At 36.8% G+C, this 61,113-nt stretch overlaps 1 pseudogene; it reads left to right on the top strand.

The window, feature by feature from the left end:
- The first annotated feature begins 1,106 nt into the window (after positions 1–1,106).
- On the top strand, positions 1,107–39,321 carry LOC132296544 (loganic acid O-methyltransferase-like; annotated as a pseudogene).
- The last annotated feature ends 21,792 nt before the right edge of the window (positions 39,322–61,113 follow it).

The raw sequence follows: 61,113 nt of genomic DNA, 5'->3' as shown, positions 1-61,113 counted from the left end.
CGAACTCAGAAAAGAAAAATCAACGGAAAAAAATTATTTGTAAAATTTGAAAAAAAGGAAGGAAAATGACTGAGTCATTACACCCACCATGGCCTCCGCCTCCTCCCACCTCCTCCCAATGCCCATGCTGCCTCCTACTTACTATGACAGCCGCCTCCTGCCACCTCCTTCCACTGCCCACAACCATCTCTCTCCTCTTTAAACCCATCAACAATATAGCCATCCCTATTGCACAACCGACCACCACCATCCCTGTCGCAAAATTGCCACCACCGTCCCCACACATAATCACACACTTTAGGGTATTCCATTGTGTTTACCCTAACATAATTTTAATTATAATTTTATTTTATGTGTCTATTGAATTGATAAATTTTTTTAAAAAAACTACATGCATAAGGAAATAATATATATATATATATATATATATAAGACACACTTAACCATTTTCTAACCCTAGAGAGAGAGAGAGAGAGGCGAGGAAATGGGTAGGGGGGTTATATGCACATATGGATGAGGGGTAAAATGGGAATCAAAAGGGTAAACTAGGGTTTTCATATTTAATTTTTGTCAAAAAGTGGTCAGAGGGGCTTATTTGCATCTTTTTTTAATTTTATGAATTAATATGCACATTTTTAAAAAGTTGGAACTAGTTTTGCACAAACCTATATATCTGTTCTTTTTTCACTTAACCCAAACTTAAATGGGACGGAGATGGTTGCCCCAAGCCTACTATGTGACTGTTTCTAGTTGTGAAAGTTTAATGTGTGAATTTTTCTTAACACTATTTGTATGAATTCTGAAGATAGTATCTTAAAATAATAGTATAATAAAACATGGTGATGAAAAAGGGCGAGTTTTTAAAGATGGCTTTTCTAATATTTGACAATTTGACATGGAAGAAGAGATGGACAGATGAAATTGCTGAGGTGTGGAAACTGGAAACTGGAAAGGCAGTGTATGTGGACGAGGTTGTGAAATTTTGGGCTTTGTGTACTCTAGGCCCAAATGAAAATCAAAGGCCACCTATATTGTGAAGCCCAGTCCTTAGAATACTTCAGGCCCGATCCGTGGAACAGTAAGATAACTCAGTCGACCTTCCGATGATGGAGCTCGATCTCGATGCGTTCACAAGTGGCGGCGGTGACAACGAAGACGAGGAACACCACCTCCTCAACGACGATGATGGCATTCCTCACCGCACTGAGGATGACATACTCAACAAATCCTCCTCCGATGATGATGATTCATCTTCTTCACCGTCATATCGCTCTCACCTTCTACGCCCCCGCTTCCCATCAGATTCTCGCTCCTCTGTCTCAGTCATGGTATGTAGTCCTAAAACCCTATCATCCGATGATTCTCGAGTTGTTGATGAAAGCACTCGTTTAACTTCCTCCTCACAAATACACCAGTCAGTTAGTCGAGAAAGGGAAATGTTAGGCTTCTTATAACCTAATACCTGTAATCCTTATCATTTACCTCTACTTTCTCTGATCAATAGGTGTTGGTTTTATCTGATCCCTTTTGTTTCTAATTAGTTAGATAGGATATGATTCTCTGAGGAATCAAGTATGAATAAATGGAGGGCTGTAAGCCAAGGTTTGGGATCAATTTTGAAGTAATAAGATTGTTCTTTGTGGGAAGACGACCCAGAAAATTCGTCTAACCTGTTTGATTAGCTTGACTCTACCATTTGGTATCAGAGATAGGACAATCATGGGAAAGAAGGCTGGGCAATCTCAGGAGTTACCGAGTGTCGAATCTGACCTCCAACTTCACAAAGAGGAAACAGCTGCACACTTCAACGAAATCCAGAACTCCCTCCAACAATTAACCAAGCAGCAACCAGAGTTCTAGAGAGTGATGGTGGACGAATTTCGTCAGTTACGAGTAGCTCCAAAACATAATTTAAAATCTTAAAAATTTGGTTGTCACATTAATCAAAACTGAAACAATTAAGGACAACTTACCCCATTTAATGACTGAGGGTGAGCAAAAGCGAGAAAGATAGATCGAAGTTTGATGGAAGAATCTAGGGGGACAACTTACCTCGTTTAATGACTATTTGGTTAGGAGGAAGTAAATTGAATTCTTTGGATGTGAGAATATAATGTATACTACTGTGTTTTATTGATGGGGGCATATTAGGCCTAAAAATTTGGGGCTGTCTTAGTTGAACTCCCCTCCCCACCCTAACTATCCTATTGCAAAGTATAAAACGGGAACAAATAAATAAATAAAAGATATTATATGATTCAATCACTAAGGCCTATATCTACGGCATAAAAAGTTTAAAGGGTTACATCACTTTTATCATACTCTCTCAATTCATGCACAATACAATGGTGGATGCTCATTTATATAGGAGAATAAATAATGAGAATGGAAAGAATTAGAAAATAAGAAACAAGGTGGATTTTTCTCCATTGATTCCTCTAGTAATACCAAATCTTCAATAATAGGAAATAACATAAATTACTGAAAGATTTTCTTCCACTGATTCCTCTATTGAATCTTCAATATTCCTCCTCAAATTGGTGCATGAGTGCCCAACTTGCCATTGAGATGATGAGTAACAACAAGTGTGAATGATGAAGAGAGAAGAGAGAAGATGAAGAACAATGCTACCGAATACACCGATAGCCCAAACAAGTTAACAAAAAACTGTCGGAGACCGACAAAGGCAAGGACAATGCTACCAAACACATCGGCAGCCCAAACAAGGTGATAAAAATTGTTGGAGACATGACAAAGACGAAGACAATGCTACTGAACACACCAGCAGCCTAAATAAGTCAATAAAAATTACCGGAGACATGGCATGTAACGACCCAAACTCGGGGGTCCGAATCGCTAACTGGGTCCTAACCCGACCCGAAAACACACATGCGTAAAATGGTCTACATGACCCGTACCCGATATTAGAAGTCTTAATGAAGTCTTAAAAGTCAATTTTAACCATTTTTTTTTATCGTTTAAGAATGAGAAAATCAACCCCAATTACTATTTGGGTCACTTATGCTACGTTTGGTGTGCATGAATGAAATGGAATGTAATGTCCATTCCAACCATTCATTTGTTTGGTGTGCAAGAATGAAATGGAATGACCATTTCAGGGAATGAAAATCCATTCCATTACTAAACCTATGGAATGACCATTCCATTCCATAGTAAGATTAAAGTTTTTTTGTAATATTCCCAATAAGCCCTTTATCACATTCTAATAAGGTAAAATCTTTCACATTCTATTTTTCACATTTGTTAAGATTCTTTATTAGACGTGGTAAAAGTGTACTCTTTCACCTTCCTTCTCTTTTGAATATATCCAGAACTGCCATTGATAAAAAGTTGCTAGACCTTTAACCAAATTGAAGGTATTAATCTTTTTTTTTTTTTTTTTTTTTTTTTTTTTTTTTTTTTTTTTTGATAAGTATGTATTAATCTCTTTATCTTCTGAGTATATCACTTTTTTATTTATATTTATATTTATTTTTATTTATTTATTTTTTGTATCTTTGTGTTGAAACGTTTGTGTGATTTCTCCATCTTTCTCTCGTCTAATATTTACGTATGAAGTAATGATTATATAAAATAAAAATTAATAATCACATAAAATAAAAATTAATAATCATCTCGAGCCAAAAGTGGACTTATTTGACTTTTTGACTTTGTCAAGTTCATTAAAAATAATATTTTATTTTATTTTAAGATTTTTCTTTATTTTTTTCAATGACAGTATTGGGCATCTTATAATATTCAATAATTCATCGTTAGAATTAAAAAGAAATGTAAGCCAATGAAAATGGCATTTTTGAGATAAATCATTCCATTTCAAATTTAATAATAGTCAACCAAACAATAGAATGGTAATAATCATTTCATTCCATAACGATTCACCGTGTCACACCAAACATTAAAATGGTAATACTCATTCCATTACATTCTTATTCTCATTCCATTTCAAGTTGCATTTCATTCCATTCCTGCACACCAAACATAGCCTTAGGGTTATAAGGGTAAATCGGTCTTTTTGGACCCACAAAATGAGTTTCGGAACCACACAATGAGTTTTAGAACCAATGAAAAAAGTAAAAAATAACAATGCCTAACCCCTAACTACGATCGCTTGTGGGGTGTCCTACGAGCGCTCATAGGACACCCACAGGCATCCCCATGCGTGGGCAGTGGCACGCTGCATGCAGCCCTAGTGTCGGACGAGCGCTTGTCCTTATGCTACGAGCGCTTGTTCAGCCCATGTGATGCCCGAATTTCAAAGAACTCAGTGCATCAACGAGTAACCCGGAAATTAACCCAATAACGGATTCCAAATGCGGAAGAAATAAAAAGAGAAGAGTTCTCTAAATGATATCCTCTCTAGAGATGGATATCACCTCTAAGACACCAAAGTGACTTCCCGTGAAGTCACGAGACTAAAAAAGAAACAAATGTGGAAGCTAGGTTTTTAACGGACAAGGTAATGAACTAGGGGTAAAATGGTCATTTCAAATAGAAATGGATGCTACAGTGCATACCATTAGATAGATAATGAAAAATTAATAAACTTAGACTCAAAAATCACCTGATTTGGAGTTAGAACGAAGAAGATATGAAGTCTCAAAGTTTTACAAAAAAATGTCAAATTGTGCCCAGATGCGATCGATCGCACTGTAGGTGCGATCGGTCACAAATCACAAATGATGAAGGCCAAGTTTTGGTTCCAGGTGTGATCAGTCACACTTTGGGTGCGATCGGTCGCGAATTTTGCAAACAGTCAAAAATACAAAAAAAAAAAAATTGCAAGTTACAACCTTAAACGTTTACGGTCAAATTTACAATGCTTTATAAGAGTTCACATCCACTATACATCAATACAAGAATAACAAAATAGGCTCTCATCAACCCTAACTATGCATACGAGGGTTCTTCATCAACCACGTCTCCGTCATTACCTGAAAAATGTTAAAAGAAGGGGTGAGCACGGAGGTTCGATAGAAGATGCCTAAGGCACCAACTTTGGACTCTCTTAAGCCACACATCACACATTCGGGCTGAAAGAAGATCGGGATCATAGCGCTCACTAATGAGTATTGCATCTTTAGAATTGTAACCTTCCCATGGCATTTAAGCTACTAATATATTTTTCCCCAAAGTGCCAACTGTAGCGGCACCATCCGCTAAAATTTGTTCCCTTTAAATGCATTTACCCCGCTAAACCCAAGGTTTTTGATGCATACAAGTATTTTTGTTGGAACGTTGATGTGAACCAATATCTATCTAGATCTATTAGAATTTTGTTTAAATGAATAAAAATGAATGAAATAGGCTGCAAAAATAGAATACGGATTTATATCCATATAATTTTGATATTACAATGGGTTGCCCGAGATTCAAACCCGGAACTAGTCGGATGGAGTAGATTGTTAAATGGAACAAGTAAAAACCCCTCCCAGCTCCTCCGAACAGTCCAATTCGGCCCTTTCAATGAACAATTTACAAATTGCAAACAATACCATACAATATATTTGAGCATGCATGCAAGCGCACATATAGAGTCTTCTCATAGTTCTAGTAATTACAGATATCAGAGGAGAGAGAAAGTGAGATAAGGATGAGAGAAGTTTTTATTTATGTATCTTTTTTTCAGATCTGAGAAGAAGGAAATTTTTAGAATGAACTTACCCAAGTTGCCTTTGCCGTTGGCCCATTGCCAGTGGTGTCGCCGATGACTGCAGGAGAAGAAGAGGGTAAGAGACAAAGTCGCTAAAATGGTGGCATATGTTTGATAAGAACCTGCGTCTTTTATCAACAGTGGCTTATATAGAAAACATGAAGCAAAAATGTCACTGAACGCGCCCTTAATAGTTTATTACCATTATTTGCATGAGAAAATGGTTGGAAATGAGCTTGTTTTCTTATACATTACCACACACGGTTAACCAAGTTGTAGAACTTTTGAATCATTGAAAAACAAGCTAATGGTCTGATCTCGACCCCTTAGCTTGCGGGAATGTGATAAACACAAGATGTAACTGATTTATGATTAAAGCCGTGAGAGTAGTATGTTTTCTTTATTGAGTAATTAACCCATGATCAAAGTCATGAAAGTAATTCTTCTTGATTTAGCAGATTATTAAGATTTGGGTTGTAAAACTTAGATGTAACTATTCGCAAGCGCACAAATTTTTGCAGACAGGGCTTATTTGTAAGGGTGTCGTTGCCAATGGACTTGTGTTAATAGTTGGCAACAGATTTCTCAAATTCTAAATTAACTTGAAAATAGGATAACCAAATTTTGATGATTTATTCTAGATGAACTAAGTAGAAAAATAAAAAGCAATAATTAAAATTAATAGAGAAAATAAGAGAAAGGAAACTAAATGCATGATTTCACTACTAACGTCACACCACTAGTAAATTGTATCAATTTATTGGAGATATACAAAACATGCATAAGGAATTAATCATGGCTACAAACACATATTAATTCATCTAGAAGATAATATAAATTAAAGCTAAGTATGGATTATTTTCGATTAGCATAAATCATTTACCTAACTATTTTACTCTAGGTTGTAGTTTGGTCTATCTTTTCTAGGCATAATCCATCAAATCCCTAATATTATATTCAAAGAAAAACCATTGCATAACCATCTCATTCATAGCTACACGAATTGAATGAGTTGTGTTGAATCACAAGATTCAAATATTTAAGACAAGATTGAAAAAATACTTTGTAATTGAATTAAAACTTTAAAATCGATTTTTATTGAAAAGTCAAGTAAAAATTCTATAGGTTACACAATCATGCATGAATAATAATTATTCTCCAATAAATAAATACAATCAAACCAGTGGTGCTAAGCTAAGGCTACATCACAACCCTAACAAAGCTTTTAGCTGAGCATGACTGGAATGGATTTCTTCATGGTTGAGGAAGACATCTTCACCACCATGGATTGATCCCTTCTTTCTTCTGAATGCTTATCCCCTGGTCTCAGCCTCAAGCTCCTCTCTATATGATCACAATGTTGTAGAGAACTCCCTTTAAATAAGAGAAGATCAGCCTCAAAGTTCCTTTTTCCATATAGAAGATATATATGGAAAATCTGCTAAACAAGGACTTTAAAATTCGTACAGACTTCCAGTCCAGTTTTGACAACGTAAAGTTTTACGAAATCCTCGTGAAATACAAAATTGTAGATCTTCGAATTTCCTTATAACTAGCGCAAGAATTAAACTGTTTTGACACTCGAGGAGAGAGATATAGACAGAATACTAAAACGAGTTCAAGTTACTAACTTTGGAGAAAGTTTCCTAGTTGGAGAATGATTCTTCCTTTTCTTCTTGTTTTCATTCTCATCAACTTGTGACTTTTCTTGGACTCTTTTTTTAATTCTAATTAGACTCGGATTTTCATTATTGCTTGGTCCCACGGATGTGGTCTTCTATCCTTTTGAATATCACCTTTTAATGCCCGAAATCACCGGTTTTGACTGATATTGCAATTAAAGCTCTGAAATAAATAAAAATAATAAAACAATATAAAATTACAAATAAAACTACTATTAAGAAAATAAAACATACAAATTAAGGAACTAAAATGTATAACATTCAGCGTCTAACAATTTGTAATTGTGGAGGAAAAAAAACTCCCTCCAATAAAAAGCGCACACGTCATCACTACACATATCTACATTCCAAGGACATGTAAGGCCCATCATGCTCAAGCCCAAATTGAGGGTATTTTTAGCCCAAGACCATTGTTATTTGTCCTCCAACCTCCATCAAGGCCGAATCAAGAGGTCATCAGCCCAACTTGTTAATATTTAACATTCGGTCCGTTACTCAAGCCCAGCCGGATCAAAGTATGTTCAGCCCAGTTATTCAAGAATGCATAAGTCCTACCAGTTGAAGGATTTACCGTAGAAGGAAAATTCTGAGATAGGAAGTTCTGTACAAGGCAAGTTCTATGTATGGAAAATTAGATAATGGAAAGAACTCTATTAGTAAAGAATGTTTATATAGAAAGAATTGGAGGGCAAGCAACGCGAGTCCTACCATAATTTTACAATCTTTTATATATAAATAGAGGCTTAGACCTCCAATAAAGGGATCAAGCAATTCTACGCTTCGACATATATTGTTCTTTTTTATTTTTACTATTGATTGAGTGAGTTGTTTTATTTTTCTTAATCATTATTGGTTGAGCGAAATTCTGCACCTACACTTTGGCGCCGTCTGTGGGAATCGTATAAAAATATACCCCCACTTGTTCTTCAAATCAAATCCTTAGTCGTATCTGGAATGTCAAACGGAGAGTCAGCAATGAATCAACAGATAGAATTGATGTAAAAGATGCGAGAGGAGTTCTTGCACCAATTTGAGACACTCCGGCAAGCAAACGATACGAGTGTCGCCCAGATAGCTGCGCTTCAACAGCAAACTCATACGCTGCACACGGCAATGGCCAGGCTAATGCCACAACCACCACCAGGCGATGCCGCAGCGCCACCCCCCACCCAGAATTTACCTCCAGTTCACGAGCCTCCGGCCAACGGGACACCACCCAATGGGGCTCGACCTAATGAGGTTCAGCAAAAGCAAGGGACGAGGTCCGAGGCGGTTGCTTCGGATAATCTCCCGCGTCGCACATAGGACGAACAGGCCGAGTCCAGCCATAGGCTTACGGTATGGTCCAATGGCGTTCCAGATGGCGCACACGTACAAGATGCCTTCGACGAAAAGAAGCTATTAAGAGTTCAGACACCAGCCGAGATGGCTAGAGAGCACAAGAACTCCTTGGTCAAGACCCCCTTTACTGACGATGTGTACCTTGTGGAGAGACCAAGGAAGTTCACTATGCCATACTTTACCCAGTTCGATGGGGCAGGAGACCCCTCTCGGCATCTCGATCATTATGCGCAAAAGATGGCACTGGACGATCATAACGATCCGTGGATGTGTGAGGTTTTTCCTACCAGTTTAACCGGAGCAGCGTTAGAATGGTTCAGGAATAGGCCGCACAAGTCTATCCCTGATTATGAGACCTTGTGCACTATGTTCTTAGCCCAGTATTGCGGAAATAAGAAGCAGAAGAAAAGTATAGCCAGCCTTTTCACCATAAGGCAAAGAAAGGGAGAAACTCTGCAAGATTTCTTATCCAGGTTTAACATGGAAGCCTCGGAGATAGCAGATTGCCACCCTGCCACGGCAATCGAAACATTTAAGTTGGTAATGATCCAGGGAACCAAGTTTCACACATCCTTGATCAAATTTTCCCCCCGGATATGCAGACTTTGAACGTTAGGGCACAAATCTATATTCGGTTGGAGGAAAACGTAGCCCACCGCGCACAACACGCTACCCTCGTCACAGTGGAAAACAAGTCTCGAGAGAAAGCTGCAAGCGCAAGGATGCAGAAGGTACCTCATTCCACCACACAAGTCACCCAAACGCCTGAGAAGAGGCAAAGGACAGAGGACAGGCTTACCTCTCTCCGCACTACCTTAGCGCGCCTATTCCAAGAGAATAAAACGAGGTTCGCAACTCCTCAGCCCATGAAACAACCCTTGGAACAGAGGGACAAAAGCAAACATTGTGCCTACCATAGAGACTATGGGCATACCACCAATGACTACAGGTCCCTTCAGCGACAGGTAGAAAGCATGATAGCGAGAGGAGAGTTGGGGGAGTATCTCACCACGAAGGAGTACGCAAAACCTCGGGAGGATAACCCTCGACGGGTAGAGGGCGGTCAGGTAAAGGTTATCCATGCCATACACGGAAGGTCAGAGGATGATGAAAAGTCTGAAGAGTTGTACAGATCCAGGCTGAGAGAGGCTCATAAGTTACGAAGATTGTCTTCGGTAAACACGGTTGTACCAGGCAGCATCAACATTGGATTCGGTAACAATGATCTGTCTAGAGTCCAGCGTCCGCATGAGGACCCCTTGGTCATTAGCCTCCTAGTAGCGAATTATATGATCAGGAGGGTGCTGATAGATCCGGGAAGTAGCGCCAACATCATTACAAAAGCAGCCTTCGATCAGCTGGGGGTCTCACCATCGTCCATCAGGCCAACTTCTTGCCCCCTAATGGGGTTTGATGGTTCTAAGGTGAATCCGCTTGGGGTGATCGATCTATCCGTTACTGCAGCAAAGAGGACTCTGAAAGAGAACTTTATAGTGACGGAAATTCATCCATCTTATAACCTCATTATGGGGAGAGGTTGGATCCATCGTATGAACGGAGTCCCTTCTACCCTTCATCAAGTAATGAGGTGTTTATCCCCAGATGGTAGGGAGGTCATCGACCTCTGCAGAGACCAGGTTGCTGCAAAAGAATGTTACATGCTAACGCTACATGAAGCAAAGAAGGCGTCGAAATCACCTCAGTTAGAGGCGAATCCCAAAGACGCAATCAAATAGCAGTTACAGTATCCTCTGCCCAAGTATCTCAAGGCAGAGGAAAAAGCCGAGGCTGAAGCACCTACCGAGGAATCCCTCGAAGCTATAGATGTAGTCCTCGGAGACCCTCAGAAAGTCACCTACATTGGCTCATCTTGCACAGCCGAAGAGAAGGAAGCATTGATCAGGGTCATTCGGTGCAATTCGGATGTCTTTGCCTGGGATCACTCGGACATGGTAGGGATCGATCCTACGGTCTCATGCCATAGTTTGAGGGTTAACCCAGAATTGAGGCCAGTCAAGCAGAGGCACCGACGGTTCGCACCTGAACGGAATCGCATAATAGCTGAGGAAGTAAATAAACTATTACAAGCAGGATTCATTCGAGAGGTGCAATACCCACAATGGCTCTCAAATGTAGTAGTCGTTCAAAAGAAGAATAGGAAATGGAGGGTATGCGTAGATTATACCAACCTTAACAAAGCTTGCCCAAAAGATAGCTTCCCTCTACCCAAGATTGATCAAATGGTGGATGCTACGACAGGTTATGAGAGGCTCACATTCCTCGATGCATACTCCGGCTATAATCAGATTCCCATGAATCCTGAAGATGAGGAGAAAACCGCTTTCATCACAGAGATGGGCACTTACTGCTACAGAGTGATGCCCTTCGGTCTAAAGAATGCCGAAGCCACCTACCAGCGACTTGTCAATAAAATCTTCAATAATCTACTGGGGAATACAGTTGAAGCCTATATCGATGACATGGTGGTCAAAAGTATACGGAAAGAGGATCACCCGAAGCACCTCTAGGAGGTCTTTGATACTCTCAAGAGGTACAATATGAAGCTGAACCCCACCAAGTGCTCCTTCGCCGTCTCTTCAGGACAGTTCCTCGGGCATATTGTAAATAAAAGAGAGATAGAAGTAAGCCCAGCTTAGGCAAAGGCACTCATACAGAACCAAGAGCCAAAAACCCGCAGGGAAGTGCAAGTTCTAACCGGCCGAATTGCAGCTCTCAGCCAATTCATATCCCGATTATCTGATAAGTATAAACCTTTCTTTGATGCTATTCGATCCAGAAACAAAGATATGTGGGGACCTCAGCAGCAGGAAGATCTCAATCAATTGAAAAGCTACATGACAAAACCCCCAATCCTTTCTGCTCTAACGCCCGGAGACACTCTCATCCTGTACTTGGCAGTATCACCTGTAGCAACAAGCGCAGTGTTGATCAAAGAAGGAGGTAAGGTTCAGCGCCCAATCTTTTACACAAGCAAAACGATGACAGATGCCGAGACTCGGTACAGCAAGACGGAAAAGGTAATCCTGGCGTTAATTTATGCCAAGAGGAAACTTCGACATTACTTCGAATCTCACAGCATAGTGGTACTTACAAATCACCCTATACGGGCTATCCTAGCTAAACCAAACTTGTCTGGTCGAATTACAAAATGGGCTATTGAACTTAGCTCTTTTGATATCACCTATGCACCAAAGGTATCTCACAAGGGACAGTCAGTAGCGGATTTCCTACTGGAGTATGAGGATCAATCTGAGGAGTCGACACTTCAAAAGCCGTACTGAGAGTTACGGGTTGATGGCTCTTCCAACTAGAAAAGGGCAGGGGCCGGGATTGATATCACAACACCCGAGAGCACCAAGTTGCAGCAGTCAATTTGGCTAGATTTCCCAGCCACTAATAACGAGGCCGAGTATGAGACGTTACTTGCCGGACTTCGGCTAGCTAAACAGCTGCAGGTACGGTGCTTAAAAGTTTTTAGTGACTCACAGCTTGTGATTAATCAAGTGATAAGGCACTATTATCCCAAGGAGGAACGTATGAAGTCATACAAAGATGCTGTAGAGAATGCCATCCGGGAGTTCGATCAAATCGAATTCCATTAGGTACCACGAGATGAAAATGCCGAAGCAGATCGATTGGCCGCAGCCGCATCATCTTCAGACGAAGAGTTGATTCGGCTTGTTCCAATCGATGTCCTCGAAGAACCTAGCATTAATCCCCAGCAAGAGGTGATGGTGATCCCGGAAGTTCCACGCGAGCCATGCTGGATTGATCCAATCGAGGCCTACCTCAAGGAGGGAGTTCTCCCAAATCAAAAAGCTGAGGCAAGGAAGCTTAGGCTTACCGCGGCTAAATACTCAATCATCAATAACCAGTTATACCGAAGGTCATTCTCCGGTCCTTATCTCAAGTGTTTAACCCTTACTGAGGCTCTCACAATTCTAAAACAAATTCATGAAGGAGATTGTGGAAATCACTCGGGAGGAAGATCCCTTGCACACAAAATTCTAACCCAAGGCTATTTTTGGCTATACCTGGCTTGGAATGCCGAAGAATACTCAAGAAGATGTGACAAGTGTCAGCGCCATGGTCCAATAAAGCATTAACCTGCCGAAGGTTTGCACGCCATGGCTAATCCATGGCCGTTCGCCCAATGGGGGATTGATGTAGTAGGACCATTACCCAAAACTGTGGAAAAAAAGGAGCATGTGCTTCTGGCTACAGATTACTTCACCAAGTGGGTGGAAGCTGAAGCCTTCTCTAGCGTCACCCACGAAGAAGTAAAGCATTTCATTTGGAGCAACATTATTTGCCGGTTTGGGGTACCAAAAGTCATCGTAATGGACAATGGTAAGAACCTCGATAACAGAAGTACAAGAAAGTTCTTTAACGAACATGGAATCCTGCAAAAATTGGCTGCAGTTAGTCATCCACAAGGCAATGGGCAAGCTGAAATAACTAATCGCACGATATTTGGGTGCTTAAAGAAGAAATTGGAGAAATTGAAGACAAAATGGTACGAGAATCTCCCTCAAGTGCTCTGGGCCTATCGAACCACTCCAAGACGACCCACGGGAGAAAGCCCATTTGTTATGGCGTATGGATCCGAAGCTGTCATTCCTACCGAGTCCATAATTCCAACCCTTCGGACATCCTTGGTACTGGAAGGGAACAATGAGCAACAACTCGAACATAGCCTTGATCTTGTGGACGAAATGAGAGATGCAGCAGCAATTCGGCTCGCGGCATACCAACAGCAGGTGTGTAACAGTTATAACAAACGCGTCAGATTCAGGAGCTTTGTGGTAGGCGATTGGGTTTTGAAGCAAGAGACAGCTCATGTAAAGAAACTGGAACCTAATTGGACCGGACCCTACAGGGTTACCGAAGTAGTGAGGAAAGGAGCATATCGTTTGGCCGAAGCTGGCGGACGTCCCATTGCGCGTCCTTGGAACGCAATACACCTTAAAAGGTATTTCCATTAGTTAAGTTTGTCAATTTTGCTACAAATTCTTCACAAATAAGGCTGAGTATGTCCACAGTCAGCCAAACTTTTCTTTATTTTGCTTCTATATTCAGTACAAGTCTACTCTATTTATTTCTTTCTATAAAAATGGGGGCCATACTACTCTATGATTATGCAACTTTTATGCATGCGTCGCATTAGGCAATTTTTATGCATGCCAAGTCGCACTATGCAATTTTTATGCAATTAGAAGCAAGCTGCTAAAAAGCATTCGTCACAATGATTTTTAAGGAAAAAAAAAACATGAGTTATGGCCTATGCTTAAAACTTTATATCCCACATCGACAAAAAAGTATGTGCTACATTCTGTTATATATGGGAATATTCAAATAGTTAATTACGGTGTAAGGAGGGCCCACTGGTACTTAAGGCTGTCAAGCTCGATACCAGAGGCATTCCTTACACCGACCTTTTTGACAAAATTTAGTCTATATCCCACATCGGATAGAAATAGAAAAGAAATGCGGTTCATATATGCATGGTCTACAACATTTGGTTGCCAAGAAGGGAGTATCAGTGGAGGAGGAAAGTCTCCAAAGTCAACAAATAGGAAACTTCACAGCCACTGTTACTCGCTTTTTTGGCCTCTTATCATTTTTGAATCCTCAGCCTCATGATAAGTTGTTTGAGAAAAAATATAAACAAACTTCCCCTCAGGCTCAGCGCCGGGGAGTAGTTCATTCGCCTCGGACCTTGAGTGTCCGGCTCGGCAAAACCTCCCCTCTGGTTCAGCGCCGGGGAGTAATTCATTTCACCTCCCCTCAGGCTCAGCGCCGGGGAGTAGTTCATTCGCCTCGGACCTTGAGTGTCCGGCTCGGCAAAACCTCCCTTCTGGCTCAGCGCCGGGGAGTAATTCATTTAACCTCCCCTCAGGCTCAGCGCCGGGGAGTAGTTCATTCGCCTCGGACCCTAGGTGTCTGGCTCGGCAAAAATTCCGCCTCGGACCCTAAGTGTTCGGCTCGGCAAAAATCTCGCCTCGGACCCTAAGTGTTCGGCTCGGCAAAAATCTCGCCTCGGACCCTAAGTGTCCGGCTCGGCAAAACCTCCCCTCCGGCTCCGCGCCAGGGAGTGTTTAATTCGCCTCGGATCCTAAGTGTCCGAGACAGCTTCGGACCCTAAGTGTCCTATTCAGCACTATTCCTCCACACTCAGTGCCGAGGAATAATTCGCTTCAGACCTCTGGTGCCCGGATCAGAACTCTTTCCTCTGGACTCCAAGTGTTTAATACCCTGTGGATGTAGATATATCATAAGTTCATCATGATCCACCCCACATCAGGAACACACGAGAAGGAAAGAGTATGTATACGTCTACTGCAGGCAAGTCAAAGGCAAGGAGAGTTCACTTAACAGTTAGATCATTGTCCATATGAATCATCATGAGATATCAATTAAACTGTTAAAATGATCTCCTTCTTCCTACCATCCTTGCTTTTTCTCGGATAGCATAAATCCGAAGCATAAAGACAATGTGTTTTGTTTGTCATAAAAACATTACCAGTCAGAAAAATATGAACAGTATCAAAAGCATACAGCAAAAATAAATCAGGTATTGAAAGCCTAAAATAAAAATTATATTTATTATCCCAAACATACTGTCAATAAAAACAAAATACATGGTTCTACTTCCTCTTCGGATCGAAGGGAGTAGATTCAAAAGCATCCACTACAGTAGGATTTGGGGTAGGAGGAATTGAAGTCGCAGGGGCAGAAGAGTTAGGAGTACCCTTCAGGTGCGCCTTCACCATCTCGACAAAGCGGATTTCAGCTTCCAAAGCCTCTGGCCCTTCATCATATGGGAAGTGCACCCCCACCTGCTTGTCAAAAGCGTCCGGATCCATCGTCCTAGGGCCTGAGCCCTGATTATAGCCAGACCAGAACGCTTTAGCACTAGCCAGGTGTGCCAGACAGGAGTAGCGCCCCTGCATTTGCTTCCCCGCCTTGAAGCAAGTAGTAAGAGCCTCGGTCAGGCGTTGAATTTCGGCCTGAAGAGAATCCACCTTAGCCTCAGAGGCAGCCAACTGCCTCTTATACACATCCTTGGCTTCAGTAGCTATCTTCAGATTGGTAGAGGTAGTGGTGGCTCTCTTCTCTGCATTGTCAAGATCCTTTTCCAGTTTCTTGATGGAGAGGGATTGGGCTTCAGCAGTGGCGCAGAGGGCCATGGTGTGGTATAGACTCTGTATAACAGAGGAACAAATATGAGCATAAATGGAAACATAAGCAAGCAAGAGTAACATAATTCTGAAGGAGCAATGCGAACCTCTATGGCCCGGACCGGGGCAGAGGGGAGTAGTTGTTCCAACCCCAGTTGGCTGATGGCTTCCTCGTCCTTTGGGAGCCACATCCCTCGGGCCACAGCCAGTGCAGCTGAAGGGTCTGTGATCACAGAATCCCCTGAATGCAGGACTGACTTGTCAGCCCTGGTGAAGGAAGGAGTCCAAGGAGCCTCAGTTTCAGCCAGAACAAATGCCCTGACTTCATCTTCAGGTTCGGCCTCTCCAGCCTTTTTCCCTCTGCTTTTAGAAGGGACCTTGCCCTTGCCAGAGGATGGGGGGTTGAGGCGAGATTTCTTCATTGGTGGTTCCTCAGCCTCCACCTCACCCTCAGTAGATCTAATAACGAAGGGTTGGGCATCTTCGGGTTTCTTTTTTAAAGCCTCAGCCCTCCGTATCTCCTCCTCAGTCATGGGGAAACTGTCAAAGGATGGTAGAGACAGATCCATGAGGTCTGCAGCAACAGCACTGAAGACAATATCCTTGAGGTTTGAAGAAGTTAGCAGGTCCTCGATAGACGAGGGGTCACTCCAGACTCGTTCCTCAAGAAAAGAAAGTCTGTTCCTTGCTGCGGAGGATGGGAATGTAGTTGAAAAAACACCAAGAAACTCATAAGTACGGCGAAACATTAAGACTTGGCAAGGAAAACAGCCAGAACACTTGGTATGAAGGGAGGTTAAGTATTCTATACCTAATTTCCCGAACTTACGCGGGATGGGGAGCGTAATTGATTAGGGCATGAACCATTTTCCTTTAACTATAACCATCCTTTCTTTCCACTTCTTCTCGGATGAAAGAAGGTTCATGCATATCCTCTGATGAAGGGGAGAGGTAAAAAAGAAGCGACCAGGTTCGGTCCCATGCTTAGATATATTGTAAGTAAGCAGAAGGTCGGCAAAGGTCAAATCCAGAGCCTCTAATTTTCGGCGCACCAACAGTGCTGAAAGGATACGAAAGAAATTAGGATTTACCTGAAGGGGGGCAAGACCTAACTTGTTGAAAACTAAATGATAGAAGGGATGAAGAGGGAACCGGAGGGCGTTAAGATGCCCTACCGAAAGAAGCAATTCACTCTCCTCAATTCCCTCGCCGGAGATAAAATCGGCACCCTCGGGATATTCTGCAATTTCTACTCCCTCAGGAATATCAAATTCTTCCATTACCGAAGCAATAGAGAACTTGATGCGGCGAATAGAGATGATTGCTTTCCTCTCTTCATGAGTAAGAACATTATTAGAGCCTGAGGTGGATGTCTCGGCTGGAAGGGGGGAAGTACCTAATTGATTCAACGAAAGACGATCTGTAGAAACCCTAGGAGGGGGAGCCCTAATGCGAACGGGGGAAGATGAAGGTGTGGATTCAGAATCCCCAATGTCTATACGTTCGGGAGTAAATGAAGTACTCATAATGAACGATTGAAGAGAAAGATGCAAAAAAAAACTAACCTGACAAGGCGATGGAATGAAGAACGCAGGAATGCAGCAAGGGCGAATGTAACTCTTACAGAATCTTATATGACGGAGTAATAATGAAAGACCTCGAACCGTTTCTGAAGCAAAGTAAAAAACCGGTTTCAATTCCCTCTTTAATGGGAGCCGTCACTCAATTAAAAATGAAATTTGGGGCAAAGTGTGGAGGGAAAAAAACTCCCTCCAATAAAAAGCGCACACGTCATCACTACACATATCTACATTCCAAGGACATGTAAGGCCCATCATGCTCAAGTCCAAATTGAGGGTATTTTTAGCCCAAGACCATTGCTATTTGTCCTCCAACCTCCATCAAGGCCGAATCAAGAGGTCATCAGTCCAACTTGTTAATATTTAACATTCGGTCCGTTACTCAAGCCCAGCCGGATCAAAGTATGTTCAGCCCAGTTATTCAAGAATGCATAAGTCCTACCAGTTGAAGGATTTACCGTAGAAGGAAAATTCTGAGACAGGAAGTTCTGTACAAGGCAAGTTCTATGTATGGAAAATTAGACAATGGAAAGAACTCTATTAGTAAAGAATGTTTATATAGAAAAAATTGGAGGGCAAGCAACGCGAGTCCTACCATAATTTTACAATTTTTTAAATAGAGGCTTAGACCTCCAATAAAAGGATCAAGCAATTCTACGCTTCGACATATATTGTTCTTGTTTATTTTTACTATTGATTGAGTGAGTTGTTTTATTTTTTTTAATCATTATTGATTGAGCGAAATTCTGCACCTACAGTAATTAATTTCTTTTAATATTTGACACCATATAAATGAAACGTGTGAGTCACTAAATTCGTTCAAAGGTTCCTTGTACGGTCGAGAAGACAAACATTGCTCAATTGTAAAAGTCATTAATTTAATGTTTCAAAGAAAGTCGATACTCACAACAATTGAAAAAAGAGAAAAATAACCATAATGGGATCCTACGTGGGCTTGCACTCTCGAAACAATGAGACACATAGAACTCATGCAATGGATTAGTTTAATCATCATATTGTCACAAACCTATGGAAGGAGCCTCAATTGAATGATGCTATTACCCAAGTCAAAGCCATTCACAAACATGCGTTTTCCAAACAATAAAGTTAATGTGTGGTCCGACTTGGTTAGAATCAGCCCAAGAGACAAACAATAGTAGCCGTAGAGATGCAATTTCAAAGCACCGTGGTCAATGCCTTCCGATTATAACTAATGTGGAAAGTTGGAGATTAGAGACTTTGTAAAACTGTATCTATATGTGAGTGTGTCTATATATATATGTAAAGCAAAGGACTTGCTATCAAGTCTAACACATTTTGGCAGAGAGAGAGAGATCAGCAACAAGAAAGAAGCTGCAGTGACAGAATCATATCCGATGAATGGTGGAGATGGCGCTTACAGCTACACCAAGAACTCCATGTATCAGATAGTAGATTAATTAGTATATGCTATATATATACATATAGTTCTATAAAGTATTCGGTGAATTTATAGAACTTTAGGTTTGATCCATGAGTCCATGGCCTAGTATGCACACATGCATTAGTGGCATCATATATGGGTCTTCTTCGTTCCTGCCACTCCTTGTGCGTCGCGGGTTTATCAAAGTTAATCGTGCATCCACTTCTAGGTGGATCAAGCAGAACCTCTCTTTCTTTTGTGTAGAAACAAAAATAAAAGCTAAGCATTGCCAAATGAGAAGTAATTTGTCAAATTTTCAAATCTTTGACCAATTTTAGGAGGTTTGGCTTTATGCCTTGAATAAGGAAAAAGTTACGTTTGACTCAAGTGGGTGGCTTATTGACACCAATAATTATGGTCACCGTTAAACCACAAAAGCAATCAAGAAAATGACATGGAAAAATAAACTATGCACCAAATAATAAATAAAGTTTTTAATAAAGGACATCCACACTTCATGAGGTTTGACAAAAAGACACTCAGATGAAACTTACTAGTTTTTTGAATAAAGATACCCCCTGAAGGTTCAAAAATGGACAAAGACATCCCTTTATATGAGAAATTGACCAAATTACCCTTTGACTATTTAGGAAACTTTTTTAGCTTTACAATTTAATAAATTGAACCAATCTACCTTCATGACCAATTTATGCATAAAAAAAAAGTAACAAAAAAAAAAATTGTTATTTACTTTATAAATGTCCCAACTTCTTAAAAATGTAGACGATTTTTTGATTCAATACATATATTTCAAATAAATTATATTTTGTTATTACTTCTTTTCTTTATTTTTTTATTTTAAAATTAAGATGCTTAATTCTTTCATCTAAAAAAATTAAACCAATCTCTTTTCCTTAAAAATAAAAAATATGGTACAAGTATAACTTTATACATCTTAATTATATATCAAATATTATGCATTTCCCAGCATAAAAGGGAAAAACTAATAATAATAAAACAAAGGGAAAAAAATAATAATAAAATAAAGGGAAAAATAAAAAATAAAGGCATGCATAAAGTTAAGATGCATAAAGTTATACTAGTACTTATTTTCTTTTATATTGGGAAATGCATAATATTTGATATATTAAGATGCATAAAGTTATACTGGTACCATATTTTTTATTTTTAAGGAAAAGAGATTGGTTTAATTTTTTTTTATGAAAGAATTAAGCATCTTAATTTAAAAATAAAAAAGAAAAAGAAAAGAAGTAATAACAAAATATAATTTATTTAAAATATATGTATTGAATCAAAAAATCATTTTAGACGTCCACATTTTTAAGAAGTTAGGACATTTAAAAAGTAAATAACAAAAAAATAAAAATAAAAAAAATAAAATAATGAGCAATATAAAGTTTTTTTTTATTTTTTTATGCATAAATTATTCATGAGGGTAGATTGGTCCAATTTATTAAATTGTAAAGTTAAAAAAGTCTCGCAAATGGTCAATGGGTAATTTGGTTAAATTTTCATATAAAGGGGTGTCTTTGTCCATTTTTGAACCTTCAAGGGGTGTCTTTGTCCAAAAAATAAGTAAGTTTCTTCTGAGTATTCTTTTACCAAACTTCAGAGAGTGTGACTGTACTTTACTCTAAAATTTTATATAGTTTGGGACCCTTACATTGAATTCCTTGCTCAAAATTCTAAGGCGGTGCTGCACATTCGCTTTCGAGGTGTGCTTTTGTGTTGCAGTAGTCATTTGTAAGATTAGTTCTGACGTGTGTGGTTCTTCTGGAATGAAGTAGTGGATATGCCTTTTGCATTGGTGTAGTGGTGATAGTTCTGATGGGTCAGGCTTTTGAGTACATTGGACTTTTAAGTATGACGTCCAATATAACTGACACCTTTTTCTGACTTAACAAGGCTCTGATCTTGGTTATAAGTGATTATAAGAGATGTTATTTAGGTTTGATTGGTTCCGTATTTGTCTTTGATGATGTTAAATTGTATTCTGGTTCCGTTTTTGGGTGGTGTTCTTGTATGTAGGTACCGTATAGCTTATTTTCTTGTCAGAATCTAAAAAGAAAAAGAAAAAATAGAACTCATATAATTAGGGCGCTTTGAACAACAATGATATACAATCGGTTATCATTATAAATCAAGTGGGAATATTTTTAAGATTTTCACAAAAAAAAAAAAATTAGGATATTTTTAAAATTTTCACAAAATGTGTAAGTAATTGTGTAAATAGAAAAAAAATCAGTGGAGACGGCTTCCTCTCTGCGGCTTTAATGGGCCCGCTGTGCCATGAAAGTCAAGAAACGAGATTACAAGTTGTCAATCCAACCATTTCTGTTTCTCCCATGAGTTTTTTTCAGATTAAATTTGATCAGATTGCTTTGACTTGATAGGACTCATTCTTGATGAGAATCCAATAATAAAAAAAATGAGCTGAGTTACATCGTCTCGGCCTAAAGATCATGTTTTTTACTCTGATGGAAAATGAGACTAACTTGGAAAGAAAATTGATTGTTTTATGATTTTTGTCTGTAGTCCAAACAAACTCATATTCTTCTAAATTTTGAAATTTAATAATTTTTAATAATTAAGTCCTTAAATTCATTAATACACTATTTCTGAATTTATAATGTCATAATTAACCTTTATACGACTTTAATTTTTTCTTACCTTCTTTACTTTATTTACTATTTTTGTTCCTTTTTATTTGTTTTTTTTTCCAAAGGTCTTCTTAAAAGAAAATAATTTATTCTATATCAATAATTTAATTTTTGATGGCCAAAAGAAATAATTTATTCCATAATTACTTTTTATTTTTATTTTTTACAATTGAAAAAGATATTTATTCAACAAAGTTAACTTTTTTTTTTTTTTTTTTTTTTTTTTTTTTTTTTTTTTTTTTTTCAGTCAAAAGAGATAACTTTTATTTTTTTGATAATTTTTTTGTTGTCCTGTCAAAAGAAATAATTTATTAGATAAAAATAACCCTTTTTTTTGGGGGGGGGGGGTGTCTTAACTTTTTCTTTTTTTATTTTTTTTTTCTCTTTTGGGGATCTTGACAAAAAAGATAATTTATTCAATAAATAATTTTTTTTTTTTTTTTTTTTTTTTTTCATGTCAAAAGAGATAATTTTTTTAATGGTTACTTTTTTTTTTTTTTTTTTGGTCTGGTCAAAAGAGTCAATTTATTCAACATAAATATTTATTTCTTGGTCCGGTAAAAAAGTATTTTTTTTAATTAATTTTTTGTCTAGTCAAAAGAGACCTAAAATAATATTAAAGATTAGAGATAATGAGAGGAAATCTAAAAGGATAGTTTTGTTATTTAAAAAGTAATAATTATTTACTTGTAAAGTTAGGGTTAAAATTGTTATTTTATTTAATTCTTTATTTTTAGAGAGAGTTGATTTTAGACTTATTTTTAGAGATTAGCTTATGTTGTAAGTTTCTTATGCTAATAGGATTTATTTTTTTTTTATTTATTTAATTTTTATTTTTTAATTTTTTTGATTTCTTTATGTTGTTAGGTTTTCTTGTAAATTTAGGTATAATTTTCCTTATATTGTTGAGTTCTCTCTCTTATAGTGCTAAGTTCATATCTTTCATTGCACTCTCTCCGTTCCAGCTTTTAGTCTCCTCTCGTGTCTAGGCCAAAAACTGAGTTACAATAGAGACTAGAACCCAGTCCACCACAAACCGAGTTACAATAGGCTAGAAGAGGGAAGCTCTGAAAAAAAAAAAAAAACAGGGTAGCAGCTCCAAAACAACAAAACACAACCAAAGATTTACATAATATTTTTTTGACTTAGAGTTCGTTTGACATAATTTTTGCTTCTACTTTTACGGCGAAGAAAAAAATAAGTAGAAGCGATCACTTCTATTTGATTTTATGTATTAGTATTTGGAATTATATTTTGGAAGAGCTTTTGATACTAAAAGAGTCTTAATTGTCTATTTGGCAAAATATTTGCTGAAGTTCTTATACTATCTAAATACAACAAAATGGAATTTTAACAAAGTATATATTTATCTAATTTCCAGAGCAATTTTATTCTCAATGGTTCTAATATAGAAGAGTTGGTATAGAAAAATAAATAGAAGAGTTGGGATATAAAATACACATTTAATGAACAATTATTTACTGAATGGACTAAATCAGTTTGTGGTTAGCTTGGTACTACTCTATGTTGTGTATGAGTGGTTGGTTGACAAACCTTGCAACCGGGCTCAATTGTTCATTATGTTTGTCCCAAATAATTTGGGCGTAAGAAAAATAACTTTTAAAATATAAATTCAACAATAATGCAACCAAATCACGTACACCAAATACTTAAAAAATCCTCCAGAAGGAAAAAGCAAAAAACCACGGGACAAACTCACCATCACAAGGAAAAATTACGGAAGGATTTTCACTCAATTTAAACACTCAATTTAAACACAGACTTGAGTAAATACAAGAACCCAAAAACTCAATACAGTGTCTCTCACCACTCTGTATCACCCTATATTTTTTTCTCTCCCAAATACCCAATATACAATGTTTTTCCCTCACACATTGCTCAACCTATCTGCTCAGCACTCTAGAGGTGTCAACAATACCCAGCGCCAGTAACGCATATGCTCACAACCCACCTCTAGAATACCACCCATATTTATACCCAACAGCTTCACCTCATTCATGTTACCACTGCACGTTAGCCGCAACAACATTAATTTGAACGCCACGTCCAAGAGACTATTCAAACTAATTCTCCATCATCATAATTGTTTTGATATTTTCTTCCCGTTGTCTTTCCTTTCTGAGTCCAGTTTCTCTTCGCTTAGTGTCGTCTCGAGTGTCTTGGAGTAATTTCCGAGACTCTTTTCTATGGATTGACAACTTCCTTTAAGGATCGAGTCGTTTCCACATTTTTCGTTTTTCGACACTATTCACTTTTTGTCCTTTTTCCTATTTCGTCCTTTTCCCTATTTTGTCTTTTCCCTGTTTGACACTTTGTTAGTGTAATCACATTTCTTGTGTTCGGAGTTGGTTTTTGACTTCATGTATCTCCATCTTGAGTGGTTTTCACGAAATACGTATATTTATTTTTGTAAGAAAGTACTCTAGTTGCTCCCGATGTCCATAGGGGCATGGATGCAAAGTTTTTTGAAATTATTTTATTTTCTTTGGGTGTTTTTCGTAAATATCTTTTGAAAATATTTTATTTCAGGGGTTTTTAAGAAAATATTTTTGGAAGATATTTTCATTCTGGGCCATTAGTGCAGTTTTCACTTTTTGGAGAGGCCATTGTGCAATTAATGAAAGTTATTGCTAAATGCCTTGTTTTGAGCCTGAATTCTCGTACGGGATTCATTTTCACTTTTCATCGAGTCGTGTACTCTTAGAAATTCCTTCTGGTCATTGTTTTCCAGCTTCAGGGTTTGTGGCCCCAGTTTGCGCCAAACTTGTTTTGGGCATACTTTCTGCTCGGGACTCGGTTTTCAACGCCGTTTCTTCCATTATTCATATTTTATTATTTTGAATCTTTTTCGTTCACAAAGTTTTGCCATTTGAGTGCGTCTGCTCAAATTTTACTTTTTCGGACCCGGCGGGGCCTGTTCGGGGCACTTTTTGAGATTTCTATAAAAGGGGGGTGAAATATTTCATTTTTCATCTTCTTCCCTCTTCATGCACGACCTGGAGCTCCCATGGCAGCCCAAGGGGTGCTGCCATCTTCTCTCTCCTTTTTTGGTTCACTTTTCCTTGATGGAAAGTCTTCGGCCTTAACGTTTGTTGTTCCCCTCGCCGTGCTCTACCTTTCGCCCTTATTAGAATTCAGTTTTGACCATTTCTTGAGTTTGGTTTTGAGGTCAAGTTATGATTTTGATGGGGCTTTCATGGGGGTTATGTTCACGGCGTTGTCCCCAACAAAACCTAGTAGTTTCGTCGGATTCGGAGCCGTTCCATTTTGATGGCTTTTGAGATTTTCATCTCAAATTGAGGTAGGGAATGTTTTAGGCTTTTGTGTGTGTTGTATTGAGTGTTTAGTATGATTATACAACTTATATATATATCTAGTATCAAATCTTAAAAGTTATTAATTTTTATTTCTTTGTATAAGATTTAAAATTCATGATGATATATAACTTTGATTTGAATTGTGGCATGCTAGAAAATCTAGTTTTAATATGTTTGTTAACATATATTAAATTGGGATTAATTAAATAAGAATTGCTCTTTTTAATTAATATTTGTCTTTTATGAAAGATTAAAGTGCATGGCCGTACCTTGCATGAAATTAAGTTGTAGTATGCTTCTAAATTAGGTTTTGGCATGTTGTTTAACATACTTTAATTTGAGAGCATTTGGACAAGTATGAAAATCTAGAGATTTTAATTAAAATGATTAATTAAAATCTAATTAAGGGTTCCGTTGGCCTAATTAAGTGTTTAGCTTGATATTTGTGATAACTATGACTTATGTACTAGCATATGTTAATTTGGAACCATTTAGAGTTGTTTTAGAATTGAGAGATTTAATTATCATGATATAATTAAATTCTACCTTATTACACCGTTGATTGAATCATGTAATTGACATTGATAATATGTTTAAGGCTTGATTTTAGGCTTATAATGGACTTATGAGTTTATGTTCCAATATTGAATTATATTGTTATAGCGTGTAACGAATCGCACACTGAAGATTCGACATGTAATGTTATTATAGTGCGTAACGAATCGCGCTGTGAAGATTCGACACTATCATCCTATAATAGTTGTGGATTTAGAGCATGTGTTGTGTGTTTACAACCTACTTGTGCATGAAGGTAGTTTCATGTACTATTTAATACGTATATAAGTTATTAACTTAATTATTTTGGAGTCTTGGGACATTGTTACTGTGATATGGCTAAAGTTCGGCTTTAGTGCGGGAGGTATGAGTTCTTCCCAATTGAGATAGTGCGCACTAGGGTGGTCTTCCCAGCAGGTTAATGCCCGGAATAACCAATTTGTTCTTGGTTTAGTCCGAGACGTGATGTCCAAGTCTTCCACTATTTGTTTTCGCATTCAATTCCAAGTTTGCAATCATGTTTATATTGTGACTTGTGGTTTTGGCTATTGGCGATTTGATGTTGTTAAGTACATCTATACTAAATTGTTATATTTAATTAATTTCACACTTTTAGATTTCTAGTGGATAACTTAGAGAATCTATGTCTTGATGTGTGGTATTAGATATTCAAATTATGCTAAATTGTTATATTTAGTTGATGTTGCATTTTAGACTTCAAGTTGATAACCTTGAGAACCACTATGTTGTTGCTTTGTGTAAGCATGCTCCTATGTTGTTGCTTTGTGTAAGCATGACCCTATGTTGTTAAAATTGCATAAATGAGGTGATTGATGCTAGAAATGATCTTAGGCAGCTAGGATGCTCTCTGAGTTTCACCTTGACATAGACGTTAGGTGGAATGAACCACAATAATTAAATCATGCAACTTGTAAAACTTTAGGTCGATGCATGCTCATTTCCTATGAGTAGCTTTATGTTACTCACCCCTACGATACTGGGGCATATTTCAGGTACAGGATACAAGATTGGAGATTGCAATTGCTTGGGTGATTTGCTGAGTTGAGCTTCTTTAGAAGCATTCTTGTTCACATGCAAGTGTTAACATGTTCATGATTTGTCTATGAAATGTAATTTTTCTAACTTGGAGGTTTGACATGTGAAATGTTGTAAATGTATTGTAATGAGGTCATAGGCCATTGTAGCACATCTATTTTATCATATTACATACACTTTCATGCTCACTTTGGCAAACAATACCTTCCTTGATGAAACAAAAACCTAAAGTTGCATATTTTTTTGTTTGACCCTATTCTGTTACAGGGGCATTTCGGGTATTTGAAAATGAGTTTTTTTCATTTTTCCTTGCGAGTCACGTAGGAAACTTGATTTTAAGGGGGTTTCTTCTTTATGTTTTTACAGAAAACATCATCTTGGCCCTCAAAAATCAATATTGTTCCGAAAAATCCTTGTTGCCAGGTTTTGCAAATTTTTAGTACAAATGTAGTTGGTACTATTCATCAACTTTTTTTTGAAAATCATCACGACCGATCCGAAACTTCCGGAGGACTTGTCAGTGCATTTTATTGCATTTTCAATTTAGGCAATTTAAAAACCTCCCGAAACCTTATTTTCAAAACTTGGGCAGTAGCTCAGATTAGTTTTTTTTTCCTCTTGACCTGATTTTCTTGGGGGAATTTTGGGCATTTTACAATACATTTTTTTTTTGTTTCCGTCCACTATCGGGGTAGGAAACTTGATTTTAGCGGGGGTTTCTTCTTTGAGTTTTTCCAAAAAAGTCCGTTTAGATGCCCGTTTTTACTTTCAGTTGCAGCAGTGGTGGGTTGTCCTTGTCGGGCCGCCACGATATCATTTTTGTTTTTGACCTTTCTCCCCCGTCCGGACTCCAAATTGAGTAAATTTTTTTTTGAACTTGACTAATTTGTCATTGTCTTTCCAGCGGTGTGCTCGATAGCACCTGAATCCACTTTTTAAAAAATAACCATTTTGCCCCTAGGTTCTTTTTGTCCGTTTTTGAAACGACACTTCTGCATTTGTTTCCTTTGGGTTCCGTGACCTCATTGAGGGTCACATTGGTGTCTTAGAGACGCATTGTATCTCTAGAGACTGTTGTTTCACTTTTCGCTTCCGCATTTCGGATCCATTATCGGGTCATTTTTTGGTCATCACTGACGCACCAGGTTTACAAAACTTAAGCTGTCACAAGTGGTATCAGAGCTCTTAGGTTCGAAAACCTTAGGACGACGGGTTTTGGGTGCATATCATGCTTTTGTTGCCATACTCTATGTGTTTATATGCTTTATGATAACATGTTTTGGTTGATAACATGTTTATGGGCTTACGTGCTACATGTCGTATGCCGTTCGTTTAACATTGTTTTATTCTAATGTAAAGAGTATGACATGTGACGTATGCTAGATTAGAATTGTATATACATAATTATGTTGTATATTTGGCATAACAAGGGATTGGTTATTGAGGCACGAGTTGAGGTTAATGGTGATTGTAGTCACAGTTTCGTGGAAATATAGGTTGTTGTCGACCTTTTTAAGGTAGGTGGATGGTCATCTTTTGTTTAGGCTCTTGTGAGATGAGTTGTTTGGCATTACCATAGTGCTGGATTTATTGGTTTGGGACCATTATGAGGTTATGGACCTCTTAGGATCCTTGATTGTTCAGGATGACTCCTCTGGAACTTGCGTTTTTCGTGGGCGGGTACGTTGTGGGCGGGTGCATGGCACTGTCATGCTACCGTACTGACATGCTACATGTGCAGTTCGGATGGAATCAATGTCGATTTTGTTTTGATAGGCGTTGTCCTTTTGATCGATGATGATGGTGTTTGTTTTGGGGATTAGTCGTGGTGATTGATTTGGTTGTTGTTGGCATGGCTATAGTTGCCATTTTCTTTGGAGTTCTCCTTGAGTGATGACGCTTTTGGGATCAAGTCGATTGATTGATGTTTTGGGTAGAGAGAGCATTGCATTGTTAGCGTCACTTGTAGTGTCACCTTTAGATTTGGAGTTAGATTGTTAGAGTCTTACCATTGTGGTAAGGGCTCACATTTGTTTTGAGACAGGTTGATGTCGTATTGGTTTTGATTTTCAGGGTTGGTTTTCCCTTTTGTTTTCCCTCGATTGCACGTGGAGTATATGTGGGTTTCCGTAAGGGTTTCGCTGTGAGATTCCTTGTAGAGGAGTTGTCACATCTATTTTGTCTTGAGTTGTCCATTTCCCTAAGGTGGGAAGGATGCTACATTTTCGTGGTTGTCATATCGACACTTGTAGGAGGATAGGGTTTCTTCTCTCTTCTTGGTTTGAGTAAGGGACTTCACAAGGAGTGAGTTTCTTCTCTTCGTTGCGTGGTATAGAGTTTTGGGGTTGGTTGGTCCGTAAGGATCACTATCATTTTCCTTTTGCTTAGACACTCTAGGACACGATGTCCATAGGGTTCATTGTTGCATCATTTTGTCTTTTGCAGTTTCATTTACTACCATGTTAGTAGTATGATTTATGATGTTGTGATACATTTGCCTTTTTATTGTGTGGCATTAGCATGCCTTCCTTATATGCTTAGAGATGCCAACTTACTTCCATGTAGGGGGTGAACTCTTTGACCTTGTTGTCTTCCATTTCAGAGATGGATTCGTGGTGTTGTCCTTCTTAGAACTGGTGGTTTCCTTTCTTTCGTGTCTTCCCTTGGGGAGTTTTTACCGTGGTTATTGACGGTTGTGGTGCTCAGAGTGAGTTGATTGGTGTGAGGTCATTTTACGGGGACTTATGTCCATAACATTGAGGATTTGTTTGATTCGTGAGGTGAGCTTGATGCACTTTTGAGAATGTCTTCCGGAGACTTGTTTTCATTTTGGAGGCTTTGATGTGGTTGACTCTTAGAAAGAATTTTGGAGGATCGCTGTTGGATATGGCTTATTGTGGAGTTTCTCGTCCTAGTTATAACTAGGCATGGTTTTGAGGAATCGTAGTTCCAGTGATTGTTTTTGGATCGATAGAAATTGAGGAATTTTGATTTAACTTGGTGTTGCCAAGCATGGTTTTGAGAGATTCATCTTGTGACCTTAGTTGTTGGCATTTTGATGTGTGTGCCACTTGGTGGATTTGTATTTTGAGGATTTAGTTATCCGTGATAGAGATGTGGATTTGATGTTTGATCATGGTGATTGGTCTTATAGTTGATCTATTTCAGGGAGAAATATGAAGGACTTTCGATGAAATGTCTTATTGTGAGGTTCGTTTTGATTTCTGCAGGCGTTGATTTGCTTGTCAAGTTTTGGATTCCTGATTAATGTTGTTAATAGGGGTATTTTGAGACATTAGAGATGTTGGTTTTGTTGTATTGAGGATTTAAGGCCTTAAGCATAGCGGTACCTATGACATTGCTGTCAGAGTTTTGGGATTGGCTAGGATGGTCTGGCCAGACATCTTTGGACCATATCACAACTCTCACAAAATGTTAGTCTCCGTAGTGCTTTTGGTAATGATCATTTTTGACATTGATGTCATTTGTATCGAGAGGTTTCTTGGGTAAACCTAGTGGGGGGCAGGTTATGAATTAGTGCCTTATACTGCCATGCTACCGTACAACCGTACAAAGTTGTGTGTTGTGGGCGAGTACTAGTTGCCGTCGATGCTATCTTACTGACGAGTAAGTGTGGGAGGGCACTAGGCACTGTCATTGCTACCACACATTTAAGTACGTCATAGGCGGGTTCTGGTCGCTATTTGTACTGCCGCATCGTCTTGTTCGGTACCCTGATATGATACGTGGTTATCATGGAGATCTTTTGGTGGTCATTGTTGGATCGGTATGATGGTTCATCTAGAGGGATGTTTACGGTTGTTGTCTTCCATTCCTTTGTCTCACCTTGGGTTCTGTGTGTGAGTTCCGACTTGTTGGGTGGCCATTTAGTCACTTTCCTTTTGAGATGTTGTCATGTCAATAGCACGTGGGTGCGAATGACATTGGTTTATGCGTTGTCTTTTAGCTTTGGGATTGTTTTTGTATCGCGTTCTGTGGGATACTCGGAGATGTACTCCGTAGTTATCCTGGTTTAGCCTTTTAGTTTTGGTTGGGGCTGGATTTCGGGGATGAAATCCCTTTAAGGTGGGAAAGTTGTAATGACTCAGATTTTCACGGATATTTTTTTTCCGTTGTCTTTCCTTTTTGAGTTCAGTTCCTCTTCGCTTAGTGTCTTCTCGAATGCTCTGGAGTGATTTTCGAGACACTTTTCTGTGGATTGACAACTTCCTTTGAGGACCAAGTCGTTTCCACATTTTTCGTTTTTCAACACTATTCACTTTTCGTCCTTTTCCCTATTTTGTCTTTTCCCCGTTTGACACTTTGTTGGCGTAACCACACTTCTTGTGTTCGGAGTTGGTTTTTGACTTCATGTATCTCCATCTTGAGTGGTTACCACGAAATACGTATCTTTACTTTTGCAAAAAAGTACTCTGGTTGCTCCTGGTGTCCATAGGGGCATGGATGCAAAGTTCTTTGAAATTATTTTCTTTTCTTGGGGTGTTTCTCGTAAATATCTTTTGAAGATATTTTATTTCAGGGGATTTTAAGAAAATATTTTTGGAAGATATTTTCATTCTGGGCCATTAGTGTAGTTTTCACTTTTTGGAGAGGCCATTGTGCAATTAATGAAAGTTATTGCTAAATGCCTTATTTTGAGCCTGGATCCTCGTACGGGATTCATTTTCACTTTTCATCGAGTCGTGTACTCTTAGAAATTCCTTCTGGTCATTGTTTTCCAGTTTCAGGGTTTCTGGCCCTAGTTTGCGCCAAACTTGTTTTGGGCATAACTTTCTGCTCGGGACTCAGTTTTCCACGCCTTTTCTTCCATTATTCATATTTTATCATTTTAAATCTTTTTCATTCACAAAGTTTTGCCATTTGAGTGCGTCTGCTCAAATTTTACTTTTTCAGATCCGGCGGGGCCCGTTCAGGGCACTTTTTGAGATTTCTATAAAAGGGGGGTGAGATATTTCATTTTTCATCTTCTTCCCTCTTCATGCACGACCTGGAGCTCCCATGGCAGCCCAAGGGGTGCTGCCATCTTCTCTCTCCTTTTTTGGTTCACTTTTCCTTGATGGAAAGTCTTCGGCCTTAACGTTTATTGTTTCCCTCATCGTGCTCTACCTTTCCCCCTTATTATAATTCAGTTTTGACCATTTCTTGAGTTTGATTTTGAGGTCAAGTTATGATTTTGATGGGGCTTTCATGGGGGTTATGTTCACGGCGTTGTCCCCGACAAAACCTAGTAGTTTCGTCGGATTCGGAGCCGTTCCATTTTGATGGCTTTTGAGATTTTCATCTCAAATTGAGGTAGGGAATGTTTTAGGCTTTTGTGTGTGTTGTATTGAGTGTTTAGCATGATTATACAACTTATATATATGCCTTGTATCAAATCTTGAAAGTTATTAATTTTTATTTCTTTGTATAAGATTTAAAATTCATGATGATATATAACTTTGATTTGAATTGTGGCATGCTAGAAAATCTAGTGTTAATATGTTTGTTAACATATATTAAATTGGGATTAATTAAATAAGAATTGCTCTTTTTAATTAATATTTATCTTTTGTGAAAGATTAAAGTGCATGGCCGTACCTTGTATGAAATTAAGTTGTAGTATGCTTCTAAATTAGGTTTTGCCATGCTGTTTAACATACTTTAATTTGAGAGCATTTGGACAAGTATGAAAATTTAGAAATTTTAATTAAAATGATTAAATAAAATCTAATTAAGGGTTCCGTTGGCCTAATTGAGTGTTTAGCTTGATATTTGTGATAACTATGACTTATGTACTAGCATATGTTAATTTGGGACCATTTAGAGTTGTTTTAGAATTGAAAGATTTTATTATCATGATGTAATTAAATTCTACCTTGTTGCACCGTTGATTGAATCATCTAATTGACATTGATAATATGTTTAAGGCATGATTTTAGACTTATAATGGAATTATGAGTTTATGTTCCAATATTGAATTATATTGTTATAGCGTGTAATGAATCGCACACTGAAGATTCGACATGTAATGTTATTATAGTGCGTAACGAATCGCGCTCTGAAGATTCGACATTGTCATCCTATAATAGTTGTGGATTTAGAGCATGTGTTGTGTGGTTACAACCTACTTGTGCATGAAGGTAATTTTGTGTACTGTTTAATATGTATATAAGTTGTTAACTTAATTATTTTGGAGTCTTGGGACATTGTTACTGTGATATGGCTAAAGTTCGGCTTTAGTGTGGGAGGTATTAGTTCTCCCCAATTGAGATAGTGCGCACTAGGGTGGTCTTCCCAGCAGGTTAATGCCCGGAATAACCAATTTGTTCTTGGTTTAGTCCGAGACGTGATGTCCAAGTCTTCCACTATTTGTTTTCGCATTCAATTCCAAGTTTGCAATCTTGTTTATATTGTGACTAGTGGTTTTGGCTATCGGCGATTTGATGTTGTTAAGTACATCTATACTAAATTGTTATATTTAGTTAATTTCACACTTTTAGATTTCTAATTGATAACTTAGAGAATCTATGTCTTGACGTGTGGTATTAGATATTCAAATTATGCTAAATTGTTATATTTAGTTGATGTTGTATTTTAGATTTCAAGTTGATAACCTTGAGAACCACTATGTTGTTGCTTTGTGTAAGCATGCTCCTATGTTGTTGCTTTGTGTAAGGATGACCCTATGTTGTTAAAATTGCATGAATGAGGTGATTGATGCTAGAAATGATCTTAGGTAGCTAGGATGCTCCCTGAGTCTCACCTTGACATAGATGTTAGGTGGAAAGAACAACAATAATTAAATCATGCAACTTGTAAAACTTTAGGTTGATGCATGCTCATTTCCTACGAGTAGCTTTATGTTACTTACCCCTACGATACTGGGGCATATTTTAGGTACAGGATACAAGATTGGAGATTGCAATTGCTTAGGTGATTTGCTGAGTTGAGCTTCTTTAGAAGCATTCTTGTTCACATGCATGTGTTAGCATGTTCATGATATGTCTATGAAACGTAATTTTTCTAACTTGGAGGTTTGACATGTGAAACGTTGTAAATGTATTGTAATGAGGCCATAGGCCATTGTAGTATATCTATTTTATCATATTACATACACTTTCATGCTCACTTTGGCAAACATTACCTTTCTTGATGAAACAAAAACCTAAAGTTGCATATTTTTTTGTTTGACCCTATTCTATTACAGGGGCATTTCGGGTATTTCAAAATGATTGTTTTTTTCATTTTTCCTCATGTTTCACGTATAAAACTTGATTTTGAGGGGGTTTCTTCTTTATGTTTTTACAGAAAACATCATCTTGGCCCTCAAAAATCAATATTGTTCCGAAAAATCCTTACTGCCAGGTTTTGCAAATTTTTAGTACAAATGTAGTTGGTACTATTCATCGATTTTTTTTTGAAAATCGTCACGACCGATCCGAAACTTCCGGAGGTCTTGTGAGTGCATTTTAAGATTGCATTTTCAATTTAGGCAATTTAAAAACCTCTCGAAGCCCTATTTCCAAAACTTGGGCAGTAGCTCAGATTAGTTTTTTTTTCCTCTTGACCTGATTTTCTTGGGGGAATTCTGGGCATTTTACAATGCATTTTTTTTGTTTCTGTCGGCAAACTGGTAGGAAACTTGATTTTAGGGGGGGGGGGGGGTTCTTCTTTGAGTTTTTTCAAAAAAGTCCGTTTAGATACCTGTTTTTACTCTCAGTTGCAGCAATGGTGGGTTGTCCTCGTCGGACCGCCACGACATCATTTTTGTTTTTGACCTTTCTCCCCCGTCCGGACTCCAAATTGGGTAAAAAAAATTTTGAACTTGACTAATTTGTCATTGTCTTTCCAGCGGTGTGCTCGATAGCACCTGAATCCACTTTTTACAAAATGACTATTTTGCCCCTAGGTTCTTTTTGTCCATTTTTGAAACGACACTTCGGCATTTGTTTCCTTTGGATTCCGTGACCTCATTGAGGGTCACATTGGTGTCTTAGAGACGCATTGTATCTCTAGAAACCGTTGTTTCACCTTTCACTTCCGCATTTCGGATCTATTATCGGGTCATTTTTTGGTCATTACTAACGCACCGGGTTTACAAAACTTAGGCCGTCACATATTATGGCATTGCGTTTGTTTCAAATATGGGGAATCATTTTAACCATATTTTTTTTTTTTAACCAATTTTAACCATAATGACCAAGCCAGTTTTAAGCGCACTACATATAAATTTCATATAAAAGGCTATGTCATAATTGGTTAATATTACTTGTTTGTAGAATATGCATACTAAAACAAGGTCCCTATTGTTTACAAAAACTATCTACTAACTCCCTCAAATAAAGAAACAAATATAATACCTCTCAATATTTTTTAAAATTTATCACATCACTCCCCCTGCGTTAGTTAACCGTCTAAAATTAACATTTTCTTACTACGTGACCGTTATGTGCACCATATACTCCAATATAATGACGAAATTACCCTTGTTCTATGAAAATGATGAAATTACCCTTCTGTTTTGTTATCTAACTAACCCCTTAACTATATAACCTATCATTTCGTTAAGTTTTGTTGTCTACTTCTTCTCTCTCGTTGCGGACTCCTCCTTAGCATAGGAGTAATCGTCGGCAAGATCTCAGGTCTCTTCTCTTCTTCTCTCTTCTTTTCTTCTTGTCTGTCGTTTAAGTGGTGTGAGGATTCCTCCATAGCAGCAGTAACAGAAGACATCTGATGGATTAAAGTCCCCCAATTGATGATTTGAAGCCCTAATTGATCTATATTAAAGTCCCCCAATTGATGATTTGAAGCCCTAATTGATCTATATTAAAGTCCCCAATTGATGATTTGAAGCCCTAATTGATCTATTGAAATCTCTTCATTAGTCTCTGAGTGTATAATGTCTTCATCAAATGTGCTCTTGTACACATACAGAGGAGATGTACTCAAATCTCTATACACGACACCCAAACTCTTATAAGCCAAGGTCAAGACTGTCCTCTAAGACTCTTTCTGCAACAAAAAAAACACACACACAATATGATCAGCAAAATCGAAATGGGTTTGTTCCAAAATATCAAACCCCACAAAAATTAACACACACCCATCTCACCTTAACATGATTCTGATAAAACCCACTTTCCAAATCCATGATAGGTTGTCTCATACCTCCAAAAAAAACCATTTTTATTGTCAATTGAAGAGGTTCAACGAAGACCCATTTGTGAAAACACCCTCGATAAACAACTTCAAAGAAATTCAACAGTAATATACTAATAAAAGTATATCACCAACTTGTATTTATTAGGAAATTAGATTGTTTACTGGAGATTATGTAAATAGCAGTTCAACAACTATCAATTAAGAACAAACACGAAAAGCCACCACACCACAGAGCGCTGCAAAAGACAGACAGAGCTAGAGAGAAAAAGAGGACTTAGAAGAGAGAGAGAAATGGGTTTCGTGGGAGTGATTTCTTCGTTTGCAGATAATGGAGGATAAGTCTTTGAGATATATATATATATGTGTGTGTGTATATGTGTGTATATGTGTATATATAATTCCTATATAATTACTATAATTATAGTAATTATATTTATATTATAATTACTATAATTATATTTAAACAAATATTAATATATTATCAAGGGTATTCTTGTCATTTCATAGGCACTTAACGATTTTGTAACGGAATGGAACAATTTGATAGTTTATGTTAGTTCAGGGAGTTTTTTATAATTATAATTTCTATAATTATATTTAAATAAATATTAATATACTATCAAGGACATTCTTATCATTTTGCAAGCACGATTTTGTAACAGAATGGGGCAATTTGATAGTTTATATTAGTTCAGGGATTTTTTTAATATTTAAGAAATTTATATGTAGTTTTTATAAACAACAGGGGAAGTTTGAAATTTCAGCCCTTAAAACAAACATAGCACAATAGTTTTATGTATAATATAGGAAACTTGAATTATTAGATGTATTTGTCTTGTCAATGTCCAAAAATGCTTCATACATTTAGAAGAGTCATATATTAATGGTGGCCTATTTCTGCTCTATTTTTTTAATATTATGTTTTACCATAGTTATATTATGGATGCCCTTCTCCCAATGTGAAAGGCAATTTTCAAAAACTAGAGCAGAAATGAACACTCATTCGTGTATATATATATATATATATACACACACACACATATATATACATACACATGAGTAGTGATCTCTTGCTCTTCATGGAGCAAGAAAATTTATCCGCACTTTTTATTAAGACAATTAAATCTAATTTAACTGTCATTATAGAAACTCACCTATATTCTTTCTTTTTAATACAAAACCACCGTTACTATTTCTAGTTTCCAAATTTAATATTTACCAAACTACTAATTACAATAAAAGGTAATTACTCAAAATATATATATAGAAATTTCTTCACATCTGAGAATAACTTCTCTTTCAAACAAAGACTTACAAGAGTACTTTCTCTTTCTCTATACAAATCGAATTTGCAAGTTCTCTACCTCTTTTGTCTCACGACACTTCAGTCGCATAAAATTTAATGGATTAAAATATCTTTATTTATTTATTTTCTTGTCTAATGTAATTTTTTGTTTGAAAGAGACTTGATTTCCAGAGGTGGAGAGGTTTCAATTTTTTTTGGGAGTAATTACCTTTTATTATTGTAATCAGTAATATTAGTAAATATTAAATTTAGAAACTATATAAATAGTAACAATGGTTTTGTTGGTAGGTTTCTATAATGACCGTAAGATTAGATCTAATGATTACTATAGAAAGTGTGGATGAATTTTTTTTTTCTTACTCTACAGGGAGCCGGAGATCATTACTCTCTCTTTCTCTCTATATATATATATATATATAAACTATATGTTTCGCCATCTATGAAGTTGAATCGAGTTCTTTTTTCAAAACAGTAACATCGTTTGCCCATTTTCCAGAGAACAATTGCAAATGTTGCTGAAGAGATGCTCAATGAAGCAATTGCAGAGAAGCTTGACATAAAAAGTCTCACTTCTAATTCAACCGCATTGTGCATAGCAGATTTGGGATGTTCAGTGGGGCCAAATACCTTCATTGCCATGCAAAATGTACTTCAAGCCATGGACGAAAAGTATCATTCCCAAGGTGGCCTTGCCTCTAAAGTGGTCGAATTCCAAATGTTCTTCAACAACCATGCTTGCAATGATTTCAATACCCATTTCGCATCCCTCCCCCACGATAGGCGATACTACGCTGCTGGAGTGCCGGGTTCTTTCTACGGTCTGTTGTTCCCCGTGTCCTCTCTCTATTTCGTGCATTCCTCTTGTGCAATACAATGGTCTCTAAGTTGCCTGAAGAGTTGCTGGACAAAAAGAACAATAGAAGAATCCACTACACTAGTGCCTCGGAGGAAGTAGCTAATGCTTATGCAGCTCAATTTTCAAAAGACATGAAGATGTTTCAGAATGCAAGAGCTAACGAGATTGTGGCTGGAGGTATGACGGTACTGATCTTGCCAAGTCGTCTAGATGATATCCATTATTCTCAACTCCCAATAGGTCTATTGCTTGATTTCCTTGGGTCAAGACTCATGGACATGGTGAATGAGGTAAGTCAATGATCAACCTAGCTTTTATATTAAAGTCCAAAGAAATAAAATCTAGCAGTTGAAATCTATATATATATATATATATATATATATATGACCAAATTAAGTAGTTTGAGATGTTTGTATTCGGGAATAAATTATGCTATATTTGGTGGTACTGAATTGACGCTTTGAATTAGGGATTGGAAAAACTTTAATTCAAAATTTGAACTTAAATTCCTCATATCCCAAATCCAAGGCATTAAATTAAGTGCTCCCAAATATAACATAAGGGAACCTTTAATGAGTAATTGTGAGGGTTATTGACAATAAACTAGGAATTATTTTCCACAACTATTTGTAATAATACTTACTTTATTTCAACTCATGAATAATTTTAAAATTACCGATGATACAATCTAAGTCACATAAAACGGGAGCGGGATCGATAGCGAATTTGAGAATAGGAGCATGAGAGTGGCAAAATTATGTCATAAATAGTGAGAATTTGAGTAAGAGCACGTAAGGAGTGTGAGAGCGGGAGCATGTTAGGAGCATGAAAGCAACACTTAGTTGAAAAGGATTACGTGACTTGGGATACAATTACATTAAATTCATATAAAAACAGGTTTGAATAATGATTTAAGGACTAAATTCGATAATTACTGAATTTAATTTATGTGAGTAGAGTGGTGAGTTCCTTCATATGACGTGACTCACCACCCCTTTCTCATAAATTAAATTCGGTTACCGCGGAATTCGGTTTCTAAATCACTACTCCTTCTATATTACATTTTGAATTTTCCCACATTTTGATAAATGTATGTTGTCATACTTCGACCATATTTTTAATCTTACCCTTTAAAAAACCTTTATTATAGGGATTGGTGAGTGAAGCTCTAGTGGATTCATTTAAGTTGCTTGTGTATTGTCCCTCGCTCAAGTTGATGTCACGGCTTGCAGAAGAAAATGGGTATTTCAGTATTGAGAGAATGGAGTTGATGGATCCCATGTCACAGATGAATTCCCCACATGATGGGAAGACATTAATAGTGCACCTAAGAACTGTCATGGAAGGACTTTTCACCAAACATTTTGGAAGTGAAATTGTTGATGAAATGTTCGAAAGGGCTTTTCGAAAAAGTGAAGAGCTTTCCAGCCTTCTGGATAAAAGCTACACGAAAGAAACACAACTGTTTTTTCTTTTGAAGCATAAATGAAGTGAGTTGCAGATGGTCCTCGCTTCCTCGATCGTAATGCCACCTTAGATGTCTTTTTCATCTTTTCCTTTTTTATTGTGCTTCGAGAAATAATTTATTAAGGGCTTGTATGGTACGCGTTTTATTTTTGGTGTTTTTATTTTTTCCGAGTACTGTAGCAATGAAAGTGAAAAAACGCAGTTGGTAAAAATTGTTTTGTTTTATACAGTGCTGAAAAGTTTCATACATAATGACCAAAAATCGAAATATTAATTTGATGATTTTATATGCTTCTGCATTATAGCGTTCGATTTTTATACGTTTCATGAATAATGACCAAAAATCAAAATACATTAATTTTGACTCTAATCCTGCCAAAAAATATATATACATGTTATATTTTAAGCTAAGGGCTGTGAATCCTCATTACAGCTCGAGGAGAGAGACAAAGAGAGATGGGCAACACGAAAACTGAGGCCAGTACGGAATCATATTCGATGACTGGTGGTTATGGCACTTACAGCTACTCCAAGAACTCCATTTATCAAGTAAATTGCATACTCTCTGTTTGTGTGTATATATATATATGGATACATAATGTCTATAAAAAGCATGTTGCTATTTGCTTGTATTGGTAATTCTACTTTCATTTTAAGTTTTAGGCTCCATTTAAATTGAAGGATTTAAGTGTGATGGATTTATATTCACTTAAGATTTAAGTATACATTAAATTTAGATTAATTGTTTTGATTAAAGCTTAACATGAAATGCCTTACTTGAAACACATTGAAAGTAGCAGATTTGGGATGTTCAACAGGGCCAAATACCTTCATTGCTATGCAAAACATACTGCAAGCTATGAAAAAGAAGTACCAATCCAATGATTTGAATACCTTTTCCACCTCTCCCCCACCTGATAGCCAATACTAATGTTGCTGGAGTGCCCGGTTCATTCTATGGCCGATTATTCCTGGAGCCCTCTCTCCATTTTGTGTAGTCTTCTTATGCATTGAACTGGCTCTCTAAGGTTCTTGAAGAGCTGCTGGACAAAAACTCTTCTGTTTGGAACTAGGGAAAATTTCACTATACAACTGCCTCAGAGGAAGTAGCTAATGTCTACGTGGCTCAATTTGCAAAGGACATGGATATCTTTCTGGGTGCCAGAGCTAAAGAGATGGTGGTTGGAGCTATGTGTTGGGTTTGTGGCTCAAAATTGTGTGCAGAAAATTAGTTTCCTTTTTCATTTTGGAAGGTTGGATTTGGTAGAGGAAATTGTTTCCTATTATGTTTTTATTTTATAGTTTTGATCATTATGGTAACTCTTTGTAGGCAAGTTGAGAAATTCTTGTCTAACAAGGAATTTGGTTTGAAAACTCTATAAATAGAGATGGGTATGAGAGGTTAAGAGAGAGAGAGATGAGAGAAAAGATGTAAGGGGGTTTAAGAGTGTGTTGTGGGGAGAGGGGAGAATATATGTAATTCCCGAGTGTATACATGTAGCTTCAAAAGAGATGATAAGTGAGTGAGTGGGACTTTGACATGTGGTTGTATATTCTATAGCTTGATTCATAATAGTGAAATCTCTCTCTCCCATGGACGTTACTCTAGAGTTGGATAAACCATGTAAAATATTGTGTCGTGCATGTATGTGTATGATTTTTATCTCTATATATGCTTGTATTGATATAATGTGACGATTTTTATACTGTGTATGATAAAGGAGGGATTTAACTTTCAACAACAACCGACCGTTGAGTGGGTTTGAGGAAGTTAATTTTTTTCCAACACTATTACAGAAGTCATCAGTCCAGATGACATCCATCGTTCTAAGCTCTTCCTTGGTCAGTCATGTGAATTTCTCAGTTCCTGCCTTATGCATTTGGTCAATATGGTAAGTCCCCACAATCAGCTATTCAAATTAAAGCCAAAAAAAAATCCAACTATTCTTATTCAAGTTAGGTAAAAAAAGTCTTCTTATACTATACTCAAAATATTATATATATATATATATATATACACACACACACACACACACACACACACACACACATATACATATTCTATCCGAAAGTTCAAGAACACATGCACATACTCAAGAGTATTGCTTCTAGCAACCTCGAACACTCAAACCTCTCCTTTGGACTAATACCTATTGGTTACTCTATGTGACACCCCCAACATTTTCCACGCATAAGTTGATCAGGCTTATACACGAAAAACGAGGGATATCAAAAAATTGGCAATATACAAGCATAGAATACAAAATGATAATATTAAAAGAATTTAGACAAGAAAGGAACACTAAATAATAAAACATCCATCCATCCTTTATTTAATACAGTACTCCGTTACAACTTGGAAATCCTATGTCAAGGATCCCTAAATATAAATCCTGAGAGCTCAACGTCAAAAGTAAATAAAAACTGAAACTGAAGTAATACATAAAACTTCTACCCTGAACTGGATCGTAAGAGTAGATGAATTCGGATGGTGGTCCCACACGGCTAGCCTCAACCTTGGAATGGGTACTGACCGTATCCTGAAATAACAACAATGGTGGGTCAACCCCACGAGCAAGTCCTCTCTACTATGACCCAAATCGGAGAATCAAATAAATTAATCATTTATATCCGGATGAGTACTACATCTGTATACATCCTAATGGAACTATCCAATGTATAACATGACCTCAACCAGAATAGACGGTGATCACTTAGACTCACACTAGGTGGTTAAGTGTCGCCTTTCCCTACCCGGGAAATCAACTATTATACATGGTGCACGGTACTGACAACACAGACTGTAAAGAACTACACAGTGATTACACATCTCGATGTACTAATGAATATACTGAGCATATCAAATAGGCAACACATGCCAATAATATTAAACATCTCAATGTACTAATGAATATACTGAGCATATAAATTAGGCAACACATGCCAATAATATTACTAAATATACTGAGTACGTCAATTAGGCAACACATGCCAATAATATTAAACCACATACCCCGACAGCCACACATCTGTCTATCGCAACGAATGCATAAGGTATAAATGAGTCTAAACTTATTAGCCAGCTCACATGGTTCTATATGGCAACACATCTATATAATATAAATGCGACATAATTAATCAGTCCATTTATTCCCTAAAATGCACACAGCACAATAATCATCGTTTATATATGATTAACAGTATAAACATCACATACTATAAAATGAGCATATCATTTAGGAAACACATGCCAATAATATTAAACCACATACCCCGATAGCCACACATCTGTCTATCGCAACGAATGCATAAGGTATAAATGAGTCGAAACTTATTAGCCAGCTCACATGGTTCTATATGGCAACACATCCATATAATATAAATGCGACATAATTAAACAGTCCATTTATTTGCTGAAATGCACACAGCATAATAATCATGGTTTATATATCATTTAACAGTATAAACATCCCATAAGATATCATGGATAATTTATATGACTAAAACCATGGCATTATTTAATTTAACAGTAATGTTTGATACCATTTAATAAAATAATAACACTATTTATATTTAACAATGTCGTTAAATAAATCACACTCATATCCGTACTGTAAACGAGCCAATAAATGCTTAGAAAAGATTAATCGGCCATAAGAATAATTAACGGGTAATAAAATAATAATTTCGTGGCCCGTCAAACCCGTAAATACCAACACAGGCCCTAAAAATCAAAGTTTAAGGTTTTGAAATTTACAAAAATGGCCCTAGGGGTAGTCTGGTAATTTCCAGTAGCTGAAAGGGCTCTTCAAGCCCCCCCACGCGCCGCCCTAAGCTTCCCCACGCGCAGCGAACCTTCCCCACTCTCCGACGTACTTGCACGCGCGTCTGGAGAGTTCCACGCGCGCGCACGCACTCCCACGCACGCGTTGATGGCTTCTTGCTGGCGCGGCGTCCTCCGGTTGGTTGGCTGCATCATCTTTCCTACATGCGCGCCACACCGGATCAATCCACCTATGCTCCTTTCATCCTGCGGCTGATGATTAGCGCGCACCATCATATGGTGCCCCGCGCTACACCGAATCCATCTTTTAATCAATTTCCCATCAACCGGTCATGGATCCATGCGCACACAGGTTACCTTGCGCAGCAACACACCGGATTGCGCCAGTCTTCTTCCCCGCTGCCGGCGACCGGAAATCTCGCCGGAGCCTCGCCGAAAAATGCATAAAATTACCGGAAAATTCTAGAAAAATCCCTGAAGCCTTAAATAATTATTTTTAGCTAGATTTAATTGTATAGGATAATAATTAAATATCTACCATCCTAAATAATTAAAATTTTATTAATTAAATAAACTAAAAATAATAATTTATTAACTCCTAACATGCTCTCAAGGCTCCATAATAATTTAAATAATTTAAACAATTAATTTATGGATTCAAAGGGGAAAAATAGATAATAACTTGCCTTTTGGATTTAAAATAAATCCGCCGGTTGCGCCTAGTCGGGTAAATTTCTCCTACACCGGTCCAAGCTCCTTTCTTTCTCTCTCTTCCTTTCCACACTTTTACAATGGCTCACTGAAAGCTATAACTTTTTCTAACTCCCATCCATTCCTTCTAAGGTAGGCTAACTAATTTATATACAATTTATATAATATAAATATTACAAATATCAAATTTCTATTTAATACCAAAACCTTCCCACCAACATTTCATTAATGGAAATGCCCCATTAGTCATGTTAATTGACCTTACCATTACATTCTACCCTAATGTCAATAAAAACATCATGACATTGGTTTAATAAGATTATTAATATTATTTCTATTATTATCCTTATAACTATTATTATTATTAATAAATTGTTATTAAAAAAAAAATTATTATTATTATTATATTATTATTATTATTCTTATTATTACATAAGAATACAATACAATCACAATAATACTTTACAATACACATATATTACTTTAATTAGCTAATATGGATTAATATACAACATAACCAACAATTAACATTATAAAATAATAATACATGCACACACAAACAATATATATTTACTAATGTAGCCTACAACATAAAAAGTGAATAAATCTACACATTAACTATACGGAATTAATTTAAAATAAACGCTTTTAAAAATACGGGGTATTACACTATACAATCTTGCTCACTGCACAAATGCACTAGAAAACTTACATCTCAAAAATGTGATGACCCGCCCCATGCTATGTAGATTTTGTTCGTTTTGCACATTCTCCAAACTCTCTGTTTTCAAAACACGTCTACACATTTAAAAGGCATTCTCACATAACTAAAGGCAACTTCTCGTAAAGCAGGGAAAAATGGACATTATCTATACTGTGGTTGCATTAATTTGAACCACAGTTGCATCAAATCCTTAGTGTAACCCTATAACATCTACGGGGTTTAGTGAGCGAAGCTGAAGCAGATTCATTCAACATTCCTGTGTATGGTCCCTCCCCCAAGGAGATGGCAAGTCTGGCAGAGAAATATGGATCTCACTCAACCTTCTCATCAGACTATATAATATATTATGAGCTCCCTATTTTCTTCCTTTATGGAACAAACCTTAGATGATGTTGTTGTTGGGATTTATATGCCCTGGCATAGTAAATTCCTGTTTCGATTAAAGTGACATATGTTCCTGACGTTTCTGAAATATTTATGCTTTATACAATTAGTGAATTCAATGTATTATGTTTCGATTCATTATAGAATTGATATTGTCCACTTGATTACAAGAAAGATTTATATATGTATGTGATGGCGATCAATACATGAATATATATAGTAATCATAAATTGTTCATTGTGACGACCCTGGTTTTTAGGCCAGCGTTATGTGATGAACCGAAGATTGACCCGATAACGGATCCGATATGTGGAAGCAAAAACAGAAAACAAGACTCTAAGAAGTCAAAATGACCTTCCATGAGGTCGTGGAACTCAATGAGAACTGACGCGGAAGCAAAAGATAAAAAATATGACAAATAAGCCCCCAGGGGCAAAATAGTCATTTCTGAAAACTATAGATTCGGGTGCCACCGAGCACACCGCTGGAAGGAAAAAGAAAAATTAATCAAGATGGACTCAAGAATCGCATGATTCGGAGTCCGAACGAAGGAGAAACGGCATGACGAAGAAAAACGAGCACTTAAAGCAAAAAGGGTAAACTGGTAATTATCCAGGAAGAACCGGGTGCAACTGAACACACCGTTGGAAAGACAGCGAAAAATTAGTCAAGTTAAAAAAAAATTCACTTGAATCGGAATCTGGACGAAGGAGAAAAGCCTAAAAGAAGAATTGACGTCGCGGCGGCCTGAAGAGGGGCCATGGCGCACACGGCGCCCATGCGCGAGCCCACTGGCGTGCATGTCCGCGTCCAAAGACATGGCTGGTGGCAGCCCTTGGCTGCTGCTACATTTTTATTGATCTGCCCAGAACTGAGGATTGAAACGAAGGTCAAGACGAGTTTTTCTAGAGAAATATGAAGAAGAAACCTCCCCTAAAATAGAGTTTTCTACCCGACCGCGCGGACGGAATCGAAAAAAACTCACTGTGAAATCCCCAAAATGCCCCTAGATTAGAACTGAACAGGAGGGTCATAAAGCTGCTAAATGAAAACTAGAAGCCGAAACTTCACGAGGGATTTCCGGTACCAAGACGGCATTTTCTGGAAAAACACGAAGAAGAAACCCCCCTTAAAATCATGTTTTCTATTCAACCATGTCAAAAAAAGAAAATAAAACTGATGTGAAAGGTCCATAATGCCCCTAGATCAGAATATGCAAAAAAAATGCGAAATGAATTCACAAGAGGCTCAAAACATAAACGATGAGGTTTTGCCCGGAAAAAACTATGCATGTAAACGTAACTTACCTATTTAGACACGCTACAATGGTCCATGGCTTAAAAATATAGCCGATGCAAAATCCGACCCCCCAACGGGCAAAAAAGCAAAAATGGACTTGGAATGGAAAACATGGAATCCAAAAATGCAAAACGGGATCAAATGACCGTTTGGCCCTTGGCCACACTTCATACAAGATTAATAAGACCCTATAAAAGAATGAAAATGGAATTCCCACACCCAATGCAACCGTGGTGAAGCAATGGCTTGCGATTTTTCAAGTTTTTCATAACATTTCATGAAGTTAAAAAGTTGCATAGAATACAATATACATGTCATTGGCCTCCGGCCTCATCTCATACATATCAAATACATTGAAAGAAGTGTACTTAAGTACACATTACATACATGGAATCAAACAAACATATTTTGACATATAAGTCTACAAAATGACATTTCATGCTAACATTTGCATAAAATGAAAACTTGAAAGCTACTCGACATCCAAGGAATGCTAGGCTTCACGAACCAAGTCTTCGTACCTGAAATATGCCCCAGTATCGTAGGGGTGAGTAACATAAAGCTACTCGTAGGAAATGAGCATGCATCGACCTAGCATTTTACAAATTTATCACCTTAAGGTGAAACATGTTAAAGGGGCTCATGCCACCTAACGTCTATGTCCAAGTGAGACTCGGGGAGCATCCTAAGCTACCTTAGAGTCTAAGCAACAAAAATCATAATATACATAAGTGTATGAAACGAATCATGGTTGGGATAATCTAAAGAACACGACAAGAAGAATGCTTGAGCATATATTAACATGAATTGCATTTTTAATACAATTGAACTAGGTCTAGAGTAATTCATACAACATAACAAAAGCATATTTGAATACAAGTTAATAAAAATCACATTATCCATGCAATTCAACAACAAAAGAGCATGTTATACAATGCAACAAGGTTTAAGTTCTCAAAGCCATCAACTTAGAATCTAAAGCACAAAATAACAGTAGTGGTTCATGCCACCTAACGTCTATGTTATAAATGAATCAATAGGATCAATCCTAAGCTTTATTAGAATGTCAAAACACGATTTTCAATATCGATACAATTTAACCAACCTTGGAACTTCCAATACAACGCATACAGCACAATTTCGCAAAGTTAACATCTTGTAACTTAAAATGGAACGACAAATAAGAAACAACAAGTTACAACATCATCTAGTTATCAACTTGAAATTGAAAAGCGAAATCAAACAAAGTAGATACTCGGACGTCACGCCAGATCAGACCGACAACATAGTTACTTTAGGGTTACTAGACCATGGGTAACCTCCCTATGTGCGCACTAGACTATATATAGAGGGACTATCCCCCGTACTAGAACCACGTCCTACCCATAGTCAAACAACGACATTCCCAAGTTTTCAAAATCAACAAGTTGTGCAACAACGTATATATCAATAGGAATATGCAAGATAATCAACTATCTACTAAGCACAACCAAATTTGGAAACCTATACAATACATGCTCTAAATCCACAACTAATATGATATGATGAATGTCGAATCTTCAGTGTGCGATTCGTTACACGCTATGCATGAAAGATGTTAAACACGAAGTGTGCAAATCATTACACAGGGCAACAATATATTCAATAAGGAAAACATATTCTCATGAATACAAACATAGCAACTATGTTATCCAATGTTCAAAAATAACCAAATGAATATACAACAAGTCCAAGTTCATGATTTGAATATAGAAACCACTTCTAAAACACAACTAAATCATGGAGCAAATTGATAGAATTTAAATAGATAAACACAATTAAATTCTCTAGATTATGATCCAATTTCAAATAACCTCAATTTAATACATGTTAAAGGACATGGCATGGTTATCACCTATATCCATTCTAAAACTCAATTAGGTTATTGGAACAACAAGGTAGAACTTTAATTAAATCAAACTAATTTAATTACCAAGGTTCTAAAGCAACTTCAAATGGTCCACAATTAATATATGCTAGTAAACAAGTCATGACCAATACAAATATCAAATTAAAATCTTAATTAAGCTAATGGGACCACAAAATAGATTTTAATTAATTCTTTTAATTAAAATCTCTAGATTTTCAAACTTAACAAAATGCTCTCAATTTAACATATCTTAGAGAACATGCCAAGGACTAATGTAATATCACATTACAAGCTTATTTCATTCAATTTAAGACCATGTGAATTAAACTTTCACTAAAGTTAAATATAAAACAAAAGTTGCAATTGTCATGCAATAAATCCCAATTTAATACATGTGAACAACCATACCAAAACTTAATTGTCTAGCATGCCACAATACAATTCCAAGTTGTATATCACCATGAGGATTAAATCTTAAACATGGAATTTAACTAAATAAAAGGTTTCAAAACCTAACCGAATATTCTAAATCAAATATATGTGAAGCTATATGGCATGTAAATCAAGAATATCAAGTCGGAATTTAAATAGAGTGAATAGTGCACTCGGGACAAATTAATTAATCAAATTAATTAATAATTACTAATTTTCAAAACACCTCCAATTATTTTCAAATTCAACTCTGTTGGAGAGCATGCGAAGGCCTAATTTAATATGCTAACACATATTGATTTTAAGCTAGTTAAGGCCATGTGAATTAATCTTTCACCTAAGATAAATATTAAATAAAATCTTTAATACTTATTCAAATGTTCCAATTTTAATACACGACAATGAGCATATCAAAGGGCAATATAAAATCATGCTACATGTTTAAAGTAAGTCATGAGCAACCGGAAAAATTAGATCCCGTACAAGAAAAATAAATAATAAAATCTCTAGATTTTATATTTAATCATGCAAATAAGTAGTATAAGCATCACAAGCATGCTATATAACAAGAATTAAAACCTAAAACATCCCCTACCTCAATTTGAGATGAAAATCCCAAAGGCCCACCAAAATAAAAGTGCTCCGAATTCGACGATACCGAGAGGTTTTGTCGGGGACAACACCGTGGACATAACCCCCATGAAAGCCCCATCAAAATCATAACTTGACCTCAAAACCAAACTCAAGAAATGGTCAAAACTGAATTCTAATAAGGGAGAAAGGTAGAGCACGGCGCGGGGAACAACAAACATTAAGGCCGAAGACTTTCCATCAAGGAAAAGTGAACCAAAAGAGGAGAGAGAAGATGGTAGCACCCCTTGGGCTGCCATGGGAGCTCCAGGTCGTGCATGAAGAGGGGAGAAGATCAAAAATGAAATAGCTCACCCCCCTTTTATAGAAATCTCAAAAAGTGCCTCGAACGGGCCCCGCCGGGTCCGAAATAGTAAAATTTGAGCAGACGCGCTCAAATGGCAAAACTTTGTGAATGAAAAAGATTCAAAATGATAAAATATGAACAACGGAAGAAACAGCGTCAAAAACTGAGTCCCGAGCAGAAAGTTATGCCTAAAACAAGTTTGGCGAAAACTAAGGCCAGAAACCCTGAAACTGGAAAACATTGACCAGGAGGAAATTCCAAGAGTACACAACTCGACGAAATGTGAAAATGAATCCCGTACGAGGATCTAGGCTCAAAATAAGACATTTTACAATAACTTTCATTAATTGCACAATGGCCCCTACAAAAAAGTTTAACTGCGAAACTACCCCAGAATGAAAATATCTTCCAAAAGATATTTTCTTAGATGCCCCTGAAATAAAATATCTTTAAAAGATATTTATGAAAAACACCCCAAGAAATGAAATTAATTCCAAAGATTTATGCATCCATGCCCCTATGGGCACCGGGAGCAACCAGAGTACTTTCTTGCAAAAGTAAAGATACATATTTCGTGGAAACCACTCACGATAAGGATACGTGAAGTCAAAAACCAACTCCGAGCTTGAAAAGTGAGGTTGTGCCAAAAACTGACAAACGGAGATAAGACGAAATAGCGCATAGTATCGAAAAACGAAAAATATGAAAATGACTCGGTCCTCAAAGGAAGTTGTCAATTCACATGAAAGAGTCTCAGAAACCAATTCCGAGCACTCGAGATGACACTAAGCGATACGAAATAGAGCTCAGAAAGGAAAATTAAATGAAAAAAATTCATTCGTAAAATTTCAAAAAAAACAGAAAGGAAGGCAAATGACCGAGTCGTTACAACCTACCCTCCTTAAAGGAATTTCGTCCCTGAAATTAGGAACACACCAGAGAGAACAGAATAATGACCAACCAAAAGGTCAAATCAAGGGACAGCTCACAACGCACTGAAAGACAAATCCTGAAGTCTAAAGATCAACTGAAGGAACGCGAAGCCATGAATTGAGACAACACCTCATACGAATCGGCACGTTAACTCAATGTCAACTACCGAGAGAATCCCAAGACAACAAAATGTTGAAACATGATAGAAGAAGAGAGTAACAAGGTAGTACGAACAGTGACCAGAACTCGCCTACACTTACTTGTCAGTAAAGTAGCATGACGGTATAAGGCACTAGTTCATAACATGCTCCGGAAGGGAACTTTTCGATACAAATGACATCAATGTCAAAAATGATCATTACCAAAAGCACCGCGGGAACCAGGCATTTGCTAGAGTTGGGGTAGCTAATCCCAAAACTCTGACAACAATGACACTGGCACCATTATGCTTAAGGCCTTAGATCTAAAAGTCACGATGGAAAAGGAAATGAAATGGTGCTTCCTTGGCCTACGTCTCACTCCACCAGACAAGGAAAAGGAAATGAATCACAGTCGTCTACGCTCACATGAGCCTCACTCGCATCAATCAACAGAACAGACAAGAAGGTTCCCTACATGGGTCCTTACAGAATGAATTTATCCTATCCAAGGAAGAAACTCATGAAACAAGAATGCATCCAAGGGATACGACAGATCCTAAGAGACAATGCAAAAACCTAACATAAAGTAAAAAAGTAGCATGCAACATAGCATAACTATCTACTCACACAAGTAGTAAACAAGTTGCCACATAAGCAAATATGCATGTTATCAAATCAAACATGTTATCAAGAAGCATGCAGATATGTTATCACACCAGAACATGATAGTGACACAGAACATGTTATTAGGAAGCATATATACACAAAAGTATGCTCAACCAATGATAGATGTCTCAAAACACCTGAACATGTGAACATATTATCATACAAGACATGTTATCAAGATACAAATGACAAATCAAAGCAAAACAACATGAGCATGATATGCACCCAAAACCCGTCTTCCAAGGTATTCGAACCCGGACGCTCTGATACCACCTGTGACGACCCTGGTTTTTAGGCCAGCGTGTCCTGTGATAAACCAAAGATTGACCCGATAACGGATCCGATATGCGGAAGCAAAAACAGAAAACAAGACTCAAAGAAGTCAAAATGACCTTCCATGAGGTCGTGGAACTCAATGAGAACTGACGCGGAATCAAAAGACCAAAAATATGACAAATAAGCCCTAGGGCAAAATAGTCATTTTTGAAAACTATAGATTCGGGTGCCACAGAACATACCGTTGGAAGGACAACGAAAAACTAATCAAGATGGACTCAAGAATCGCATGATTCGGAGTCCGAACGAAGGAGAAACGGCATGACGAAGAAAAACGAGCACTAAAGCAAAAAGGGTAAATTGGTAATTATCCAGGAAGAACCGAGTGCAACCGAGCACACCGTTGGAAAGACAGCGAAAAATTAGTCAAGTTTAAAAAAAATTTCACTTGAATCGGAGTCCGGACGAAGGAGAAAAGCCCAAAAGAAGAATTGACGTCGCGGCGGCCCGACGAGGGGCCATGGCGCATACGGCGCCCATGCGTGAGCCTACCAGCGTGCATGCCGGCGCCCAAAGACATGGCGGGTGGCAGCCCTTGGCTGCTGTTATATTTTTTTTGATCTGCCCAGAACTGAGGCTTGAAACGGAGGTCAAGACGAGTTTTTCTGGAAAAATACGAAGAAGAAATCCCCCCTAAAATCGAGTTTTCTACCCGATAACGTGGGCGGAATAGAAAAAAACTCACTGTGAAATCCCCAAAATGCCCCTAGATTATAACTGAACAAGAGGGTCATAAAGCTGCTAAATGAAAACTGGAAGCTGAAACTTCACGAGGGATTTCCGGAACCAAGACGACATTTTCTGGAAAAACACGAAGAAGAAACCCCCCATAAAATCATGTTTTCTATTCAACCATGTCAAAAGAAGAAAATAAAACTAACGTGAAAAGTCCATAATGCCCCTAGATCAGAATATGCAAAAAAAATGCGAAATGAATTCACAAGAGGCTCAAAACACAAACGATGAGGTTTTGCCCGAAAACAACTATGCACACAAACGTAACTTACCTATTTAGACGCGCTACAATGGTCCATGGCTTAAAAATCTAGCCGATGCAAAATCCGACCCCCCAACGGGCAAGAAGGCAAAAATGGACTTGGAATGGAAAACATGGAATCCAAAAATGTAAAACGGGATAAAATGACCATTTGGCCCTTGGCCACACTTCATACAAGATTAATAAGACCCTATAAAAGAATGAAAATGGAATTCCCACACCCGATGCAACCGTGGTGAAGCAATGACTTGCGATTTTTTAAGTTTTTCATAACATTTCATGAAGTTAAAAAGTTGCATAGAATACAATATACATGTCATTGGCCTCCGGCCTCATCTCATACATATCAAATACATTGAAAGGAGTGTACTTAAGTACACATTACATACATGGAATCAAACATACATATTTTGACATATAAGTCTACAAAGTGACATTTCATGCTAACATTTGCATGAAATGGAAACTTGAAAGCTACTCGACATCCAAGGAATGCTAGGCTTCACGAACCAAGTCTTCGTACCTGAAATATGCCCCAGTATCGTAGGGGTGAGTAACATAAAGCTACTCGTAGGAGATGAGCATGCATCGACCTAGCATTTTACAAATTTATCACCTTAAGGTGAAACATGTTAAAGGGACTCATGTCACCTAACGTCTATGTCCAAGTGAGATTCGGGGAGCATCCTAAGCTACCTTAGAGTCTAAGCAACAAGAATCATGATATACATAAGTGTATGAAACGAATCATGGTTGGGATAATCTAAAGAACACGACAAGAAGAATGCTTGAGCATATATTAACATGAATTGCATTTTCAATACAATTGAACTAGTTCTAGAGTAATTCATACAACATAACAAAAGCATATTTGAATACAAGTTAACAAAAATCACATTATTCATGCAATTCAACAACAAAAGAGCATGTTATACAATGCAACAAGGTTTAAGTTCTCAAAGCCATCAACTTAGAATCTAAAGCACAAAATAACAATAGTGGTTCATACCACCTAACGTCTATGTTATAAATGAATCAATAGGATCAATCCTAAGCTTTATTAGAACGTCAAAACACGATTTTCAATATCGATGCAATTTAACCAACATTTGAACTTCCAATACAACGCATAAAGCACAATTTCGCAAAGTTAACATCCTGCAACTTAAAATGGAACGACAAATAAGAAACAGCAAGTTACAACATCATCTAGTTATCAACTTGATATTGAAATGTGAAATCAAACAAAGTGGATACTCGGACGTCATGCCGGATCAGACCGACAACATAGTTACTTTAGGGTTATTAGCCCATGGGTAACCTCCCTATGTGCGCACTAAACTATATATAGAGGGACTATCCCCCGTACTAGAACCACGTCCTACCCATAGTCAAACAACGACATTCCCAAGTTTCCAAAATCAACAAGTTGTGCAACAATGCATATATCAACAGGAATATGCAAGATAATCAATTATCTACTAAACACAACCAAATTTGGAAACCTATACAATACATGCTCTAAATCCACAACTAATATGATATGATGAATGTCGAATCTTCAGTGTGCGATTCGTTACACGCTATGCATGAAAGATGTTAAACACTAAGTGTGCAAATCATTACACAAGGCAACAATATATTCAATAAGGAAAACATATTCTCATGGATACAAACATAGCAACTATGTTATCCAATGTTCAAAACATAACCAAATGAATTTACAACAAGTCCAAGTCCATGATTTGAATATAGAAACCACTTTTAAAACATAACTAGATCATGGAGCAAATTGATAGAATTTAAATAGATAAACACAATTAAATTCTCTAGATTCCGATCCAATTTCAAATAACCTCAATTTAATACATGTTAAAGGACATGGCACGGTCATCACCTATATCCATTCTAAAACTCAATTAGGTTGTTAGAACAACAAGGTAGAACTTTAATTAAATCATGCTAATTTAATTACCAAGGTTCTAAAGCAACTTCAAATGGTCCACAAGCAATATATACTAGTAAACAAGTCATGGCCAATACAAATATCAAATTAAAATCTTAATTAAGCTAATGGGACCACAAAATAGATTTTAATTAATTCTTTTAATTAAAATCTCTAGATTTTCAAATTTAACCAAATGCTCTCAATTTAACATATCTTAGAGAACATGCCAAGGACTAATGTAATATCACATTACAAGCTTATTTCATTCAATTTAAGACCATGTGAATTAAACTTTCACTAAAATTAAATATAAAACAAAAGTTGCAATTCTCATGCAATAAATCACAATTTAATACATGTGAACAACCATACCAAAACTTAATTGTCTAGCATGCCACAATACAATTCCAAGTTGTATATCACCATGAGGATTAAATCTTAAACATGGAATTTAATTAAATAAAAGGTTTCAAAACCTAACCGAATATTCTAAATCAAATATATGTGAAGCTATATGGCATGTAAATCAAGAATATCAAGTCGGAATTTAAATAGAGTGAATAGTGCACTCGGGACAAATTAATTCATCAAATTAATTAATAATTACTAATTTTCAAAACATCTCTAATCACTTTCAAATTCAACTATGTTGGAGAGCATGCTAAGGCCTAATTTAATATGCTAACACATATTGATTTTAAGCTAGTTAAGGCCATGTGAATTAATCTTTCACCTATGATAAATATTAAATAAAATCTTTAATACTTATTCAAATGTTCCAATTTTAATACACGACAATGAGCATATCAAGGGGCAATATAAAATCATGCTACATGTTTAAACCAAGTCATGAGCAACCGGGAAAATTAGATCCCGTACAAGAAAAATAAATAATAAAATCTTTAGATTTTATATTTAATCATGCAAACAAGTAGCATAAGTATCACAATCATGCTATATAACAAGAATTAAAACCTAAAACATCCCCTACCTCAATTTGAGATGAAAATCCCAAAGGCCCACGAAAATAAAAGTGCTCCGAATTCGACGATACCAAGAGGTTTTGTCGGGGACAACACCGTGAACATAACCCCCATCAAAGCCCCATCAAAATCATAACTTGACCTCAAAATCAAACTCAAGAAATGGTCAAAACTGAATTCTAATAAGTGGGAAAGGTAGAGCACGGCGAGGGGAATAACAAACGTTAAGGCCGAAGACTTTCCATCAAGGAAAAGTGAACCAAAAGAGGAGAGAGAAGATGGTAGCACCCCTTGGGCTGCCATGGGAGCTCCAGGTCATGCATGATGAGGGGAGAAGATCAAAAATAAAATATCTCACCTCCCTTTTATAGAAATCTCAAAAAGTGCCTCGAACGGGCCCCGCCGGGTCCGGAAAAAGTAAAATTTGAGCAGACAGGCTCAAATGGCAAAACTTTGTGAATGAAAAAGATTCAAAATGATAAAATATGAACAACAGAAGAAACGGCGTCAAAAACTGAGTCCCGAGCAGAAAGTTATGCCCAAAACAAGTTTAGCGAAAATCGGGGCCAGAAACCCTGAAACTGGAAAACATCGACTAGGAGGAAATTCCAAGAGCACACAACTCGACAAAATGTGAAAATGAATCCCGTACAAGGATCCAGGCTCAAAACAAGACATTTTGCAATAACTTTCATTAATTGCACAATGGCCCCTACAAAAAAGGTTAACTGTGAAACTGCCCCAGAATGAAAATATCTTCCAAAAGATATTTTCTTAGATGCCCCTGAAATAAAATATCTTCAAAAGATATTTATGAAAAACACCCCAAGAAATGAAATTAATTCCAAAGATTTATGCATCTATGCCCCTATGAGCACCGGGAGCAAGCAGAGTACTTTCTTGCAAAAGTACACATTTCGTGGAAACCACTCATGATAAGGATACGTGAAGTCAAAAACCAACTCCGAGCTTGAAAAGTGAGGTTATGCCAAAAACTGACAAACGGAGATAAGATGAAATAGGGAAAAGGACGAAATAGCGCATAGTATCGAAAAACGAAAAATGTGAAAATGACTCGGTCCTCAAAGGAAGTTGTCAATTCACATGAAAGAGTCTTAGAAACCAATTCCGAGCACTCGAGATGACACTAAGCGACATGAAACAGAGCTCAGAAAGGAAACTTAAACGAAAAAAATTCATTCGTAAAATTTCAGGAAAAACGGAAAGGAAGGCAAATGACCGAGTCGTTACATTCATAGTCGGTAATTATGGATGGACTTATAATTAATTAAGACTTGAACTGAATCCGCGTTAGGTTGAGATATATTGCGAGAGTCGTCGTATGCAATTGCTCCTTATCACCGCCATGGCATTTGGCTCTTAAGCATGAGAAAAGTATAAACTCTTTTATTAATTAACAATTACTTTGATTTGTTCGGCAGATAAGGCAAGGTCGTTACATTCATTGTCGATAATTATGGATGGACTCATAATTAGTTAAGACTTGAACTGAATCCGCGTTTGGTTGAGATATATTGCGAGAGCCGTCGTATGCAATTGCTCCTTATCACCGCCATGACATTTGACTCTTAAGTATGAGAAATGTATAAACTCTTTTATTAATTAATAATTACTTTGATTTGTTCGGCGGATACTTCGGGATCCTTAGACTGACACTTTGGGTAGTTATGTAATTAATAGTTAGAGAGTTATATTTTCAATATTTGCATCATTACTACTTGTATTTATTTTGTATTGATTATGGTTGATCACAAAGTAAATTCGAAGGCCTTCGTATGTTTTTAGACAAAATGATTTATTATATATTTATTTATTTAAATTATTATTTTTGTCAAACAAATGTTTTATTGTGATCGAGTCAGAAATAATCAAATGTACCAAAATAAATATATTAATTAAGTAGTTGGATTGATGTCTTTATTTATCCGATAACTAATTATGCATAGAGGGGTCAAAGTGTAGTATTGACTTAGAGGTTATTTATTATTTAATTGGAGTTCAATTAATTTCTTTTAGTGGAGTAGAAATTGATTTATGAATTAATTGAATTGGGTCTATGGACCGGGCCAATTATTAATTCATTGTAACCAATAAAATAATATGCCCAAAGGATTCTCACTCATAGCCCAACTTGATATTGGAATGCTATTAGATTTGAGACATGTGAATTAGAGATTGAGAAGGATTTATTGTTTCTTTTTCCTTATCTTTATGTTGCCTATATATACATGGTCTATGTATATTTTAGGGAAACTTTTTGAAGGAAGAAAAAGAAATATATTTTCTCTCTCTAGAATATTAGGGTTAGTGTTCTCATCTAATGGAGGCTCCCACAAGTCTAGTTTTCCAAGATCATTCATGGAGGCTTATGAGTGATTTCTAAAGACAAGACCATTACCAAGAAAATGGAGATCCATAGAAAAGGTGTCTAGCAAAAACGATCTATAATAAGTGAGAACATTCACTTTAGAGGAGAGATCTAAGGTTTACTCAAATCTTGATGTAAGTATTCAATCTTTTAATTGAATGATACATCATGTTTTATTTTTGCATAAAACTTGTCTCTATGTGATGAATCAAGATCTATGAATTAAAATCCCTCAAAAAGTTTTTAAAACTTGCACGTTTCCTAACAGTGGTATCAGAGTATGGTTTGATTCATTACTAGAGATCATGTTTTTGTCAAAATTCATCATTCATGGATCCAATTTTGATAAACATATATTTATTTATTGATGTATGTTGATGTATAAATTAATATATTGATATATATTGATACATGATGATGTATGTATAATTGTGAATGGATGATGATGTGTGTTTGGGCTATGAATGAAGCTTATAGGAAAATTCAATGTAATTTTATCTTTGGATAAATGTAATTAAGGTTTTGATCAAGCCGTTTGAAAGTTCAATGATGTAATTTAATTTTTTCCATTGTATTTCAAATTGTAAATTTATTTAAAGTCATGTAATCTTCATCAAATGATGCTATGAAGCTTTAAGAAGGTCCAAAAGGGTTAAATTAGGCTTCTGAAATTTTCTGAAATTTTTCCGGAATTTTTCAAAATTTTTCTGGAATTTTTTGAGCTTAATTTATATTTTCTGGAATTTTTAAAATATTTTCTGGAATTTTCGATGTTTTTCCGGCAACCGGAGAGTCGCTGGCGGCGAGGTAATGGCCGTAGGTAGGTGCAGCTGATCTGGTGCAACATGCTCCACATACGCGCGCACCAGGAACCATATAATTAAGATCAGAGAAGGTTTTAATCTGGTGCAGTTGGGATATGGTGCGCCCATGGCACACCCAACTAGCTGGCACGTGAGGACCACACGCCAGCAATGCATGCTTTGACCAAGTGCGTGGCAGCGCGTGCCACGTGCTGGATTATTCCCTAAGCGCGTGGTGGCACGTGCACACTCGCTGGTCACTATCCAGGTGCATGAGACGCGCATGTGGGTGAGTGGGACCTACTAGGACATTTTTTTGACTCCTCCAGGTGCGTAGGACCCTACGGTATACCTCCAGGCTTGTTTTTATAATTATTTTGTGCTGTTTGCACTCATTAAAGAGTGAATTATTTCCCTAAAGTGGATTTTAATATTATTCTCCATTATTTAAAGATAGTGGGAGTTTAATGGGGTGCAATAAATATAGCACTTAATAATTATTTAGTTTTTAATGTTAGAAGCTAAATCCATTGGCCATTTCATTTATTTATTTTTGCCTGTCATCTATTTATTTATGTGATGTATGAAATATATGGAATAGATAATTGTTAATTAATTATTGTTCATGCATTAGATCCATGATATTTAATTCAATGACTTGATTTATATTAATTAAATTATGAAAATTAATTGGATCTGATTACTAATTAATTTGAGAACACTTATGGGGAAACGAAAAATTATTTTTGTAAATTATTTTTAAACTGTGCTTCAAATTAAATATTAGTGAATCATTTAGAAGTCCAGTTATTTTCTAAATTTAATTGAATTAAAATCAAGTCGTTTTTCATGCATCATATCATGTAAATGAATAAATTTAAAACCCTAATTATGTATGATTAAAATATTGAGTGGGAGCGGGGATTTTTATACATTACCCCATGGCCTTCGTTATTAAAACCATTGTAATTAGATCTTCAAAAATAAAGCCCCACGCATGATTTGAAGAGTCTTAATATTATAAGAATGGTTGTCTCATGAAAATAAAAATATTAAATGTTCATTGTAATTAGATCTTTAAAAATAAGGCCCTACACATGATTTAAAAAGTCTAGATTATAATGACAAGATATTTAATGTTTTATTTTTCGTTAGAGCTTTAATAACGTTATACACTCAATCTAAAATCAATAGTGTTAGCTTCCCAATGGAGTGGTCTACATTAGGTGATTTTAGAAAGGCTAAACTAAATCGGGAATCATTTCATATGATAGATAAGGCATTGTCTTAAGAGATATGGAAATGATAGGATTTGCCCGCCAATAGTAATAATGAACTTCGCCAACCGAATAAGTTATTGGCGTATTGGTTATCCGATTTTTCATGCAGTGGTTAAGGGACCCACATATTATTATTTTAAAAGAAGTGCTCACCTAATAACAAATGAATCTCAACAATAGTAATAATGAACTCCTCCATCAGGATAAGTTATTGACGTATTGATTGTGTGATTTATTATGCTACGAAGTTTAGGGACCCACATTAATTAAAAGGGATTGTTCACCAATAGTGATAATGAAATCTTTACTATGTGGTTAACAAACTCATTTTAATTTTAAATATGCATGATAGTATTAATAATTCACCTTGCATATTGTATGAAGCATTTATATTCAGATTTATTATGTTTAATCCATTTTATCTGCTTGCTAACATATTCAATGTATGTGGACCTCATTTATATTGACTGGAAAAGGAATTTAGATATTTTATTCACAACGTAAGGGTACAAAATGTATTTTCTACTCCTATACCTAATCCTTTTACTTTAAGATACTCAATTTGACATTAATGCTTTTAATAAATGAAATAAGGCAAATGATATGACTTGGTGCAATATTTCAGAGTTTATCTCGAATACGCTCTAAAGCTAACATTTGCATTATTTTATTTTCCTCAAGCATCATGTTAAAGAGTAATGAGATGTTTTGGTGAGATTAGATAGAGGATATGTCTAAATATTATGTCAGACTTGAATACCATTAAGATAGCCTAAGGAACTCCAGTATAAGATCGTATTTTAAAAATGATTGTTTATTATTTAAAAATTAAACTGGAAGTCGATAGGGCTGACTTGAATGGTAAGTTTCAAATTGACATGATTATTGCCTTATTACCAAATTCGTTCGGTTCTTTTAGAGTAAACTAAATAAGGAATCAGTTTGAGTTCACACTCGCTGATATTCTTATAGAATTGGTAACAGATGAAAGAATAATCAAGAGTATGGGCGTTCCTATCAATCTAACCTAGTCTATACCATCTTCTTCTAGACTTAAATGGACGGGCAAAGGAAAGAAGAAGGATGATAATAAGACTAGGCTAGCACAAAACATAGGTATCCAAAAGGTTAAAGGGAATAAGGCAGTGTATGTTGAGGG

This window comes from Cornus florida, unplaced genomic scaffold (genome assembly GCF_030987335.1).
Source record: "Cornus florida cultivar Cherokee Brave unplaced genomic scaffold, ASM3098733v1 CherokeeBrave_3.0.0_Hap2_Chr02, whole genome shotgun sequence".
Lineage (NCBI taxonomy): Eukaryota > Viridiplantae > Streptophyta > Magnoliopsida > Cornales > Cornaceae > Cornus > Cornus florida.
Note: the sequence above shows the minus strand (reverse complement) of the source record. Positions and strands in the feature narration are given on the sequence as shown.